The 72,089-nt window shown below is 41.8% G+C and overlaps 2 protein-coding genes across 3 annotated transcripts in view; one reads left to right on the top strand and one right to left on the bottom strand.

Annotated features, from left to right (window-relative positions):
• Positions 1-11,581: 11,581 nt before the first annotated feature.
• On the bottom strand, positions 11,582-44,774 carry SERINC2 (serine incorporator 2). 2 transcript variants are annotated; one of them, XM_015822181.1, is made up of 10 exons: positions 44,609-44,774; positions 33,883-34,044; positions 31,060-31,241; positions 28,251-28,330; positions 27,215-27,352; positions 25,475-25,644; positions 23,861-23,951; positions 22,342-22,486; positions 19,319-19,531; positions 11,582-13,021 (listed from the first exon to the last, which is right to left on the bottom strand). In XM_015822181.1, exons 1-10 carry the CDS (start codon positions 44,645-44,647, stop codon positions 12,883-12,885), a joined length of 1,359 nt encoding a protein of 452 aa, XP_015677667.1. In that variant the 5' UTR covers positions 44,648-44,774; the 3' UTR covers positions 11,582-12,882. The 2 variants fall into 2 exon arrangements, with proteins under 2 accessions (XP_015677667.1, XP_015677668.1); XM_015822182.1 differs by lacking the exon at positions 44,609-44,774 and adding an exon at positions 44,226-44,241.
• Positions 44,775-65,134: 20,360 nt separating this feature from the next.
• The window catches only part of FABP3 (fatty acid binding protein 3), a 15,513-nt gene continuing 8,558 nt past the window's right edge, over positions 65,135-72,089 (top strand). Inside the window, exons 1-2 of the mRNA XM_015822183.1 lie at positions 65,135-65,357; positions 71,036-71,208. Coding sequence (XP_015677669.1) covers positions 65,285-65,357; positions 71,036-71,208 — 246 coding nt within the window. The 5' untranslated portion in view covers positions 65,135-65,284. The remainder of the gene's footprint in view (positions 65,358-71,035; positions 71,209-72,089) is intronic.

The following is a 72,089-nucleotide window of genomic DNA, read 5'->3' on the forward strand; positions in this document are numbered from 1 at the left end:
CAAAGTTCTCCTGTAGATCAATTGATTTTTATATATCATCAAAGGTTGTAGGACAGGACAGAAGGATTAAAATGACCACAGAAAGGCTATGCCAAGAGTGATCTTGTTTTTGTGAAGCCTTTTCAGGTCTTCTTCTTGATCAGTGATGTGGAGTTTGCAGAGTTTGTTTAGTTTCAAGAAGAGCCAGGTCTATTTGAGGTAACATCTATGTCTATCTCTTTGAGGTTAACCAGCTTGCTCAATTAGTTCAGTTGGGAGTTAGAATGATATGCTAAACCCTTGGAATTGGCTTAAGCAGGTCATAGAAACAGCACCCAGACAGAAATCAGAAAAGACAGGGATTTGGGGCCCTGAAGAGAAAAAAGGTGTTAGCCAGTGAGAAATGATATTGTAATTGGTTGATGATAACTACCAACTTGGAGTGTTTTATAAGCTGATTTGACAAGTTCATGAAGGAGAAGATTATATATGGCTACTCACTCAGTTTAGCAGCAGAGACCTGATTTCTACAAGATGCATGACTGAGTCAAGGATAATCTTAGTACATCCTGCAGACCCAGACATTCAGGCATTACGTCTCCAAATCCCCTGAGTACCAAGATTAATTATGGGACAATTCACCCTACCTAGGCTTCCTGGCTGCAGATTATCTGCAGCCAGAAAAAAAAGAAAGTTAATTGAGGTTAATTCTCCCAGCCTCCAAATATAAGCAGCCTTAAAACAAAATCTGTTATATAAGAAGACAAAGAAATCTAACTCCAAACTTAGCTTCCAAATTTGATGCTGCTGGGCTGGAAGACCCAATGGATCTTGAAGGATGCTGGTGGAGAGCTCAAAGAGGCAAAGACAAGTCAACAGCCCTACAGGTTCTCATAAATACAACAGCCTTAACAATCTGTCAAACAACAAATATAAATGACACAAATCAACTGAAAAATGGTAAGAACTGATAACTCTTAATGGATCTTTGCTGATTAAGATGGAGCGATGAAGCCTTAAAGATTTGGTTATAAAGAATGAAGTGAAATATGGGATGAAAAGTGATGGATTTTTTTTTAAGAGATCTGTTAATTAAACGGTTAATATTGATTATATTTGCTGGAGAGGAAGGGATAGGTTTTTTTTTTACACTTGTGTATGTATGTGTATATACGTTTTATACCCATACACACACACACACACACACACACACACACTATGTAGAGTGTATTACTTTGATTTGTGTAACAATCTTTAACAAAATAATCATAAAATTGATAAGAACAAAATCCATTCATGCATGGCTGAGTGATATTTTGAGGGTTAAGGATTGTGCAATATGTTCCAGTAGTTTCTCTATAGGAGACCAAACCTCTGCCTATTACACTGTCTAAAGACAGAGATATATTACATTAATGTTTCTTCAGCTCAAAACAGAAGAAAATCATGCTTTCAGTTTTCAGCAATTATTCCTAAAGAGTGTTTTCCAGGGCACAAAAAATGGGTTAGGATAATCCACGGCCCTTTAGCCTCAGCTTCTCCTTCTCTCCTTCATTCAGTCACATAAAATTACATAGAATTACAGTTTTTTTGCACACATTCAACTGAGCAAATAAAGGGAAAGAAGCACAGAGAAAATAGTTTCCTCACAGCTGCTTTCCACCACCAAATCATCATTTAAAAATACACTAAGCCACAATCACCTTTAGCACACCAAGGTCCATCTGCATTCTGGTCATATACTCTTCCATTTCATTACCACTCCATAATTCAAAACACTTTGTGGCAGAGAAACTTTTCAGTTCTAAAGGCAGAACCATTTTTAGAGACAGAGAATGACATAAATCAATGAATTCAAACTGATTTGAATTCCCCAACCCCGAATCCTGAAACTAAACTAACTAAACTGTCACCAATAGTTTAGCACTAATCATTATTGGCATTTCATCCAAAGGGGATGGGTCCTGGATGGGATTCCCAAGTGTGGAAGTGAGTTCCAAGTACTATTCTCGCTGTCTTATGTTGCTTCTTTAGACAAAGCAAAATTAAGAGATAAAATTATGCTGCAAACAAAGAAACACCAAGTTCACTTTCTAATATTGCCTAGCTACTCTGAATTAGTAATCTTATCAACAGCCCAGCTATGAAATAGTATAGAATGACAATTTTAAGCAGAGAAAAAAACACCTCCAGAAAAATATGTTCAAATATTCATTTTGGCTAAACAACTGATAGACCCAAGAGTCAATTTGACCTTGGGGATAAAACGAACTAACATCCACCTCCTTCACTTATGACCATATTAACATTAGTCTCCCATAAGTCAATTATAGTATGATCTGATTAGTTTCCAGCTTAATCTGATTGAAGTCTAGTCTATACCATAGGTGAAACTAAAAACAAAAATCAGGAGAGCAAGAATATTACCAGCAAGGCTAGATTTTCAGGCCAAATGTTGTGTGGATTCATGCAACGCACTAACTAAGCCATTCTTTGCTAACCTTTGAAGGACCTACAAATGGTTAGCTTCATACACAGTAGATATTAAGTTATGATCTGAGTAAGAACAAAAAAAATGTCTCTCCCACTCTAGAGCCAACTCATCTACTTGACCAATATATGGAACTGCCATCCACCAAATATTTCTGTCTCCAGTGAAGAATAATTCAACTACAGGATTATGCCTATAGGGTAAATGGTGTGGTATAAGCCTGCCTGCCACCTAGTATTGTCACTCAGTTAACTCAGGCTGTGTGTAAATGTTGTAATTCCTTCAGAGTCACTGGAATGAATTCTTGTAAGGCAGAGTTTCTCAATCTTAGCAACTTTAATATGTGTGGACTTCAAGCCTTCTGGGACTTCAAGTCCTAGAAAAACATACTGATTAAGCTGTAGTGTCTTTTTGGTTTAATCAATAAAAAGTGTATATTATCCAAACTGCCCTTCAGGATCTATAATAAAATTTACTGCAGGATTGGAAAAAATGATAATCATTTTTGTGGGCTTTTTCTTCTTTTTCTTATACACAATGCTGTTTTCTTCCCTTGTAAGTCAATAGATATTGATGTATCTTTGGTGCTACAAATTAGTACCTTGTTGAAAATCTCTCCAGCATTTTTTTCTAACAATGCTTAACTCAATTTGACCAAAAAAAAAAAAAAAAGTCCTTTTGAAATTTCTTTCAGTGAATAAGACAATTTCAGTGTCATTTTTACAGATGCATTATGTGATTTAATTACAATTGTGCACTTACTTCCTGCTTTACATTGCAGTTTCTTTTTTTCTTTTTTGTAAAAGTTTTTATTGGCTTCCCCCCCCCCATACATTCAGTAATATTTTTTCAACAAACGTGCTGAGTTTACATTCGCTAATACATATTTAATTCCTAATCCTTTATTCTTTCCTCTAGCCATCAATAAAATATGTCCCAAGTTTTGATAATATTCCGTTACATTGTAGTTTCTGTCTCCCTTCAATTTCAGCAGACCTTGCACCTGTGGAAAAACACTAGGAAGAAAATTCTAGCAGCTGCAAAAAGGGAAAACAACAGACAACACTGTCTTCTTTTTTGGCCAGTTTGACTTTGAAACCTATTTATTGAGGAGTTAGAGTTTCGTGGCAGAAAAGGAACATTCTAACTTGGGTAACATTTCGAAGTATTTTATTTTAATGGCAGTTGTGGGCTGGGTGACAGCCAAGACTTGGCAAGTAAACTTAAAATAACAAAAATTACAGATCAGGTGAAACACCTAGCTAGCCAATGGTCCCAACAGTGGCATCACGTTTTGCAGACAAATGCCAAGGGGAAAAAGTTATACTGCACTGATACTTAATATTGATTGGCTGTCAGAAGACAAACTGATAACGCACGGATCTCCTGCTTGTAACATTTAAATGCTCAATGCAGCCCTCATTGCTATGGAAGAGACAGGCAGGAGATGGTATAGTCCTCCTTTGGGCTCTACCAACCAGGATAACTACTTTGAATGCTTCTCCAATTATCAAAACAAGTGAACAAGAAATCCACAATACAAAAAAACATCAGGGAGACAACTCGGACAAACGTTAGGTGCTCCCATTCTTTCTGATGTATTATGTATCCTTGGGCAAGCAATATTTTGCTTATCGAATATGAAAATAGATTGCAACGATAGAGAACTTAGTTATATCACAACTTCCCCACCAGATTAGTTACATATCTATGTATCTAATCTTATACATACCTACCCAGACATCTCCCCCTTACTTTAATGGGATTTTCCCCAAACAAACTCCTTCCACCTGGCCTTTCACTCAGGTGGAGACAGGTGTGAGGACCAGCTCTTTGCACAAGACATTTTAAAATAGTCCTAGAGCAGGGGTCTTCAAACTTGGCCCTTTTATGACTTGTGGACTCCAATTCCCAGAATTCCTCAGCCAGCATCCCTGGCTGAGGAATTCTGGGAGTTGAAGTCCACAAGTCATAAAAGGGCCAAGTTTCAAGACTCCTGGCCTAGAGCATAAAATCCAAGCACTCAGTTTGTTTACCGAAATTGGCAAACAAATCATTTTCAGGAAACATCTTTCCTGCAAATAATGTTGGGTGATTTATAACTGCTTTATAGAATAGTTCGTGTAGTTTCAACTTCATTCCTTATTGAAATAAGATTCACAAGGACAACTGATCAGCGTATAAAAATGCAACATAAAGATTAGTTCAGGAAATTGGAATTTAAAATTAATATTAAATATTAAAAACTACAGTACAAGCCGTCCTTGACTTATGAATGCAACTGAGCCCAAAATTTATGTTGCTAAGGGAGATAGTTGTTAAGTGAGTTTTCCCCCATTTTATGACCTCTCTTGCCACAGCTGTTAAGTGAATCACTGTTGAATTAGTAACATCGTTGTTAAATTAATCTGGTTTCCCCATTAACTTTGCTTGTCAGAAGGTCGCAAAGGGTGATCACATGACCCTGGGACGCTGCAACCATTATGAGTCTGAATTTTGGTCACATGACCATGGGGATGCCACAATGGTTATAAGTGTGAAAAATGGTCATAAGCAGGACTCTTTTTGTCATAGAACGCCCAGAACGGAGTTCTGGCACCTTTTTTGGATGGAACCTTGTAGGATAGGCAAGGCGGGTTGTATGATGTGTGTGAGTTTTGGCACCTTTTTTTTTTAGAAAAAAAGCACTGGTCATAAGTCACTTTTTTCAGTGTTGTAGTAACTTTGAACAGTCACTAAACGAACGGTTTAGAAGTCAAGGACTAACTGTAGCTGGAAAAACATATTCTGCTACATCAGGCATTATAGCTTAAAATAAAACCAGCCAACTGTGGGCCAAATAGTCAGGTCTCCTTCCTTTTCCTATCATTTATAATAATAGTAAAGTTGGAAGGGACCTTGGAGGTCATCTAGTCCAACCCCCTGCTCAGGCAGGAAACCCTACACCATTTCAGGCAAATGGCTGTCCAGTCTTTTCTTAAAAACTTCCAGTGTTGGAGCATTCACAGCTTCTGGAGGCAGGTTATTCCACTGGTTAATTGTTAGGAAATTTCTCTTTGGTTCTAGGTTGCTTCTCTCCTTGGTTAGTTTCCATCCGTTGCTTCTTGTGCTGCCTTCAGGCGCTTTGGATAATAGCTTGATTCCCTCTTCTTTGTGGCAGCCCCTTAGGTATTGGAAAACTGCTATCATGTCACCCCTCGTCCTTCTCTTCATTAGACTAGACATATCCAATTCCAGCAACCGTTCCTTATATGTTCCTGAATCTATAAAGACTGTGACCCCCAATCTATGTTTGTCCTCTCTAAGCCCAATTCCAGGGGCCAAGCTCCAACTTTTCTCCTTGAAAACAATCTTCTGAGTGGTCTTTCTCCTGCACCTCACCGAGATGGTCGTAGCAGTAAGCACCCAGCCTCACACAGGGATGGAACAGATCTGAGAATGGTCGAAATGCACAAGTGAGAATATGATGGCCAGAGGAATCAGTAATCAGCTTTGGGGATAAGAAAATAGTAAGATTGATCTTGCCTGCACAAGAAAGTCAGTTAGAGAATGGAGAGAGAGAGAAGTTTTTGAAATCCAAAGTTACTGTGGCTGTCTGCATTTTGGACCTATGCCCATGCAAGCAATGGGATTTGTCCAAAGCTCCAAAAACAGAAGGAAAAAAAATTGGCAGCAGTTTGTTTCTTTTCTTTCAACCAAGAGTTTGCACTGGGGAAAAAATGGGAAGACATTCTATTTCAGTCTATTGTAAAGTATCCATTGTCAAGAGTACTTTTAAATCCCTTTTTAAAAATCCTGGTGCTTGTTACTAAATGTAATGTAACCTTATTTTCATGCATTTCGCAAAGCATTTACATGTTTTGTAAAAAAAAAAAAAAATCAGCCCTGGGAATACACAAACGCATACTTTTTCACTTGCCAAGAGACCACAAGAATAGACATGACTTCAATTCGCAAAGAGACACATTTTGATTTTTCCAACTTTCTTGATGCCAGAGTTTCCGTGATGCTCATCCTGCCTTCAAAGAAAGGAACTCTGATTACTTCTCTGCATCCTTGCTTTCTGATTTGATAATGGCTGTGGGGCCTCTTTAAAAACATTTTCTCCTTTAAGCAGCAGAACAGTGATTTTGCTCCCATTTAAGGAACAGAGTGGTGACTTTTCCAGACAATTGGAGAGTGGGAGGAACCAGAGAGAATTCAGAGTAAGAAAGTAGTAATATGTGGGAAAGACCTTGGTAGACCAAGAGATGCTGCCAAGGGAATGGTCAGATAAGAGACAGCTTAGCCCACAGATGGATAATGTGTGGGCCAAGAAGGTCAAAAGAAACCCTCTCTAGTTTCTCAGGCTGTAAAGGAAATGGGAGGGGGGATTTGTATTTTCAAACTTGCAGAATTCTGTCAATGTAGCTTTACAATAAAATTGTTTTGGAATTAGTTCGTCTGTTTGTCTTATCTGTCTGGTTTGCCCTGAGAGGCCAAGAAAGGATCTCCAATAAAATCCATATCTCTGATGAGTGATTCACTGGATTGGCTTCTCTGTGCTATGGCAGCTCATAATATGGCAGCTCATAATAATAGAGCAGGGGGCTTCAAACTTGGCCCTTTTATGACTTGTGGACTTCAACTCCCAGAATTCCTCAGCCAGGCACGCTGGCTGAGGAATTCTGGAAGTTGAAGTCCACAAGTCTAAAAGGACCAAGTTTGAAGACCCCTGATGTAGGCAGTCTGGGTTTTCTTTTGTGTTTTGGTTCCTTTATTCATTCTCTCAATACACGGCTTTAGCTTCAACGTACCACAGAGTCTCCTAGGGATATTTATTTATTGGGCTTTGTGGCCACTCTGAACAGCAGACCTAGCCAACAACCCTAAGTTAGGTTTTAAAAAAATACAAAATGAAAATCAAAGTACTTTGACAGATAAAAAATATCAGGAACTTGCTCCCCACAAAAAGATTACATGCATGCATCAGAACGTGTTTTTGTCTATCAAGGGCTGTGCAGCTCCAGGTAAATTGGGAGTGCCATCTAACAAGAGCTTTGGATGGATGCTACCAACTTCCTGTTTGACTGTCTTGCTTGCAGCCCCAACAACATGCAACATATTCATAGCTGTTTCCAAGAACAAAGACACTAGAGACAAACCATTAGATGCAGCAGTTGCATTTGAGGTTTGAAGAAGGGTGCACACAAGGATAGCAGCCAGCTCCACCTTTCTTCTGGGCCATTGTCCACTTAGCGTCTCTCTGCATTTGTCAAAGGAGCAGGCTTGTTATTACTAAATCATTCCAAAACCAATTTTTGTTCATTTTAGTAAGCTAATAAAGGATGTTCTTGATTGAGCAGAAAAAGGGAAAAAGGGAGGGAGAAAGAAAGAAAGCATAATAGATTGGACCATACTTACACCACTAATTGAATTAGGGATATAATCTAGGTGTAATTAATTAACAAATGTGATGCTTCCAGCCAAAAGAAACTTAAAAAAAAAACCTGGCTTAGTATGAAGTATAGTACTGATGTTCTAACTACGAGTCATGTCTCCAACCTTTAAAGGCAAATTCTATTTTTCCTATGCCTGATCATAAGGATGTCTGAAGAACCTGCATTTCAAAAATGATATACCAACATTTATAAAAAGAATTTTAAAAATTGACAAAAGTCCACCTATGAAAACCTTTATAGCCAGAAAGGAGTTATTTGAAAGAAAAGCAGATTTTTTCTTTCACAGAAATTCAGTTTCTGATTTAAAAAAAAAAAAAAAGTTCCCAGGCAAGTGTGCTTGGGAACTTATCATCACTTCAGGATTTGCATGGATCCTTTCACTCAAAGTGCACTATTATTTATTCATGGTATTTCTATTTCAACTCAGAGTTGAGGGCAGCTTGCATGAAGGTCTTCCCTAATTTTAGCTCAACGACTTCCCAGTAAGATAAGCTGGCCCAAAGTCACACAGTAATGACTCCTCCTCCTCCTCCTCCTCCTCCTCCTCCTTTTTGTTGTTGTCATCTCCGAAAGAGGAGGAGGAAGACAGGAAATCTAGTTAGCAGCTAATGCCCATGAAGTCATCCAGGCTGCCTCCTTGAAAGTGCAGTAGAAGCAATAATCCACTTAGTACCTTTGACACAGCTTCCAAATCAGGAAAAACACCTCACAGAAGTCATCAACCTGGGAGCACTTTAATTCTTCTGAGCAGCTTTTTCACATGGAAGAGGCAAGAAGAATAAAAGGCATCACTCAGATCTCATTTCCTGAGGAGACATTTCCTTTGAGGAGCACCCGGAGGCTTCAACTGGTCCAGAATGCGGCCGCGCGGGCGGTGTTGGGAGGGACTCGTCGCTCCCATGTAACACCGCTGCTGCGCGAGCTGCACTGGNCGGGCCTGGCCTAGGGAGGATTTTAAATCGGGTTTATCTTAAGAGTAATTTTAAACAGCACAGCTTTAAATATTCGGTTTTAATTGGTTTTACTTGGGTGGGGTTGTAAATGTGTTTATGTTTTTTAATATGTTGTGAGCCGCCCTGAGTCCCGTTGGGAGAAGGGCGGGATATAAATCAAATAAAATAAATAAATAAAATAAATAAATAAATAAAAAGGTTGTGTCTCAAGGAAGACCAGAGCAAACATAGGATCTGCTTCCGAGTCCAAAGGGTAGCAAGTGACTACAGTACCCAACAACTGGCCTCTTTAAAGCCACCCCTTCCCCTGACTCTAGGATGTCTTTCCCAGGGTGTCTTCTTCACTATCTTTTCACAGCTAGACAATGACACTGCTTTCCTCCTAAGCATTTTAATCCATCAGTGAGTTAATGTTAGTTTGGTTTTAATTATCTGAGCTGCCATATTTGTTCCTTGACTGGAAATGTGCTTTTTATTATTGGGTGCTTTTTTTAAAATAAGTAGTTTAATTGAGCAGGATCATACTGATGGCCTGAGTCTGCAGAACAGCTACACATTTTTAAAAGCTAAACACAAAGACAAAACAATGAACAAGAAGAAAATAAGACACCCTATAAGGTGTGAGCTGTTAAAACTGCAATCACACATCACACTAAGGCCTGATGTGCCATGGTTTGTTCAATAAACCATTCTTAGCTATTTCAGCGTGCTAAGCCATAAACTACCATTTATAATAGTATAATAATAGATGGGTTCGCAGTCTGGTTACAAGAACTGGTTTTCTGCAGCTCTTAAATTGCCCTCTAGTGGGCATCTGGGATTCTTGCAGCCCAGATCAATAGCCCTAATTCACACATAGTTCTCTGTCTGACTCTAAGCCATTGCCAAACACATTGTGGCTTAGATTGATAGGTGAACACGGCAATTGCAGCAAAGTCAATATGAATGCAATTAAACCTGACAGTCTTGTTTCAAATAGCTGTGAAGGAGTCAAACAGCCTTAACTCAGCAAAGGGTAGAGAAGCAGAGGTCAACTTTGCCTTCTATATATCATTTTGAACAGTACCATGCATTTGTTTTATTTCCCAAATTTTCCCATGTTTTCTTCTTTTTTTAAAAAAAAAAGGCACTTATTTATCTCCTTATTCTTAAACTGTTTATTCTCAAAGGGGCAATGTAAAGGTAGATCTCAGGTTGTAATTCTGAAATAAGTTCAAAATAATAATCAAAGTACTAGATGTTAGCAGATGGTGCTTCTAGTAACTTCTTCCTTTTCAGAGATGGAGAACTGTGCTCTGTTCCAGATAAAAGGAGATTTATAGTAAGACCCTCTGCCCCAATTACAGATAGTCCTCAAATTATAACCACAACTGACCCCACAATTTCTGTTGCCAACCCAGACAGTTGTTAAGTGAGCTTTGAACCATTTTACAAACTTTATTGCCACAGTTGTTAAGTGAATCACTGCAGTTGTTAAGTTAGCAGCATGGTTGTTAAAGTGAACCTGGCTTTCCCATTGACTTGGCTGGTCAGAAGGTCACAAAAGGTTATCACATGACCCTGGGACACTGCAACTGTCATAAATACATGCCAGCAGTGCTTTTTTTCTAAAAAAAAAAAAAAAAAAGGTGCCAGAACTCACACACGTCATACAACCCGCCTTGTCTACCCTACAAGGTTCCATTCAAAAAAAGGTGCCGGAACTCCGTTCTGAGCGTTCTATGAGAAAAAAAGCCCTGCATGCCAGTTACCGAGCCTCTGAATTTTGATCATGTGACCACAGGAATGCTGCAATGGTCATGTGAAAAATGGCTGTAAATCATTTTTTACAGTGCTGTTGTAATTTCAAATGGTCACTAAACTAATGGTTGTAAATTGAGGACTACCTGTAATCTACAGCAGGGGTCCCCAATCCCCGGTTTGTGGACCAGTACCGGGCCACGGCATGCCAGCAACAGGTCCACACAAACAAGCAAAGCCCCATCCGCGGGATGCAGGCAGCACACAAAACCATGCCCCCTCCAGTCCATGGAAAAACCTCTCTCCGTGTAACCGGTCCCTGGTGCCCAAAAGGTTCGGGACCTCTGATCTACAGAATTTGAAGTCCTCAAAGAAACCAACTGGTAGTAGATTCAGGACAAGCACGCTAACAAAGGGATCTACTGAAACACTGCTTACTTATGGAATTCATGCTCTATGTATGCCAAGTTTGGTTATCCAACAGCGTACATCACTTTAAGCAGCATTAAAGGGGGGGGCATCTGCAAGGGAGGTCAAACTTTCAAAATAGTGGTCATCCATTCTATCAAAGCCCTCTTTTACACAAAAAAGAAACGGGGCCTTTGAACTCATGGTTGATAGCTATCACTTTAATTTTTATGACCCAGACATGATGCTGCAGGGATGAGAGATCTTTCATTGGCTGACTCAAGACAATGCCCTGTCCAATTGTGGCTTGTTTTGTCTTTAGCACAATCTATGAATCCAGCCATGGTGGGATTAAGCTCAACTGAATTATCATGATTCTTATTAGAAGGCTGCAAATGCTCTCATTGTCTATTTCCATTTTGCTACTTCTGTATCACTCCTCAGTTTCCTTGAGAAGGAAAAGATGGGGTTTTGTTTTTCCTTTGAAGCTTAACTCCATGTACCATCCAGAGTAGCTTACCAAAATGTCCTTCTTCCTAGGAAGAGGAGAAAGAGGAAGAGGAGACCCAATGCTTGTCCGCAAAATAAGAAAAGGGAACAAAAATGCAGGACAAATTTCAGAACAGCAACAATCTTAGCAAAAAGGATAAATACAACATGCTGTTTCTTCTACTGTATTGTTAAACAAGCTACAAAAAAAAAGAGAAAGCTTTTGTTACGCATGTGTCGGCAGAGCTTCACACTACTTCTTAATCACAACTGCAAACTTTGTAGAAGAACAGTGTTAAATCTATGATAGCAAAATTCAGAAGGAACCGGTAGCATCTTTTCCAATGTACACATTTTATTCAAAGGTAACAAGCTGCAGTTCACAAAAGCTTATGCCTCTGATAAAATTTGTTAGTTGGAAAACCGTGAATAAAATTTGTTGGTCAGAAAATTTTGAATAAAATTTGTTAGCTGGAAAATGACAACATTTTTTTGTCATTCTGATCAATCACAGCTGGGGTCTGGCAAAGAGAGACATAACCTAAACTATTCTAGATTTTGATGTGATTTTTTTAGGTTATTGATGTGACTTTTCTAGTGCATTCAATCAATCCTATAATTTATGGAATGCCTTCCCATTAGCCACAAACATTTCTTTCGCGTCTCTAAATGCCAGAATGAGGCACTTTTCCTAGAATGTGCTACACCATGATCTAATCATGGTTTACTAAGTAAACCATAATTGACTGGGTTGGTACAGAATGCTATATTAAAATCAAGGCTTTCAGAAGGCTTCCCTAAACCAAGCTAACCCAGGCACTGTTATGATTGTTTCTATGCTCAACATTCATCTACTTAATACAAGGATTTTTATTTGATTACCATCAAGTTCCATATCAAAAAGAACCGAGAGTCTATTTAAAAGGCTCCATGTAACAAGGCAAAGTGGTGAAAAATTCCTTTAAACCACAAATTAAAAAAAACCACATAGTTATTCCTATGCCAAATATCTTTTTTTAAAAAGATGAGCAGCACCATGTAAATTACTCAGATATTTTACAACATACTTGGAAGGCCGTTAGCATAAGGGGGGGAAGTTGTGCACACATCCTTCACACAAATGTGTGTCAAGATTTGCACACATAAGTGGATTAAACCAGCATAACCGGGTTTTTAAAGAAATTTTTAAGAAATAAAGGCACAAAAAAGTGGTAGATTTGTCTGAATGTAAGACAGAGGAAAGACGAGGGTTGATCATTTCTGCCTTCATAGGCAGGAGGGCTCACAGCTAACATTCAGACCAGAAGTAATGATTTTGCTTGCTTATTTTCATGGCACTGTGTAACTCTTTCCCTTGGGCAGTTGGCACTCTTGAAAGGTTTCAGCTGAAGTCACGGTCTGGAAGTGCAAGTGGGGCAATCAAAGTCCAAAGATACAGGAGAAGCCCAACCCAGCTGGATGAAATCTTCACCCAGACAGCAGTCCATGGGCTGATCAGTTCTTGGCGGCTTTGATCAGGCCTGGAGAAAAGATAGATGAACATCAAACATTCAGTTTAAGAGATTCAGAAATATTCCTGTCCACCATATCCAACCTTCTCTCAATTGTAGATGTTCCTCATGGTTCTTCCAGTGTTTAATCACAGCCATCCTATGAGGTTGGAGAAAGTCTGACTCTAGGACAGCTGATGGATTTAAATCCATGCCGCTCCCATCTCCTAGAAATTACACATCTACCCATTCTAAGAAACCATCATTTCCAAATGTTCAAACTCACACTGAAGCTGAACAGCCACACACTGGCACACCAACCAAAGAATTTCCTTAGTTTCTAAGGAAAGGAACTCTATGCACAGAACAAAACATTTTAAAAGGAGTTGTTTCATGCAGCAAGCATGAATGAAGCTATCTTCAGTGGGCTGCAAACAAGTCTGCTACAGAAAACTACACTGTTCACATCAGATTATTTGTTGTGTTCTTCTAGGGTATAGCTAAAACAGAAACTTATTTGTTTCAGCATCTGTACACAGCTGAATAGCAATTGCTAATCAGATTTTCAGGCCAACCAAATGCAATGGAAACTTGTAATGGAGACAACACACGCATCAGCTGTAACCTTCATGTTCAGCTCAGACCTTCTTCTTCTACGTCATTCTCTAATGCCTTCACTAACACAAATTAAACGGAATACCATTTAGAATAGCGTTTCTCATTTGGTAACTTGGAGACATGTGTACTTCAACTTCCAGAATTCCCCTGCCAACATCAAGTTGCCAAGTTTGAGAAACACCAGTTTAGAAACTTTTGAAATTTCACCATTCCAAATACAGTTCAAGAAATCAATCCATTGAAATTCTATTTTTCAGTCACACTAGAACAGGGGTAAGCAACCTTGGCTCTTTTATGACTCATGGACTTCAACTCCCAGAATTCCTGAGCCAGCCATGCTGAGGGGAAAGGAGAGGGTTCCAAGCTGAGCCAGGCTGGCTCAGGAATTCTGGGAGTTGAAGTCCATGAGTCATAAAAGAGCCAAGGTTGCCTACCCCTGCACTAGACCAGTGTTTCTCAACCTTAGCAACTTTAGTTGTTTGGAAGTCCACATATCTTAAAGCTTGAAAAACACTAATACCATACCAGTTTTAATCGCATTTCATTAGTCAAAAGCTATATACTACCAAGTATATTCAGCAGAATGCTCTTTTCGGTTTGCTGATTTATTAACCTGGGCCTTCACAGTAGCAACTGCATAACTGCCATTGAAAACAGGCTTGAGATAATCGGGTGGTGCTACATCTCAAACCCAACTAGGGCAAACTCTAATTCCTTTTTGGGTTGGGTTGTGGGTTTTTTGTTTTTTGGAGGTCATCTTAAGGCAGCTAGAGAAACTTACCAAAAAAGCCTAGTCAAATCCAGCAGATATTTTACAATCCCCTCCCACCCACTGCTTGCCCACACACACACCCCTGCTTTAATACAGGCACTCCCAAGGTTAAAAACAAATTCTACTCCTAGCTGTTTTTACCTTGAATGTATATGAAGTTGGAACTCATGCTTATGAACGGGTTAACTATTACTAAAACGGGTGAGCGGTGATTCCTTCCTCAAGCCAATGAATTGCAGAAGCCGCATAATGTTTTTATGGACCGCTGAAGCCACATGTTTTTAATATACAGTCTCTTTTTGACAATTCATGAAAACATTGTGAGGCTTTGGGGTCCCTAAGTGTGGGTTGCCTGTAAGTCGGACCTTCTTTCCAGGATTACCTGTACATCCCATTTCACTCCATTAGGATAGATCCATATAAGCTTGACACATTCAGCATTTATTAATTCTAAAAATAATTTCAAAATCCCTCAGCATGTCCCTCCAAATGAGTCTGGCTTCTAGCTCTGTTAGAAGAGAAAGAAAAGACCATTCAAGGGAAACTGTGAGGCATGGAATTGTTACACGCCTCCAAACTCACGGTTCCAAATCAAACATCCAGGCAACTCCAACTAATGGAACACAGCCTGTGTCCTCAAAGGCCTTGTGAAAGTCCAACAAAGGGGAAACGAGTGCAAGGGAAGAACCGATGCTCGGAGTTAGAACACCAACTTGTATGGACAAGATCTTTTGGTCACCATATCACAAAAAAGATGTTGAGAGTTTGGGAAAAAAAATCAGACAAGAACAACTAAGATGATCAAAGGCCTGGAGACTAAAACATACAAAGAACGGCTGCGGGACTTGGGTTTGGCTAGTCTAAAGAAAAGAAGAAATGGCGCAGACATGATAGCAGTGTTCCATATCTGAGGGGCTGCCACAAGACAGAGGGGGTCCAATTGTTCACCAAAGCACCAGAGGGAAGGACAAGAAACAATGGTTGTAAACTGATCAAAGAGAGAAGCAACCTGGAATTAAGAAGAAACTTCCTGACAGTGAGGACAATTAACCAATGGAATAGCTTGCCCCCAGAAATTGTGGGGGTTCCATCACTGGAGGTTTTTAAGAAGAGACTACACATTCACCTGTCTGAGAAGGTATAGGTTCTCCTGCTTGAGCAGGGGGCTGGGCTAGAACAGGGCTTTTCAACCTTTTCACCCTTGTACCACTTTTAGGATATGGCAATATGCGAGTACCACCAGTCGCCCAGCAAGGTGTCAAAAACTTGATTATACCCAAAAAAAAAAGGAAAAAAGTGATAAAGTACAAGTAGTCCTTGACTTACAACAATTTGCTTAGTGACTGTTCGAAGTTACAATGGCACTGAAAAAAGTGCCCCCCAAGCCACAGCCGAGCAAGACACCTGCCTGCCCACCCAGTGGCGCTCTTCCTCCTGTCCGAGGTTTTCATTGTTGTGAGCATTTCTGTTGAGGATTGGCAGCAGGGGTGGGGTGGGAGGTGTTTGGTTTTTATTCCCCCCGTCTGCTGGGTGGTTGCAGCAGGTTTTGGTCACTTCACATGACCCTGGGACACTGTGACCGTCATAAATATGAATCAGTTGCCAAGCATCTGAATGTAAATCACAAGACCCTGGAGATGCTGCAACATTCCAGCTGATCGGCGTTTCTTCTGGGCTCAGAAGTGCCAGGATCAATGCTGAGCTCCAGGTGGAGCCTGGTGCTGATCTTGGCACTTCCACTGAGCCCTGACAGCCCCGAAGAAGTGCTGATCCTGGCGCTTCCGCTGAGCCCTGACAGCCCTGCAGCTCCAGTCATCTCTTGCTCAGGCTTGTGCGGTGCTGCCACCAGTTCAGCTCATTCCCCTCCCCCGCTACCACTTTTCTAGGATGGTCGTGTACCACTTGCCAGGTGCCAATGTACCATAGGTGGTACCCGTACCACTGGTTGAAAAGCCCTGGGCTAGAAGACCTCCAAGGTCCCTTCCAGCTCTATTCTATTCTATTCTATTCTATTCTATTCTACTCTACTCTACTCTACTCTACTCTACTCTACTCTACTCCATTCCATTCCATTCCCTTGGATAGTTTTTGCAAAGCTCTAGTAAAGCTCTAGTAAGACTAGTCTACAGTAGATGGAGCACACCATGCTAAATCTAGAGGCTAAAACATATGAAGAATGGTTGCAGGAACTGGGCATGGCTAGTCTAATGAAGAGAAGGGCCAGGGAAGACATGATAGCAGTGTTTCAATATTTGAGGGGCTATCACAGAGAGGAGGGGATCAACTTATTTTCCAAAACAACCGAAGGCCAGACAAGAAACAATGGATGGAAACAGTTCAAGGAGAGATTCAACCTAGAAATAAGGAGAAATTTTCTGACAGTGAGAACAATCAACCATTGGAATATCTTGCCTTCAGAAGTTGTGGCACTTCATCATTGGAGGTTTTCAAGAAGAAACTGCACAGCCACTTGTCATAAATGGTATAGGGTCTCCTGCTTGAGCAGAGGGTTGGACTAGATGACCTATAATGTCCCTTCCAACTCTGTTATTCTATTATTATTATTGTTGTTGTTGTTGTTGTTGTTAAACTAGTGTTTCCCAAACTTTTTCCTCCCTTACCCAAAACCATGTATCAGAAAGTTTTATTAAATCTCAAGAACTTATTATAAGTCCCTTCCTTTAGCATTGAACAAGTTACCATTGATAATTGATGAAATTATTCAAATTTTTGCCTTGGGAACTTTTCAAGTATATTTTAGTAAAATTTAAACATCCTTGTTCTGATGGATAATGGGTTCATGTGTCTTTTATACAGGTTGGGTAATGTACTTAGGCTTGGGAAGCACTGGGCTAAACCATACTACAATTTGTTTGCTTCTGATTGAGCTTCTGCTGCAAACCCAGCCACTGTGGGGCTTGTAAACTAGAGTCTGGCATGTACACCCAGCCGACTGTAACTGATTCAGTAAGCCTTAGTTAAGCATGCCGCAGTTTAGGGCAAGGTGGGAAACCAGCCAGAGCCTTTGTAAATGAGTAACCACCTCCTAGAAAACTTTTTCCCTGCTTTCTTTCCAAAAAAACTTCAACCCAGTGAAGGAAAAAGAAGGGCATCCAAAAAACCTGTAGGGCAGTGTTCATCAAACTTGGCAGCTTTAAGTTGTGTGGATTTCAAATTCATTCTGGCTGGGAAATTCTGGCATTGACGTCCACACATCCTAAAGCTGCCAAGATTCAGCTGTACTATGGTAGGGCCTTGTTGACACATCACCCCAGTTATGTGGCAGGACTGGACTCTCCCAGTCCCATCTGTGTGGCAGCAAAGCCAGCCAGCCTATCTGCCTGGAGGAGAATAATAATGGGGATTATTTGCTGCCTTAGGTCTTTTCCTGACCCTTTCCTTGTTTTTCAGCCTGGTTCTTGTAGTTACGCACTCAGCCTGACCTCGCATCCTCTCCAAGGGAAAGCAAGATCAAGAACCCAACCCCAATTTAGCATGCAAGCCCTTCTCTACTTTGTTTTCATTTGGAAAGGGCAGTGGCAGCCAAGAATTTGGCAGGGAAGCCTGGATTTTTGGTCAGAGCAGTGTCACGGACTAGACCATCTTCCATCCCTCCCCCACATGCACACACCGCGTCAATCCTGCTGAGGCATATATGGCCAGCGCCAGCCGACTGCAGCGCGACTTGGCACAGCTGCAGGTTTGGGGACGTGACAGAAAGTCATGCACTAAAAATAACCAAAGGACTCGGAGATAAAAGTTCTGTACAAATGAATATAGTGGTCTTCAGGATGAGGCAATGCTGTTTGCAACCATTGTCTCACCTCCCCTGCAATCTCCCCTCCACCCCACTCCCCCGGGTCCCTCATCCAAAATGCTCCATTCTAGGCACGGCTTGCCAGCTTGTGAGCAGCACCTGCTTCTGCTCACCCAGCCAACATTGAGTTCATCTGAGGAGAAGGATTTTTTTTTTCTCTTTCCAAAGCTTGACTTGCGCCAAGCTGACAAATCATGCTGGTTTCCTAGGCAACGGGAAGAGGGTAAAGCAGGAACACTAGAAACCTGAAGAAGTATAGAGCATCCTGAGAAGCTGGGAATTTTTTTAAAAATTGTGATTGAGTAAGCCATAGCAGGTACATTTCACCCAGAATGCTAATTGATGCTGTGAGGGTTTGCACCTCACATGATGCCCAATTCAACCAGATTATGGTTTAATATCTTCTTGATACCATTCTTCTCTATACACCCTTTGCCTAAGCTTAAGAAACCCCATTCAGTTTGGGTTCTAAAGATTCTGTTTAATGGGAACAATTTCCGTCAGGGCCAACTCTATAAATGATTGCCTCTAGAAGGTTCTAGAGGCAAGAAGGCAAGGAGCTGGAAGAGGGAAGATATACCATGCCATCTGCTCTGCATCCCCTATGGCAGGGGTCCTCAAACTTGGCCACTTTAAGACTTGTGGACTTCAACTCCCAGAATTCCCCAGCCAGCATGTTTGAGGACCCCTGTCCTATGGTAATGGCAAACAGATGTTGCCTCCTTATTCTGCTGTTTATACGAAATGTCCAAATATCAGTCTTGAAGGAAGATTCCACCTTAGTTTGCACTTGAAAAAGGAAGAAGCACCATCTCAAGGAGGCAACATCTGTTCGTCTTTACCTTAAAAACAGACAAGTTCATACAGGAAAGTAGCATGGATACCCACCATTGGGGCCTCATCCAAAACCATATTAGAAGTCCACAAAGAGAGCACTAGCTAATAAATGCTCAAAAGGCTAAAGGCAGTGCATAAAGTTCTGGATCAGATGATGTTTTCAAACAGCCTTCAGATAGCCACCCCGCTCCTTAAATGCAACTCAAGTAAATTAAACTTGAAAATTACTTGAAACAGATGGAACTGGAGCAGGGGGAGAATAGGTAGGGTCAGTTGTACACACCTATACCAGTTGGTAAGTGTCATCATGATGTAGAGGGAGGCCAGGAAGAGGCAGATATGGAAAAAGGTGTAGTTGTAAGACACTCCATCCTCTTCGTTGTCATAGGCCCGATGCACTCCATCTTCAGGGTTAGTGTTTCCACCCCCTAGCATAGCTGGACTTTCTTCTGTGAGCATCATCTTGTTCACTTGTGTATGGTCTGAGGAGCGGATGCTAGAATCAAAACAAATGAGACTTAGTAGGTTTATCTGCAATTGGTATCACCACCCCTCTTGCTTACCTCCATACTCACAAACCATTATTCACTTATCAATGGAGAAACTCTTTGGATCCATTGTTTTAAAGTTTATGGATTCTTTTAAATCCAGCTTTATCAAGAGAGTATTATAGGGTAAATAAAGAATTGAAGAAATCACTTCCAATTTCTATGGCCTGTTTTAGAAGCAAGTCTTTTGGGGCTGGTAGAGATATTTGGTAATTTGACAATAGATCATGGCAATTCTTTTAAAATTGTTGCCAAGGTCAACCAAACCTCCATTTACCAGAAAGCAAACACACATGAATAAGGATGTTGAATATTCTGAAGATTCTAGGGCAGGGGTCTTCAAACTTGGCCCTTTTATGACTTGTGGACTTCAACTCCCAGAATTCCTCAGCCAGGCACGCTGGTTGAGAAATTCTGGGATTTGAAGTCCACAAGTCATAAAAGTGCCAAGTTTGAAGACCCCTGTTCTAGGGGATGTTCCATTTTCTTTCCAGACCACGCCCATCCAAGAGTGATTGGGTAGTTTCTGGAAGTTAATCCTCCAAATTAGAAACTATGTGTTGTATGCAAGGGATAATCAACTCCAAAACAGGACTGTAGATCATCTCAAACAGTTTGGAAGATTTACTTAGAAAACCATTCCTGGAATGGCTATGTCTGGAGGAGATTCAATGTAGTAAGAAGGAGAATCAGAACACTCCAAGCTTTTGTAGAATGTTCTATTTCAGGATCTGTAAATACTGTATATCCCCACAAAATAAGACCGATCATCACTACAATCCTCAATTCCTACTCCTGGTAATTCCATATCATTTATAGCCCACCATTGCTATTTCCAAAGAATGCCCTATAGCAGTGATGGCGAACCTTTTAGAGACTGAGTGCCCAAACTGCAACCCAAAACCACTTATGTATCACCGGGTGCCGGGTGGGTGTGGCCCGCTGGGTGGGCGTGGCTACAGTGGTCATGGCAGATGGGTGGGCGTGGCCAGCTTGATGTTGCTCCTGGGGAGGGATGCCTGTGGGGGCCGGGCAAGGTTGGGGAGATCCAGGGGGTCTTTGGTGGGTGGGGCGGTGGGCAGGAGGCTCGTCCTGCGGGGTGAGGTGAGGCAAGGCGAGGCGAGGCAGGGCGGGGGTGCCATTGTCACAGGGCAAGGCAAGGCAGGGGCCAGGGCGGCTGCTGCCTGACACCATTGGCCCCTGCATACAGAGACCAGTGAGCGCATGGGTGCTGGGATGCATCTGGCTATATGGGAGCTCGGCAAGTTAGCGGGCGGCTGGTTGAAGGACAGTTGCCATCTCCGGGGCATGGCGCGCGTGCCCACAGAGAGGGCTCTGAGTGCCACCTCTGGCACGCGTGGGCTATATGGGAGCTCAGCGAGTTAGCGGGCGGCTAGTTGAAGAGGACAGTTGCCATCTCTGGGGCATGGCGCGCGTGCCCACAGAGAGGGCTCTGAGTGCCACCTCTGGCACGCGTGCCATAGGTTCGCCACCACTGCCCTATAGGGACCATGCAACATACACAGGCATTCTTGTCAGCAAAGACAATGGAAAGGGTTGACCTATTCTGTAAAGCATCTGAGGGCAAGACAAGAAGTAACAGATGGAAACCTATCAAGGGGAGATTCAGTCTAGAACTAAGGGGAAATTTCCTGGCAGTGAGAACAATTAATCAGTTGAATGGCTTACCTCCAGAAGTTAGGGGTGCTCCATCACTGGAGGTTTCCAAGAAGAGATTGGACACCTACTTGTCCAGAATGGTATAGGGTCTCCTGCCTGAGCAGGGGGTTGGGTTAGAAGACTTCCAAGGTCCCTTCCGACTCTGTTATTCTGTATTCTGAATGTGCAGCAGGCCAACTTCCCATTTCATTATCTCTTATTAAGTGTTTCTAATAATACTTGGCAATCAGGTGGGCCATGGAATCTGGCAAACCCTTGAATATAACAATGTGACTGCCAGTGTAGTATCTGCACTTCTGTCCCACCACAAAGAGAGGAGGATGAACATCTAGCCAGGGTAGAGGAACCACATGGGGGAAAGAACATAAATCCTACACAATCTGGTTTTGCTCCCATACCAATAAACACTTTGGTGTGATACAGTTTTGTTCTTGGCTTTCATTGAAATGTCATTAGATGCATGAGGAGAATGGTCTTTACGGGCCATCATGTAAAGAAATCCAGAATTTTAACTCAAGGCACAAATAGCCAGGGTCAAATTTTGGACACATATTGCAAAGACTCAACTCCCTTGAGAAATCCATAATTCTGGAAAAAGAGGAAGGAAAGAGAAGAGGAGCAGCAAGTGGATGGACTGGATTTCAGTAGTGATGGGTGCAACACTGGAAAACCAGAAGGGGCAGGACTTGGGGCCAGATCGTCCTGGAGAAGGTCAACATCTCCCTGGTGGATCAGAATCAACACCAGGTTAATGGCAACTATTCAATCAATCAAGAGCATTTTATTTATAAATAAAGAGCAATTTGAATCTCGCAACCAGCAGAGGGAGTCCTGCAGCTGAAACGGAGAAACTCAGCATACAGAAAACAGCTCTGCAAAGCATTGTTGAGCCTCCCAACAGTATCACACTGAGCCACAATGCGATTTGTTTGGTTTTAGGATGCAGACATGCTGATCTGCAAACCAGTTGATGGAGCAGCGTGTTCTGTAAACCTAATCAATTTTGTCGTATTATTAAACGAATGCTTGAGCAAACCAAGGCTTAAATTCATGCAGGTCATTGGATCAGGAATCTCACCTTATGAAGAAAGTGCAGAAGACAAATATGATTAAGCCCACAATGCTTGGGGCATCCCACCATTGAGTTGGTTGGCCATTCTCAGGCTGAGCTGTTGTGCTGTTCCCTGCTGTTCTTATCAAGAGAGTTGGATTGCAGTGTTTGACTACGAAAAGAAGAGAGAAAATCTATGCACACTTCATTTCAAGCATGACAATTGCCTGCTCCTCAAACATTCCTGGGCTTGCTGATTGGTCAGGTCCTCCTAGAGAGCAAGGTAGAAATGTTTACCTACTTACAGAACCAGGAAGAGGCTTAGCCCTTTTTTCTCCCTCCAGCATGAATCATGACCCTTTGTGAGAAAGCTTGTTTTTTCCCAGAAGAGGGCACTATGCCTGAATTTGTAAAGAAAACTGGCAAAAAGCAATGAAAGCTATTTAAAAGTCCAAGAATCCTGGAGTGTTTTTTAGAGGAATTAATTGAATTAAAACAGGTTCTCCCAAGAGTCAATGCCGTAAAAATTGTAAAAAGACAGAAAGTTGGTCAACAGAGTCTTCACTGTCCTTTCCAGCTCTTACATTCTAGAGTCCTAATTTGATGAACAGGATAACACATTGCATTGAGCAAATTGAGGAGTTTGGGCTTAAGGGTATACTAGTAAACCCACTCATTGTGCTTGTAAAAAAAAAGCTTAGCAGAGGATGAAACCAAACAATTATGGTAGACTCTGCAACAGGCTTGTCAAACTTGTGACGTCACGTGACATCGCGCAACGTATCGCAACTTTTTCCCCATTGCTGGCAATGGGGTGGGCGCGGTTTTGACGTGATGCATCCGGCCCGTGGGCTGGCAGTTTGACATGCCTGCTCTACAGTTTGCAACCCATTGGCTTGACATAGTGGTACATGAATGAGGCCAAAACTAAATAGGTTGATGGACCAGATAAATCTCTCCTCTGCTCCAGGAAGGATCCCCTTAGATTCTTCAATTTATGAAATAGAGAGGCAAATGGAGAGATGAATGGCAAATGGAAGAGAAAATAAATTCAGATCCTGGCGTCCCTTGTAGTCTTTAGCCTTGGTTTATGAACAAACCACAACATATTAAACCCAAACAGAATTATGTGCATTATAGCTGGGCTCAAAGCATTGATCTAACTCAGGGATCTTCAAACTTGGCCCTTTTATGACTTGTGGACTTCAACTCCCAGAATTCCTCAGCCAGCACGCCTGGCTGAGGAATTCTGGGAGTTGAAGTCCACAAGTCATAAAAGGGCCAGGTTTGAAGACCCCTGATCTAACTAGAGACATCAAAGCAGGGATCAAGCACTAGTTTCGTTGTGGCTCTGCAACTACAGAAGGCTCTCTGCAGTTCAAGCATTCCACTGGCACAAAAGCTAACGTTTTGTGGGACTGAATAATTTTTCTTGGCTTGATTGTGTACCATGGTGGATATTTTTATTTCAGAAGCAGGTTCCATCTTCAAAAAAAACCCCAAAACACACAAAGCCCTCAAAAAAGAACATAGCAACACTGTTTACCTGGTACGTTGGCCAAAGCTGACCAGGTGACATACATGGTGTAGAGGGTAATGATGGAGGCTTGGAGAAGGCCAGAGTGAGGCTGAGCATCCTGTAGAGAAGCAAAAACTCTTGTTATAAGTAGTGAAAAACAGATTCAGGGCAAACCAGACCCAAACTAGACACAATAACGGAGCTTCCTTTTGCACTATGATGTCATGATCATATTCATTGATTACTCTAGATCAGGGGTCTTCTTCAAACTTGGTCCTTTTATGACTTGTGGACTTCAACTCCCAGAGTTCCTCAGCCAGCATGCCTGGCTGAGGAACTCTGGGAGTTGAAGTCCACAAATCATAAAAGGCCCAAGTTTGAAGACCCCTGCTCTAGATACTATTGCTCTAGTCCAGGAGTGTCAAACTGCCAGCCCACGGGCCAGACGCATCACGCAGAAGCCGCGCCCACCCCATTGCCGGCAATGGCAAAACTGTCCTGATACGTTGCGCGGCGTCACATGACGTCGCGAGTTTGACATGTCTGCTCTAGTCACTGTCAACTAGCAATCCTAACCCTAACCCTACTTACAAGGAAAGAACCTCATGATAGGCACTCTTAGTGATGCCTTTTGCTATGGAACATCCCTGTTGCAAGGATGGGTTTCCACTCTCAGGCTTTTCCATAGGCTGGCAAAACTGTTTTTTTAGAAGGCCCTTGGTGACTATGATAGAGTTTCCAGTGCCTAAATCTCCTGTACAAGTAGTCCTCAACTTACGACCAAAGTTTATGTTGCTACCACGAGAAATTTGTTAAGTGAGTTTTGCCCCATTTTACAACTTTTCTTGCCACATTGTCCCTTACTATTTTTCCCCTATGGCCACGTAAAGGGATTCCATGATAATTCACAAATATTGGGGATTCAGGAACATGACGTTCCTTATCATTGGTATAGAAATAGCAGGCTTAATACGCCATATTTTAATCTGTATTGTTGTTCATTCACAGTACCTGGCCCATCATTTTACGATCACAATAGAGCTCAACATTTCCGTTGCTAATTGAAACATTTGTTAAGTGAGTTTTGCTCCACTTCACAACCTTGCTTGCCACAATCGTTAATCACAAATCACTGCAGTGGTTAAATTATTAACACCATTGTTGTTTGAATCTGGCTTCTCCATTCACTTTGCTTGCCTGAAGGTGACAAAAGATAATCACATGAACCCGGGACACTGCAACCGTCATAAACATGAGCCAATTGCCAAGCATCTGAATTTTGATCATGTGATCAGGAGAATGTTGCAATGATGGTGTGAAAAATGGCTATTTTTTTCAGTGCCGCTTAATGGTCACAACAAACTGTTGTAAATCGAGGGCTACCTGTATTACTTATAATGATTAAAATAATAACAATAAATAATACACATTACATTTTAAATGCCTACCCTCAATCTACCTAAGATTAAGTTGATGGGAAAAGATATAAATAAATACAATAGTTCAGAGGTCCCCAACCTTGGCAACGTTAAGACTTGTGGACTTCAACTCCCACAATTCCTCAGCCAGCCAAGTCTTAAAGTTGCCAAGGTTGGAGACCCCTGCAGTAGTTCACAATACATTTTGAGCACAAGAACTTACCTGGACCTTGGGCAGTACAGAGACCACAGACACCACAATGCAGAAGATGAGATTGAGGCTGATAAAGATCTTGCTTTCAGTACAGCCATCTGGTTTGGTGTAATATATGTAGAGTAGCACAATGGCAGCAATGGAGACAGCGTAGAACAGAAAGGTGAAGAAAAACAGAGCTACGGAAGAAGAGGAAGGAAAGGACCGTCAGATTTGACAACGTAGAACGTCACGAGGTATTTATTCAACATGCTGAAGATTTGCTTGGTTTACCCTTAGCTCAACATTGCTGGATGACGCCATCATATTAGTTGTTTATTTGCTTTTAGCTTCATGGGTTGTGTGAATGCCACCATCGTGGTTCATGTATCTGAATTCAGGCTTAGCAAAGGGTTTACAACCAAAGCCTCAGCTCCATGCAGCCCACTAAAACCTTGGATGCAGGAGCCCTACAAAGATTGCCTTTGAACTGTGATATTTAATGAGGTAGAAGGGATAAGATGACTGAATACAAGGAAAGTAGCCAAATTAATAGCATTAGATTAAATCAGTGCTTTTACACAACATTGTTTAGTAATATGGAAAAGATGTAGAATTTCTTCTAGTCTTAGATGCATCTGGTTCATATGCAGCATTCCCTGCTAACAGTAATGATAGTATCTTTCAGTTTCAGGGTACCCTAAGAGCAAAATGACACCAGTGCAACAATATCCTATGAACTTAGTTTTACCCAAAGCATGACCCTGCTATTCTATGCAAGCTAGGTTCTCTAGTCTCCAGATTATAGTGCTAGCCAGCATTCTGTTGCCTTCACCCCAACAATTTAGAGATGTATGCAATGTTAGATACAAATTTAAAAGTTCAGTTCAAGCTATGTCCCACCCCTTATTTCATGCCTTTAATTTCTTTGGCTTACTATTTCTTATTCTTTCTCCATGCTCTGCATAGAATTAGTTACGGAAAAGGGAATAACGTGAAGGGCATGTATTAAGGATGCAGCAAAATCCAACTGAGTTCAGTTTTTCTCCTAACCTCATCCACTCTGTTCTGTTCTTGTACCTCTTTCCACTCAAATGTAGCCCCCAACGATGCATTCAAATAGTACCTGTAATCCTTTGCTTGAAAATCAGTTTTCCAGCCCACTTTTGTTCCCCTCCCCCCATCTTAGCCATCCACATGTGCTGAACCAGAGTTCCCCCTCTTCTCCAAGCACATCTGGCTTTTGTATACACAGGTAGTCCTCGACTTCTAACAGTTTGTTTAGTGACCGTTACAACGGCACTAAAAAAAAGTGACTTATGATCATTTTTCACACTGCTGGTACAACATCCCCATGGTCACGTGATCAAAATTCAGACACCTGGCAACTGACTCATATTTATGATAGTCGCAGTGTCCCGGAATCATGTGATCACCTTTTGTAATCTTCTGACAAGCAAAGTCAATGGGGAAGCCAGATTCACTTCAGTTAGATTTATTAACTGCAGTGATTTACTTAATAATTGTGGCAAGAAAGGTCGTAAAATGGGGCAAAACTCACTTAACAAATGTTTCAGCAACAGAAATTTTGGGCTCAATTGTGGTCGTAAGTTGAGGACTACCTGTATTGGCTGAGTATTTGAGGAACACCAGTCCCATCATAACTGAAGCATCATGATGGGGAAAGCGATTCCTTTTTTCATCCATCCATCCATCCATCCATCCATCCATCCGCACTTGGAGCATCTAATTTCAAACCCATGTACAGACCTGCATACCAGGATTTGCTGTTGCCTTCATCCGCATTGCGTAGCCATATTTGACTCCAGGAGTGAGCAAAATCAATCAAGAGGATGAGCTGGATGAGGACAAAGAGGAAGGAACCAACCACGCCAAAGTAGAACCAGACTTCATTGGGAAGAAAGCACACATGAGACATTAAATAGTCACTCCTCAACTTTCTCTCAAGCTACCATCCATTAATGCAGGGGTCCTCAAACATGGCCACTTTAAGACTTGTGGATTTCAACTCCCAGAATTCTGGGAGTTGAAGTCCACAAGTCTTAAAGTGGTCACATTTGAAGACCCCTGCATTAATGAGACAACAAAGCCCATGAGGTAATTTAAATATATCACAGAGGCCTGGAGGATGAGTAAGCTTTAAAAACAGTTTGGAAGCAATGTTTCAGCCTTAAATGGATTATAATTTCTCTCAGCCTTAATTTCTCCTGCTCGCAAATTTGACATCCAGTAGGCCTGCACAACACATGGGCCATTACGTAGCCTTATCTTAATATCTTTCTCAAAGATTTTATTTTTTTGTAGGCAGACTATCCAACAATTAGCCCCAAAATTAGCCCATCTCATTGGAGGTGGCTGCTAGATTGATGGTAAACTCCACCTCTCCCCACCTTGCTCCCTGCTCTCCACCCATCCATCCTTTTGGTTGTTAAATTGATGTATTATTCTCACTGTGTTCCTTTGCCGGTGTTATTTTATTGTTCTATTATTTTCCTTCTGTTCTGTTTGCACTCCTTTCCTTTTTTATTATTATTAAACTGCCTAGAGCAGCCCCCTGGTGAGGGGCATTAAATACATTGAACAAATTAAATAAAAATACTGATAATAATGATACAAGCAAGTAAAGGCACTTAGTCCCCTCTCATAAAATCCAAAGCTAATCTTAAGCACCATCATTCAGCCCTGAGACATTCCCTTTAATTAAGACAATGCCTGCATACATAATGAACAGAATTTTGCATCACAGATTCATTTTAATACATGAAAATTCTTTTTTTTTTTTTACCAGATGTGAATGTTCCATCAGGAATATAGAAGGCACCCACGGTTATTCCAATCAGGATCAGGAGCTTGAAGAACCAAAACCTGAAGTTGGCAGCAAGAAAATTTCTCCTCAGAATTATAGAAAAGGTAACTCAACTACAGTTAAGGTATCATCAGCAATCATGTCCTATACGACACAAAACTATTGCTGGCTTTGTGATTTGATCTGTATCTCAGCATCCTTTGCTCTCACTAATGCTTCCGGATTTATTTTTCATTTTCCAGTAATGAACAACATCCACGTCCCAAACCAAATAGTTCTTATTAGATTTGGAGCAATTGCATGTTAGGTGGACAACAACTAATCTTTTCTTCAGCAATTTTATAGCTGCCCTTTCATTCCGCCAGGTGTGAAAAATAAATCAGGAAGAGCCATAAATGGCTGCAAAAGCAATTCTCATTTTGCAGACATTCTAACAGTATCATTTTTCTGGAGGACTAATTATGATTTTGTGATAAATTAGTCATTATGGGGTAGTCCTTGACTTACGGCCACAATTGAGCCCAAAATTTCTGTTGCTAAGTGAGACATTGTTAAGACATGGTTATTCCAGCTTGCGGGACTGGCCTAGGGGAAACTTTTAGAGGGGGTTTTAATTATATTTTAATTAGACCAAATTCAAATATTTCCCTTTTAACTAATTTTTAAACTTGTAGTGTTATTTTTGTATTTTTACCCGATTGTTAGCTGCCCTGAGTCCGCAAGGAGAAGGGCGGGATATAAATTTAAATAAATAAATAAATAAATAAATAAATAAATAAATAAAGTGAGTTTTGCCCCATTTTATGACTTTTTTTGCCCCAGATGTTAAGTGAATCACTGCAGGTGTTAAATTAGTAGCATGGTTGTTAAGTGAATCCAGCTTCCCCATTGACTTTGCTTGTCAGAAAGTCGCAAAAGGGGATTGCATGATCCAGGGACGCTGCAACCGTCATAAATGTGAGTCATTTCCCAAGCGGCTGAATTTTGATCACGTGACCCTGGAGAATGCTGCAATGATAGTGTGAAAAATGGTTATAAGTCACTTTTTTCAGTGCTGTTGTAACTTCAAATGGTCACTAAATGAATGTAAGTCGAGGATTACCTGTACTCTAGGCCAGGGATAGGCAACCTTGGCTCTTTTATGACTCGTGGACTTCAACTTCCAGAATTCCTGAGCCAGCATGACTTGGGCTTGGAAACCTCTCCCTTTCCCCTCAGCACGGCTGGCTCAGGAATTCTGGGAGTTGAAGTCCACAAGTCATAAAAGAGCCAAGGTTGCCTACCTCTGCTCTAGGTTCAGACCATATGCCTGAATTGAGTTAAGTTAAGTAAAGCTAACCTTACAACAATCCATTACAGATAGTCCTTGACCTAGGACCACAATTGAGCCCAAAATTTCTGACGCTAAAGCAGCACCAGAAAGGAGTTAAGGAAGTTTTGCCCCATTTTACAGCCTTTCTTGCCACAGTTGTTAAGTGAATGGTTGCAGTTGTTGTTAGTAACAGTTGTTAAGTGAATCTGGCTTCTCCATTGACTTTGCTTCTCAGAAGGTCACAAAAAGTGGTCGCATGATCCCGGGACGCTGCACCTGTCATAAATATGAACCAGTTGGCAAGGATCAAATATTATGTGATCATGGGGATGCTGCAACTGTTGTTAAGTGAGAAAAGCAGTCATAAGTCACTTTTTTCAGTGCCATTGTAACTTCAAACGGTCACTAAACGGATGGTTATAAATCAAGGACTACCTGTACTTCAGATTTGAATAACATACCTGGCTATATTTAAGATGAGCTGTAAGTAAACATGACTAAAGACCTTGCTAGGAAACAATCTAGGTTCAGAGACTAAGCTGATTTATAGTATGGGTTAGCATACCACTAAACCAGGTCACTGATGAAGCAAGGTTACTTTATTTTTAAGAGAGGATTTATTTATAAAGCTTGCATGGTCCTGTTTCAGGGAAGGCATGAAGACATTTAATATCACCTTCCTGCAAGCCTTGGATTCTAGTTTCACCTCTGAAGCTTTATATCAACCAGCAGTGCTATAAAATATAGCAACTAATGGGGAGAAACTGGATTTCAACAAGTCATTGGAACACATACAAATACACAGAGAAATAAGCTATTTAATCAGCCTTTCAATCCTGAGTTCCAATGGGGGGGGGGAAGTCTTAAAAATAAATATTAGTCCATTGATCCTGCTGTAATTTTTCATGGGCAGTTTATTTTACCCTGCTTAGAATTTTTAATTAAATCTGACCATACCCAATAAACATTGACCCAACTGACTGCACAGGCAAGGTCAGTTTCAACATTTTTATCCATTTCTTAGATCTCTGCTCTTTTTTTTTTTACTGGAATTCTGCCAAGGATGATCTTAGAAATCTCTAGAAGCTTGGAAAGTACAGATCAGTGGAGAAAGTTATGGAAGAGAGGATGCAAGAAAGAAGCCGGAAATTGAAAACAATGTTGTAGATCCTGAGGTTAAACATATCTGTGTTTACACACATGATGATCCTATCAAGTTCAGCTTAATGTCTTGAGATGACAGCTATATGAAAAGAGAAGCTTTAAAATAATACTGGAGCACAGTCAAAATCAATATTGGTTCTGTGGCTTTGTCTGCCTTTAGTCACAGACACACAAACAACACAAAATGAGTCTGCAAGTTGAATCAAAGGAAGGTTCCCAGAATTAACTCCCAGATTCCCTGATCTGGTTTCTGCTGTTTGGGATAGGATAAAATGTGAGTATGAATAGCATCACGTGGACTCATGGCCTCACCCGTTCTGTATTGAAGCTCGGGGATCCTTGCTGCTCCTGACACAGAGCATTAGCAGGGCGAAGAGGAAGAAGAACGAAGCTGTGGCAAAACACATGCGGTACACCGATTTGAGACCCAGGAAGGCCTTGCAGTCAACCTTGAGGCCCACAGACATACTGCTTTCTTCGCAGAAACCAGGAAGCTGGTCCAAGGACAAAGACAACTTTAGAAAAGCCCTAATCTTTAATGCAACAACTACTGATTATTTCCCTGCCTGTTTCTCAGCATTATTTTTCAATTTAACAAGAAGAAGCTATTGATACAATAATTTTCAAAGGATAATATTATAATGTTGGTAAAATTCCCCATGTTGTATAAGGACAATATAATGGCATATTTGGAAAGAGATTCACATTCTAACCACCCGCACGTTCCTCGATTGAAAATTAAAATTGATCAAATTAAGAGAAGAACCTCTTTACCCATTCATACAAGTCAGAGATTGAGAAAGTCTCCATCTTATGAATCCATGAGCTAAACTGAATCTTAAAGAGGGGGAACAATCCAGTTACTGAGATTTCTGTAACCTCATCCTCTCCCCTTTCATTTTTTTTCTTTTTATGACCCTGTAATCCCTTTTATCAGGATGGAGTCAGGGCAACTTAATGGAGCTGAGAATTTACTGGCCAGATGCCCTTCTGATGTCTACCTGGAGTTAGCAGCGGATATTTTACCTTTCCGCCCTGATAAACATGTCGCTGCCTAGGATTGAACTCTCAACCTCCTGAATGTGAGGTGTGTGTCTTCACCTCTAGGCCACCACGCCGCTCATCCTTTCTCTTTTCAAGTTTCTTTGTTAAAGAAACTTGAGGAAATTGTTGCTTTTGGTGGAGGTGAGGAGGCCAAATTACACCATAATCTTTCCATCTTCCGCTGGCATCTTACACTTCCGTTCAATTCCAAACAACAAATTCAGGACTACATGCTTCCCCTGGGGTTTTTTTTCCCCAATCTGGAAATCTGAGCAGCCAGGAAAGCTGTGGGGTGATGGAGAAATATACAACCCCAACCAATCATGAGTAGCACTCTCCACCCACTGATTTGGCAAAAGAACATCAGATAAAGCTCTTTAAAAACACAGCACATGTGAGATGTGGAAGGATGACATTACAGAAACCACTTAAAGAGCAAACAGACAGATCACAAATTGGCTTCTTTGCCAATTTCCACTCTTGCCTATTATAAAACTAAGACTAGAGCTCAGCACATTACAGCAGATAGCAATAGCACTTAGCAATAGCACTAAGACTTCTATACTGCTTCACAGTGCTTTACAGCCCTCTCTAAGTGGTTTACAGAGTCAGCCTATTGCCCCAACAATCTGGGTCCTCACTTTACCGACCTCAGAAGGATGGAAGGCTGAGTCAACTTTGAGCCAGTGAGACTCGAACTGCCAAACTGCTGGCAGCTGGCAGTTAGCAGAAGTAGCCTGCAGTACTGCATTCTAACCACTGCGCCACCAGGCCTCTGAAATGGAAGGTAAATGGAAGGGTAAAGGACCAAGAGGCAGTTTGGGTATTTCCTGGAGCTTTCTAAAGCCCCCAAATACTTATTAATGGCGTAAGGGGAAAGCTTTATGAATTAGTTTAATAAATAATGTGTGTACATGCATGAGGGTGGGGAGAGAAATCATTACGATCAATTCTTAATGCTCCATCCTTGAATTGTTTTGGTCAGAGCAGGTCAAGGAGAGAGGACATCTTAAGAATAGACCAGCTTTGGACAGCCTTGGTCCACTCTGTTCCCGCCCAGGTGTTTAGAATTTCCCATAGTTCCTAATTAGACCATACCTACCATACCTATCCTATGTTCAAGGTCATCACCAGTTCTTTGAAGAATAGACAGAATAAATAGGAAGATAGGGCAGCTATCTCAGTAAGGGAACTGTGTGCTCTATATTCAGCTTCTATTATCTTATAGCAGGGATCTTCAAACTTGGCAACTTTAAGTCTTGTGGACTTCAACTCCCAGAATTCCTCAGCTAGCCCTTAAAGTTGCCAAGTTTGAAGACCTCTGTCTTATAGGGTTTAGCATTCTCGTCTAAAGCTGTAGTTTCCAAACACTTTTCGAAGAAATTCCTATGCGGTGGGAAGTACAATATCCCAATTTGAAGTAACTAAGGTTGTCTTCAGTGATGTTCAGTGTAATGCAGAAGCTATGGTGCCACCCTCGGATTGGGAAGATCTAGAGCTAGGTTTCCATTCAACCATGTCGCTAACTAGGTAATTTTGGCAATTCACTTTCAATCCGACCAACCAATCAACCAACCAACTGGCTGCTGTGGAAATAAAACATCCTGAGTTCTCAGAATAAAATACAGGATACGACCAGTGAACATCGTACAAAGATATTACAATCTGTGATTTGCAAGTTCTTTCAAATCCATAATGCTCCATTTTAAACCCTGGAAGTATCCCAATACAGCCACCATTCCTGAAGAGTTCTGGAAATATTTTGGAGTTGTCTGGAGTTCAAAATGTTTCCAGAATATCAAAAGAGTGTTGGAGCCTTCCAATAACATTAGACCAGGGGTAGGCAACCTTGGCTCTTTTATGACTCGTGGACTTCAACTCCACGAGTCATAAAAGAGCCAAGGTTGCCTACCCTGCATTAGACCAATCCATCTCAAACTTGTAACAGCTGCTACAAAGTCAAAATATCTCACACCCCTAACAATTACAATAATTGCTAAAATTACTTACAGTAGTATCAGTTCACTTGAAATTCTGAAGCACTTTTGGCCTCAGAGAGAAGGGAGAAGCACTGCACTGTGTGTCACTCACCTTGTGCAGCTTTTCTTCCACTCCTGGAATTATCATTATGATGGACACCAATGTCCCCAGGAAGAGGAACAAGGTGAAGCTGAGGCGTGTTACAGTTGAATTCTTGGTTGAGGGACAACAGCCACACAACAGACAAGAAGCTGAACCACAGAGACATGATACCTGTCAAGAGGGAGAAGCAGCAGCCATGTGAGAAGGCAAAGAATATATATATATGTATACACACACACAGTGCTTTTTTTCTAAAAAAAAAAAAAAAAAAAAAGGTGCCGGACCTCACACACGTCATACAACCCGCCTTGCCTACCCTACAAGGTTCCATCCAAAAAAGCACTGTATACATATGTATAAGATTGCATGCATTTATTTTAGGAATCACGATGAACAGTGGTGATATCAATATTCCTATTCCTATTTAGAGCTGTGTTGTGGTTTTCAATTATTTCTTATAATACAATGAATAGCTGCATATATTCAATTCATTGTTCAATCAATGAAAATGAATTTTAAACTTTGACAACTGTACATTTTCTTTACCAGATGTTTGCATTTTCACTATGTACATTTTATTTTATTTTATTTTACATGGTCATTTTTTTGTTCCTTAAATGTTTTAAAATAAACTTTAAAATGTTCCATATTTTAAAAAATAGATATGGGGTCATGAAAAATAATTTTGAAAAGGGACTCCACATGGAATTATTGTTACAGTTACTTAGTTTTTGCTTCTAGGATAACAAACCACCCAAAACTACTGGTAAGGAATAAACATTATTGTAAATAAAAATGTCTGTAATTTAGAAACAAAAATCTATTCTTTCCCAGTTGGTGATAATGTCCCCGTGGAGATAAGGGGAAAATCAAAGGAAAAGTCCAGCTAAGCAAGCTTCTAGAATAGTCTTGATGAATGACTCATCTTTCATCTTGATGCATCTTGATCTTACCTGCTCTTTGTGAGATTATGAGCGTGTAGACTTGTTTCACAAAGTACTTTAAGCCACACAAGTAACCCTTGGCTTATGACAACAGCTAGGACCAGAACTTCTGTTGCTAAGCAATGTGATTATTTATCCAATGTCCAATTTTACAATCTTTTTCTCTTTGGTCATTAAGCAAATCCAGCTTTGCCCATCGATTTTGCTTGTTGGAAGCCCCCTGGGAAGTTCACAAATGATTATCACATGAACCCAGGATTCTGCAATAGTCACAAATACACACCATTTGTTAAGTGCCCAAATTAGGATCTTGTGACCATGGGGATGCTGTGATGATAGTAAGTGCAAAGATTGACCGTAAGCCTTTTTTCCCCCAATACCATCGTAATTTTAGTCATTAAACAAATTGTCAGGCACAAGTAACTCAAACCACCAAAATTACTCTGTGAATAGACCCAAGTATTTATTGCTGATCATCTATATTACAAGAATCTCACCAGACTGCCTATCTTCCCTTGGGAAACAGCAGATATAGACCTAAGGGTTTGACCTCAGACATTTTCCCTCCCAAGCCAGCTCCAAGCTAGAATGTCTTTTTATTCACCTTAGAAGAGCCCCCTCTCCTTCAGCCAGTTATTCTGCCACACAAATGGTCATTAAATCGATGACTACCTGTACTTTAACTTATGTTGGAGAGAGACTGGCCGAGTCAAGGTGAGACATCAAGTGGGGGATTAGTCTAGAATCTTTAAATAAGCATAAAAAGGCAAAATCCAACTCCCCTTGAATGCAGTTAAACCTTATCTAGTCTGGCCCAGGTGCAAACCATCTGTCTATGAACCATCCTGTGAAATAGGCATGAGCAATAAAGTAGCTAATTAAACTTTTCATGTGTGTAACTGGTTATTCATGCCTGACAACTATGACTTACTGAATAAACCACTGAATGGGTTCACAGTAATGCTAAGCACAGCCTACGGTTCATACCCACAATGGTTGGCCTGACTTGATGTATTATGCTAAAACCAAAGCAACCTATATTGCTTTGCACAGCTTGCTTTGCAAAGCAAGAGTCTGCAACTATCATTTTCTTTCTACATCAGACATGTCAAACACAAGGCCCGGGGGCCAGATGCGGCCCGCGAAGTGGTTTCATGTGGCCCGCGAAGCCATCCTGGAAACAGTGAGGGAATGGCCCCCGCTGCCATGGCCCTGGCTGCATTTCTTGCCTGTTTTTCTCCCTCCCTCATCTCAAATATTTTCCCACCATTCTGTACTTAGGAAGGAAGAAAAGAAAGAAGGAAAGAAGGAAAGAAGGAGAGGGAGGGTCTGAGGGAAGTCCTGCCTTAGTCCGGTCCTGCTGCCCTTTTACCATCCCCTTGCCCCCTCCTCCTGGCCTATCCTGGGGTCTCCCATCCTATTGCTAAGGAAGCTTTGGATACAAAGCCAGGTCTCCTCCCATGGAGAGGGAATGGGCCTCCCTCTGACTTTGCCTTCATACCCATCATGAGCAACCTGGCTAAGGAGAGCAAGCACAGCAGCAGCAGCCTTGAGGAGGAGGTAAGTGCAGCTGGGCGCCCCCTTGGGGAAGTGGGGCTGGGCTTGGTGCCGCAGGTGCTCAAGGGCCAGGCTGGGCATTTGACCTCTGCTGCCCAGGGCTCCGGGCAGCCCACACTACCGTCCAGCCCCACACATGGTTTGAGAGGAACGGTGAGGCTCCTCCAGTGGACCATGCCTTGGCACTTGCCCTGGTCCCACCCCCTTCTGCCAGAGACCCTCAGATTTGTCCCACTCCTGCCCAGGCCCACACAGGCCCTCTTGACACAAACGATATAGAGCTGGCCATGCCCACCCAATAGGCCACACCCACCCTGGCCACACCACACGGCCCCCCCGAGGGCAACCACAATACTGATGCGGCCCTCAATGAAACTGAGTTTGGCACCCCTGTTCTACATACTTCCAGATGTATTTCCTGAGAACTCACTTCCCATCTTCCCCATCTGCATGCTCATCAGTTGGGCTAAACTACAATTTATATCACAGCACTCTAGAACAGAAGTCTTCAAACTTGGCCCTTTTATGACTTGTGGACTGGCATGCCTGGCTGAGGAATTCTGGGAGTTGAAGTCCACAAGTCATAAAATCCCACAGCTGAATCACACAGAGTAACTAAAGCACAGTGAAAAAAAATGTATTCTTTTATCTAGATTTGCTCTCTGTTATGTTCCTAGATGAGATGCAGATAACAGTATAGACCAGGGGTCTTCAAACCTGGCCCTTTTATGACTTGTGGACTTCAACTCCCAGAATTCCTCAGCCAGCATGCTTGGCTAAGGAATTCTGGGAGTTGAAGTCCACAAGTCATAAAAGGCCAAGTTTGAAGACCCCTGGTGTAGGCATACAAATTTTCCCCAAATCCAGATAGGGGCAAATCTTTAGTAACAGTCAAAGGCAAACTTTTTGCTTTACTCTGGAATGGTAAAGCAAACACCTGAAAGGTAAGTGGCAAACACCTGAAAAACAAGATACAAACATTTTGTTAATGTCTCTAAATGCAAACGTTTCCTCACCTTACTCATTCTGCCTTGCATATTTCTAAGGGAAAATACTCTACCACCAATCCAACATTTGTACAAATGTTTTTAAGTGATACTTTGTCAGATATGACCGATCAAGTTTGTGTCTTATACGTACGACTTCTTTCTTATGAAAAGGACTCAAAATCATGACTTTCTATATCCGATCGTTATAACATGGAATGACTGAAATTTTTCTTGTTTTCAAACGTACGTTTTCACTCTTATTAAGTTGTATCGTAAGGGTAGTACCGCACACAAAAGTTTTTTTTAAATAAAGCTGCAAATTGATGAAATAGCATCTATTGTGAATGAGCTTCATGTGTCATCCAAACTAGGACTGTGGTCACAAAACTGTAGTTAGAATAAATAGCAAATAACACAGATAAAGCCAGGAAACCATTCATGCAAAAAAATGGCAAGCCACAGACTTTTTAAGCTATTCTTACATATCTTCATACCGGCCATCCAGATTTCACTCTAGTACAGTGATGGCGAACCTTTTAGAGACCGAGTGCCCAAACTGCAACCCCAAACCCACGCATTCATCATTTGGTGCCGGGTGGGTGTGGCCCATTGGCTGGGTGTGGCTGCGGTGGTAACGGCAGACTTGGTGGGACTAAAAAGTTCAATCAATCAATTCCAACTTTGCAAGATTTTTTTTCCTGTGAGAAGTTGAAATTGACTGATTGATTGAAACTTTTTTTTTTGCACACGGCGGTGGAGGCCTAAAGCGAAAAGGTTTTATAAAACCCAGCTGAAGGCCTAGGACTGGGGCGATGGCGCGCGTGCCCACAGAGAGGGCTCTGAGTGCCGCCTCTGGCAACCGTGCCATAGGTTCACCACCACTGCTCTAGTATGTTATATCATCCCATCCTGTATGATTTAGTGGCCCATGTAACCTTGGAAAAACTATGGATCAGTTATCCCAGATAAACCTGTCATATGAACATGGCCATGGTATGTGAAGATATTGAGCGTTAAGAAAAATTTAATAGTTGAATTTAAAATGGTTGAATTTAAACATTTATATATTTCACCCCTTTTAGGAGTTTTATTTGTCTCACTCTCCATTGAATGTACTTTTTAAAACTGCTCTGCTCTTTTACCGTGTTTTACACTTGTCATTACTACTTCCATTCTGATCCAAATGGTTCATTTGCCTTGCAGAGAAAAAGCATGAAACCCACACAACCAAGCCTTTTGTACAATGTTGTATTCCTAAACAGCCAGAATTCAGGTGCTCTTAATTTGCTTTTTCCCCAATTTTTTCCTACTTCCATTTAAACAATCTAAATATTTTGTTTTGTATTTTTGGATATCAATTTTGTTTTTCCAAATTGTAAAGTTTGGGGGGGGTTGGCTAGAGTTGGTTATAGTATGGATAAAAATACTTTAATTAGTTGACTCTCAAAAGTTCTCCAAGTTGTGGCATTCCACTTCATTGCTACTTAACAGCAAATTATTTTTGTCTCGGTGTTCCAAGAGTTAGGAACAATGTGTTTCCTTTTCTGAAGTTTCCATACAGTAGGTCCACAAAATAATAATAATCATGCAACAATATCCTTATCTTGCCTTTCCTTTTACAAACTCTTTCAATGCAAATGTCTTACTCATAATTTAGTGTATTTCTTAATCCAGGAAAACATACAACATCCTGATTGGTTCAATCAGTAACCCCTCCACAGTTACCATTTATAGAAACTTTACAGTTTCCTACATTTCCTAACTGCTGCTACATTACACATCACAACTTTTATGCAATGCACCAGACTTTCAAATCACCTGGTACATTTGTCTCTGAATTGTCCAATGCTAACACATATTCTGAGCAGGTTTGGTGTAGTGGTTAAGGCATCAGGCTAGAAACCAGGAGACCATGAATTATAGTCCTGCTTTAGGCACAATGTCCATCTTGATCTAGCTAGCCTTTCTCTCAGCCTTAGGAAGGAGACAATAGCAAACTACTGTTGAAAACTTGCCAAGAAAACTGGAGGGTTTTTGCCCAGGCAGTTGCCAGGAGTCAACATTGTCTCAAAGGCACAAAAAAAAAATCCTAAGAACTTTTCACAAAGCCTTTACCCTTCATTGATTTTAATATGAGGACATAAAATAGTTCCCTCCCACTTCATTGAGACTTACTGCTTCGTTCTGGATCGAAAAAATGAAAGGTTTGAATTTCTTTGCTTCCAACAGGATTCAAGAAAAGATTCCACTCTCAACTACTGAAGCTTTCTAAATGACTCTATCTTGTTTAGAAAAGATTTTGAAGAGTAAGTATGATATAAACTATCTGCTCTTATTTTTAAAAAAGTGCAGTATATTACCGGTAATCTAAAAACTAGACAAACATCAGATCAATGTGTTTTAACCAGTTAAGGTCTGAATCTACAAATATGAATGTTGTTAATAAGCAATTTAAACTACCACTGTAATAATAGCCAATCACCAATATCTATCACCAATCACCTCACACACCTATAAAAACATCATGCCACTCAGAGATTCTATCTCATTAAGTTTTAATAGTCAGATTCTTGGCAACAGCTATGTTTTCTTTAAAAGGGCTTCTGCTGAAAGCTGTGGAACATCCACCCAGTTAAATCTTTTTACAGTTTAATGCCAACAGCACATTTATTCAGAAGTCCACCCCACTGACTTCAGTTTGGTTCACTCCCAGATGACTTTCAATGAAGTCATACCCTATGTGTGACCAGCCATTTCCTTATAACATGGTGTTTGCCTCACACCCATTTTCCTAATTCCACTCTCAGTTATTCATTTTATTTCATTTTTCATTTCATTTTATTAAATTTATACCCCGCCCTTCTCCCGGAGGACTCAGGGCGGCTTACAGCCAGTTTAAAAACAATAATACAATACCATACAAAATTTAAAAATGATTAAAAATAAATATTTGGATAGGCCGCTTCTACTAAAATTTTGTTAAAACCAATTAAAACCAATTAAAATACCCCTAGGCCAGTCCTGCCCGCTGAAATAACCAAGTCTTGAGGGCGCGGCGGAAGGAGGGGAGATCCGGAATCACCCGGATCTCTGGGGGCAGCTCGTTCCAGAGGGTGGGTGCTCCGACAGAGAAGGCTCTCCCCCTGGGGGTCGCCAGCCGACACTGTCTGGTTGACGGCACCCTGAGGNTATGAAACAGTCTATACTGGCTAGTTCAAACACAGAATATGCATGCTGAAGAAAGAATACTTTTCCTGAGTTTTAGTACTGAAAGATATAGGCTAGCAATATTGTACCTTACTGACTTTAAAAAGAACAAAAGTTTGCATGCAAAAGTGAGAATAATTCAACATAGCATTCCCATCATGGCGTGTGTTTTCAAAAAAAATAATAAAGCTGCAAATTGATGAAATAGCATCTATTGTGAATGAGCTTCATGTGTCATCCAAACTAGGACTGTGGTCACAAAACTGTAGTTAGAATAAATAGCAAATAACACAGATAAAGCCAGGAAACCATTCATGCAAAAAAATGGCAAGTCACAGACTTTTTAAGCTATTCTTACATATCTTCATACCGGCCATCCAGATTTCACTCTAGTACAGTGATGGCGAACCTTTTAGAGACCGAGTGCCCAAACTGCAACCCCAAACCCACGCATTCATCATTTGGTGCCGGGTGGGTGTGGCCCATTGGCTGGGTGTGGCTGCGGTGGTAACGGCAGACTGGGTGGGACTAAAAAGTTCAATCAATCAATTCCAACTTTGCAAGATTTTTTTTCCTGTGAGAAGTTGAAATTGACTGATTGATTGAACCTTTTTTTTTGCACACGGCGGCAGAGGCCTAAAGCGAAAAGGTTTTATAAAACCCAGCTGAAGGCCTAGGACTGGGGCGATGGCGCGCGTGCCCACAGAGAGGGCTCTGAATGCCGCCTCTGGCAACCGTGCCATAGGTTCGCCACCACTGCTCTAGTATGTTATATCATCCCATCCTGTATGATTTAGTGGCCCATGTAACCTTGGAAAAACTATGGATCAGTTATCCCAGATAAACCTGTCATATGAACATGGCCATGGTATGTGAAGATATTGAGCGTTAAGAAAAATTTAATAGTTGAATTTAAAATGGTTGGATTTGAACATTTATATATTTCACCCCTTTTAGGAGTTTTAGTCTCACTCTCCATTGAATGTACTTTTTAAAACTGCTCTGCTCTTTTACCGTGTTTTACACTTGTCATTACTACTTCCATTCTGATCCAAATGGTTCATTTGCCTTGCAGAGAAAAAGCATGAAACCCACACAACCAAGTCTTTTGTACAATGTTGTATTCCTAAACAGCCAGAATTCAGGTGCTCTTAATTTGCTTTTTCCCCAATTTTTTCCTACTTCCATTTAAACAATCTAAATATTTTGTTTTGTATTTTTGGATATCAATTTTGTTTTTCCAAATTGTAAAGTTTGGGGGGGGGGGTTGGCTAGAGTTGGTTATAGTATGGATAAAAATACTTTAATTAGTTGACTCTCAAAAGTTCTCCAAGTTGTGGCATTCCACTTCATTGCTACTTAACAGCAAATTATTTTTGTCTCGGTGTTCCAAGAGTTAGGAACAATGTGTTTCCTTTCCTGAAGTTTCCATACAGTAGGTCCACAAAATAATAATAATCATGCAACAATATCCTTATCTTGCCTTTCCTTTTACAAACTCTTTCAATACAAATGTCTTACTCATAATTTAGTGTATTTCTTAATCCAGGAAAACATACAACATCCTGATTGGTTCAATCAGTAACCCCGTCCACAGTTACCATTTATAGAAACTTTACAGTTTCCTACATTTCCTAACTGCTGCTGCATTACACATCACAACTTTTATGCAATGCACCAGACTTTCAAATCACCTGGTACATTTGTCTCTGAATTGTCCAATGCTAACACATATTCTGAGCAGGTTTGGTGTAGTGGTTAAGGCATCAGGCTAGAAACCAGGAGACCATGAATTATAGTCCTGCTTTAGGCACAATGTCCATCTTGGTCTAGCTAGCCTTTCTCTCAGCCTTAGGAAGGAGACAATAGCAAACTACTGTTGAAAACTTGCCAAGAAAACTGGAGGGTTTTTGCCCAGGCAGTTGCCAGGAGTCAACATTGTCTCAAAGGCACAAAAAAAAAAAATTCCTAAGAACTTTTCACAAAGCCTTTACCCTTCATTGATTTTAATATGAGGACATAAAATAGTTCCCTCCCACTTCATTGAGACTTACTGCTTCGTTCTGGATCGACAAAATGAAAGGTTTGAATTTCTTTGCTTCCAACAGGATTCAAGAAAAGATTCCACTTTCAACTACTGAAGCTTTCTAAATGACTCTATCTTGTTTAGAAAAGATTTTGAAGAGTAAGTATGATATAAACTATCTGCTCTTATTTTTAAAAAAGTGCAGTATATTACCGGTAATCTAAAAACTAGACAAACATCAGATCAACGTGTTTTAACCAGTTAAGGTCTGAATCTACAAATATGAATGTTGTTAATAAGCAATTTAAACTACCACTGTAATAATAACCAATCACCAATATCTATCACCAATCACCTCACACACCTATAAAAACATCATGCCACTCAAAGATTCTATCTCATTAAGTTTTAATAGTCAGATTCTTGGCAACAGCTATGTTTTCTTTAAAAGGGCTTCTGCTGAAAGCTGTGGAACATCCACCCAGTTAAATCTTTTTACAGTTTAATGCCAACAGCACATTTATTCAGAAGTCCACCCCACTGACTTCAGTTTGGTTCACTCCCAGAGGACTTTCAATGAAGTCATACCCTATGTGTGACCAGCCACTTCCTTATAACATGGTGTTTGCCTCACACCCATTTTCCTAATTCCACTCTCAGTTATGGCTTCCAGGGCACAGACAACATCCTGAAATAAATCTCCCAGCAATGCTGTTGACATAAACTTCATTTCCCAGGCATCAATTATCAGGGCTTTAAAAAGAAAAAAAAACATTACAAGAAAAAAAACAAACATTATTGTACCATACATGGCGGGAGGGATCAGAAGGATGAGAAAAGTGGAGCTTTCTTGTGTCTGTTGGTCCCAATTTTAGAGAAGTAAAATACACAAAAGATCTGTGACTCATCTCATTGCATAAAAAAAAAAATACTCATAGGCATCTCTTATTGACCCAAAGGAACAAGTTTACTATATAACTTTCTCTAAGATTTGCTGAATATCTTCAGCCTGCTTGGAATTTATAATATAGAAGTGGCAAATAGCCCATCTTAACTTCTACCTGAAACTCATTAAACTTTACACTCAACCATTGCAAGATGAATGAGAAAATGGACATCCAAGGCATCTTTGGGTTCAAAAGAGACCGTTTGAAAAAGTGAAATATTAATCTTAAACGTTTCTTACACCAAAGCCAAAGGAAATGATTTCCTTCCTCTCTGACCACCTTCAGAACCCACCAAGTTCTAAAATGTTTGGTGGGAGTTGAGCACAGGATGTATAAACCTACAACTGTGCTTCGTTCAATCAACTACAATTAAGCAAACCCTGGTTGAAACCAATCTGAGAACCTAGCCTCTCATCCATTCATTTTCCCATAATAAAAAGAAGGAAAAGAAGAAACTAAGGAGCCATCCACAAGCCTCCGGGAAGGAGGCTGGGAACTCCCGGTTGAACAGCGAGGGAACAACCTGCGAGTTTCCCTACCCGACACTCAAGAAAGTAACCAGGAAGTATCGCTCGGATCCCAAGACTTCTTTTTACCGCCCACTGAATAGCTGGGGAAGGCTCTGTATAACAGCCACACCTGTTGAATTTCTTCCTTTGGGTTATTGAACAGTTAAAAGTACCTTTCTCAGTAGAGCGTGGTCGGGAGGGGGGGTGGGTTTAGTAGGAAATATTGGGTCCAAAGAACGATTTCCGACGGGGGAAACCAAACAAGAGAGTCAACTTTTCGCCTGCTCCCGAGTAAACCCGGGCAGGATCAGAGCGGGACCCAAAGAAGCGGGTTCCTCAGTAACGTGGGGAAAGGAAGGGGGCGAGAATGGCGTCGGTCTCAGGTCCGGGACTCCTCCTTCCCTTTCTCCCCCGGGCCAGTCCCCCACGACGTCCGCAAGCAAAAAGAACCGACAAGTCGGAGAAACAACGCGCCGCCGTTTGACCCGAGAAAAGCCTCGGGAAAGTCAGGCTCTCCCCCCCCCCCACCACCCCGGGCGGGAAATGAGACACTCACGCAGCTCAGCAAAGAGCAGACCCCCAGGCAGGCTCCCATGTCGCCGGCCACGCCTCCGGAGCCCCCCGCCTTGCAAAGTCTCTGCTCGGTCCGGCGCAGTTCCCGAAAGCAATCCACTCCGCGGCCAGGCGGCGCTCCAACGGAGACCTCCCGAAACCACTCGGCACTTTTCGGCTGCCTTCGCCTCCCTCTCTCGCTTTTCCAGGCAGCTTGCCAGACTCTCTGGCCACGCCCCCCTCGCTCAGCTGGCGGGGTGGGGCGACTGGGCGGGAGCCGGGCACACCTGGCTTCCAGAGGCGGGGCGCCTAATTAAGGCAGTGGGGTCACGTGACGAGCTTAAGCGGTTGCAAGGAAGGCGGGGCGCGGTCTAAGGATTCGGCTGCTTGGGATGTTTTTAATGAGTAGCCCAGGGGTCTTCAAACTTGGCCTTTTTATGATTTATGGACTTCAACTCCCAGAATTCTTCAGCCAGCGTGCCTGACTGAGGAATTCTGGGAGTTGAAGTCCACAAGTCATAAAAGGGCCAAGTTTGAAGACCCCTGGTGTAGCCTGTCAGTCGGAGAGACGTGGGGGGCGTGACGTTACTTGACTCGACTTCCTTGTATGTTTTGACCCCACTTTCTAAATTTACATCTTGACTCTCTTCTTTCTATAATCTATCCTGTCTAATCATTAGAACCATAAATCAAAAGTTCATTTTTTTTTATTTTTACACAAAACATTCATAAAAGGCTTCCAGTCACCAATAAATTATCTTATCAAAGAAGTCAATTTATTCATTTCAGTAAAATTTGTCAACTTCACCAACCATCCCTCCAGAGTGGATAGTCTCAAATCTTTTCATCTCTGTACATACAGTAATCTCACTGCTGTGATCATATATTGAATTAATCTCCTGTTGCTTTTTTTTCTAACTGTTTATCCATTAATCCTAAAAGGAAAAGTTCTATATATAATTTGTTGGGCAAGTCCTGATGCACACAGATTGCTCAACCCAGTTGGCAAAACAAAGGGGCTCAGTTTACATACTGCACAGAGCCAAAACCAAACAAACCCCATAATAATGTAGCATAACAGCTACATCATTTATGGTTCAAAGACATAATGTAGGTGGGTTTTGTACAGTTCACAAACCAAGCCATTGTCTGGATTTGCAGAGCAAGGATTATTCTTAGCATATTGTGTGAATTTAATTGCAAGCTGTTTGCTATTAAACCCAACAAAGAAGTATGCAAAATCAGTTGCAGTCAGAATGAGCAACTGAAGACTCAATCAGAAATAGCAAAATTGATATAACAAGAAGAAATGCCAGGCTGGAGGGGGGGAAGGGGGGGGGAGGGAGCAAGCAAAGATTTCATGAGCAATGTGAGTTGCTGAAACTGAAATCAGACTACAATAGAAATAAGACTATAATAGAACTGGTGAGGGGGGGGGAACTGATCAACCTCAAATGCAAGTTATTTTCTCTCTCTCTTGCCAACTGCCCTCAAGATCTGTTCCACAACCACCCAACTAAGTGAATTCTGCTTAGCTGCTGGGACTATATTTAGAGTCCTATGAAAGGAGTTAGTGAGTTGCCTGGAGCCAGCACAGTATCTAAAGAGGATGTCAATATAACAGCAGTCAGGGATGAAAAATAACCAAGAGCTTTAAGTAAATCCTTTGGAATGAACTGGGTTTTACCCTGAAAAATTGCCACCAAGACTAGAAGAGTGGGCAGTGGGCTGACTTCTCTGAAATGAGGGTGAAAAGACATATGTGGATGAGTCAGGGAGAAAGAGAAGTAGTCCTCATCTTAGGATCGTTCATTTAACAACCATTCAAAGTTGTAACAGTGCTGAAAAAATGACTTGCGGCTGGCCTCAGGCTTATAACCATCACAGTGTCCCTGAGATCACATGATTGTGACTTGGATGCTTGGCAACTAGTATGTATTTATAATGGTTGCAGTGTCCCAGGGTCCTGTGATCACCATTTGTGATATTCCCAGGGGTTTTCCAACAAGCAAACTCAAAGGGAGAAACCAAATTTGCTTCATTACTATGTGATTTGCCTACCAACTGTGATAAAAAGTCATAAAACTGGTCGTGATTCACTTAACAACTGCATTGCTTAGTGACAGAAGATCCAGTCCCATCTGTGGTGATAAGCTGAGGACTTCCCTGTATCTTGCAGAATGCACAGCTAATGGAAAAAAACAGATTTGGACCAATCTAGATTTAGTAAGGGAAAGAACTGCTGACTTTAAGAAAATCACTTTTTAATCTGTCAATATTTAATCTGTCAATATTTTAAAATATTGCTGGAGGAGAGTCATGTAAGACTGTAGTAGCCAAAAATCATGAGTCTGGTAGCTCCTTTTCAGATTAACAAATTCCTTAAAAGTTATTCTCCCGAAAGCTTATGCCTCTTAATAAAATTTATTAGTCTGAAAAGGTGCTATCAGGCTCCTTTTAATTTTAGGATTTTAAAAAAGATTTTAAAACAGATTTAATATTTAATGCTCGCATTTTGGAAATAATAACAGACACAGGATAGTCTTTCTCACTGACAACACTATCTATAGCCAGTGTGAATTCATGCATAAAAATACCCAGAAAGGCCAAGAAGAAAAAAGTAGCATCAACATTTTACCAAACACTACCAGGATATTAAGAAGCCAATAGCTGAAAAGTGAGATAATCTTCAATATTGCTCAATTCTTGTGCATTGATTCTTTTGTGTCTTGAATATGGTATACCTAAGACTCCTTCAGAGGTATCTGGGTCATTGATCCTTAAACTTTCATCCAGATGTTTCTGCTGGCTGCAAATTTTGCATATTACAGTTTCTCCCCCTCCCCGCCCAAATCTGGAAAGGACCACACCTGGGAAACTTTGTTAGATTTGCACATATAGCTTGGCTATAGTTGAGTTTAACCTTCTTTTGTTGAATAAACTATTGCAATATCGATAAATCACACTTTACAAATCACAAGGGTGGGTTCACACAGGGTGCTAAGCCAAAACCAACAAACCATGTGGCAATATAGCATCATGTGTGAACTGAGAAATGCAGATATGTTTGGGATTTCAGTTGCCATCAACCACAGCTAAAAGGGGCAAAGGCAAAGAATTGTGGGAAGCGGTGGGCCAGAAAATCTTGAGACAGCCTGCTCTTCTTCTAAAGATAAAGTTTTCCTTCAGGACCTTGGACAGTCCCATCAAACCAGTAACTAGCTTCACCAAGTGGCCAATTTAATTATATCTTCAGGGTCTGTTCCTTTCATGCAATGTACATACTTTAAAGGTAACTCTCTTTAAGAAGGTAGGAAATGCTACTTGGTTGAATGCTACGTGACTGACTGATTACATTGCCTGGTTTCATTTAGGCCCAGGAAGTCATGGTGAGTGTGTCATAGACAAGGAGCCCTTTGATTGCAGGGACTTCCTGCTGGCTCTAGCCCAGAGCCTTGGATGTGGAGATCTCTGGTCTGAGGGCCCATGTCTAGTGCAACTAAAATTTCTTGTTGGTATCTATGATGCCTCTGTCCTTCTAAATCAGGATTTTTTCCCCCTGGAAGCCTAAGTCATGGCAAGTCCCATTTTATTTGTTTGATATTCAACCAAGGGTGCACAGTGCGCAGTGGCACACATTATGCTTTTTTCTCCTATTTTTCCTTATGGCAGCCCATAAGAGAGAGCATCTGGCCTAGAATCGCTCTTGAGTTTCTATGATTCAGGATGGACTTGACCCTGGGCCTCCTTTGCTCCAGTTCACTATACCTCACTGTCTCTCAAAGGTGATGCATCCTTTGAAAAGTCTGAGGAAGACTATCTTGTCTGTCAAAGGCCATGCACACTCTGCAGAACAATCCTCTGGGCAAGCTATAAGAGCTAGAAACAAATATTACAACTGTGAGTTCCAACTGAAGTCAAGGTTTCCTGGGTCCAAGTCTGATGAAGACAATCCATTTTTTCAGTTAGTGAGTGTGGTTGATAATGTCTACTAATTCTTGGCACTTGTTTGGCTTGAAGACTTTTGATGCAAGATTTTGATATATGTGATTAAACACAATCAATTGACTGTGTGGTGGCTTAGTTGGAACATATCTGGAAAGCCATATTGTGGCTCTTTAGGCTTGACTAAGCATGTTCTGTAAATCCATCTGCTGTGGATTAGATAAGAAACCAGCATTTTTTTAAAAATTACATCTTAATGCAATAAACAACCCAGTTTTAACATATTGTGCAAACCCAGGCTTTCCATACAGTGTCAAGAACAGCTTTCCATTTCCTGTCTCTTTAAATGTACTTTTGCTTCACTCCTGAAGACCAGATTACCTAGAAGGTGTAAGAATCAAACCCTTCCCTTAAACAGAACTATCAGGAATGCCATTTTATTGAATATGCTGTTTGGGATTCCTTCACTTTACAATCAAAACCGCTTTGTTAAAAAAAAGGTGGCTTTTTTCTTCGATTGGGTTGTCACCCATTCCTTTATTCTGAAGAATGAAGTTAGGTTAGCAGCCACCCTATCTGTCATTTTGATTCAGCATCCATTTCTCTAATTTAAGAGCCCAGTCCTACTGCCTCTCTTGGAATCCATTAACTTCAACGCCAATCCATGTTCTTCTCATTATGTGTTTTCCTTTGTTTAAAGCTTAGCAGCCCCAAGGACAGTTCTCAAAACCTTGAATGCAAAGATTCAACCTTGGAACCTGGAAAGCTCACTGGTATCCTTCCAGGAAATTGCCCTTCTCCCTTAAGAAATATTTGTTTCTGCTCCACCCTAGAGCAATTTTGGAGTAGCCATGGAGCCATCCCATAGCTACTGTGGGGTGCCTATGTGAAAAGAACTGGGATGTGCAAAAATAAATAATCGATAACCTGTTGCTCAGAAATGACAGTGGGGGAAAAGCAGGGTGTGGGAATGCTGAGGAGAGAAGAGAACTAAACACAGCCTTGCTCGGCAGGGAGGCGAATCTAACAACGCTCCCCCCCCAGCAGCTGAAAACAACCATGTGTAGCAGAGGCAGGCTCCCAGAGTTGTGCCAACTGAGAGGCAGGGCAAGAGGAAGACAAGACAGGAGAAAAGGGGGAGATTTATGCAAGGCTGATGGGAAACAAGGAATTCAGCTTTCTTCCTTTGAATTAGGAGAGATGGAAAAGGCAGAGGGGGCTATGCCAGCTTACCTGGCCAAGGAGAGCCACAAAATGTATGCAAGTCTCCCTCCTGCACCCCCTTCGAAGCAATTGGTAGATCCGGCAGGCGTTCCAGGCAAGCAACTCACAGTCTGCTGATACCCAAAGCATCTTGCAAATTGAGGAAGAGCGATGCTCCAGGAGACCATGGAGACTGATTAGAGATAGTGGATGCACAGGCTTCGAGGCAGATTCCATGACTGATTGTTCTTCTCTTGCTCCCCGACCTTGCCTGAGAGCCCTCCTTGGAGATCAGCCCTTCCATTTTTCCACAACTCCCTTGGTAAGTATGTCAGCTTGCTGCTTCTCTCATTGGAGTAGAAGGAGGAGGGGTTGCACTTTCTATATAGGAAGGAAGGAAGGAAGGAAGGAAGGAAGGAAGGAAGGAAGGAAGGAAGGAAGGAAGGAAGGAAGGAAGGAAGGAAGGAAGGAAGGAAGGAAGGAAGGGTGGACCATGGTAGGGTAGGGCACAGGTAACTGTCAACATTATTCAGCTGGTTGGCTGGATGCAGGGAGAAAGCAATCTGTTAATGAGCCAGTTAGTTAGGATACTAGCCTCCTTAAGGATAGAAGAACAAAAGAAGATGAGGAGGCAAGGTGGGAAAGAATAGGAAGGGCTCCCCTGGAAGAGCATGGGTGTGTAACACAAAGTGAGGAAACTTTCCACAACGCAGCATTTCACTGCCCAGCTGCTTCCATCTCTCTGGGTGCATTAGGAGTTTTAATGAGATTCTCTGCAAAGAGAATAATGAAGAAGAAGAGATTCTCTGCAAAGATTCCAAGGAAGCATGTTGCAATTCCCAAAGGGAAGCAGGGAAGGGGCTGCAAAGCTCTTCATGGATGAGAGGGAGAGGTTGGAAGGTTTGAGTGTGGTGTGGAGGTTGGATTAGCAATGCTCATCTGTTGCTGCTACAGAAGGGTTCTTGTGACCCCTTAAAGGCTAACCATTTCCAGTGCCACGAGGATGGTTTAAGAGCATCAGATGGGCAAGGCTGGGGCTTGCTTGGCAGACAATTGCAGATATCCTGGATGGGTTGATGTGGAAAATGTGTCCCTGGATGCTTTGGTTTCACTTCAATGGGCTTTTATGAAATTGAGTGTCTGATATTAACCAAGGGTTGGAAAGTCAGAGCATATTGAGAAAGAGAGACCATTGTGCAAGTCCCCCAAATTAGGCAGAATTCCATTTACCAAGCCCATGATGTTTTGTAACGATATGTAAAAAGATAATGCAGCCAACCAACAAAAACTTCTCATTTAAATCCCATTTATTTCACATCATACAGTATGCAGGGTGGGTTTACAAATTGGAGTAAGCCCATTCATTCTTGGCTTGGTGTGTTGTGTGATCTCAACCACAGTCTCTTGTTCTTTTACTAACAGCCAGTCTTTTAGAGGCTCAAATGAATCCAACAGCCAGCTCCTTTCATACTATAAATGTGCATGTCAGAAATCCACCTTCCACCCACTCTTGCCCTATTTAAGCATTTCCAATTTCTTCCTCTCACTTTTCTGCTCTGGATCTGGAGGAAGCTTAGAACAGTGCTGGCATATCTTAGTCTCACCTTCTGCAAAGGAATTTGCTCATTCCCCTGCTCCTAAGCTTTCTGAAATTGAAGCCCACCAATTGAATTGCATAATCCAAATATGTGACCGTGCCGCCTGGGTCATAGGTAATAGGTTTCATCTCTGGCAGATTAGTTTTTTAATATGCAGGCAGGCTATAGTTTTTTTCTTTTCTTTTTTTATGTCTGTTTGCATGAACTGTAAGCATTTTGCTGCCCCCAAGGACCTTATGTCAATATACAACTTTAAAACCAATCAGTTGCAGGCTGTTCAGACAGCAGAATCAAACAATGGCTAATAAAAATGAAATATCCTGCTTTGTTCACAGAAATTTGACAAGCATGCCAGATGATGTCGCCTTTCATTTGTGCCCTGTTGTATTTCCCATAACTTCTCTCTTTTTTTATTTTTGTTGTCCTTATCAGAAATTAAAAAAAGAAAGATGGATCAGTAGCCCAACCATTTTGATTGCTGGCACTAAGGGCTACCAGTAGGAAAATGCCAGCAATTTTTGCGCCCCTCCTAAACCTAGACCAAAATGAGCTAAAATTACCTCTCCAAATTAATTTTCCTTCAAGGTTGACGTCCACAACCAGGTTGCTGACATAGAAAAGGGTGTGATCTACCAGCTTTGGCTGCAAGGGCCTATGTAGCATAAGAAGGTAGCGGTATCTAATTGTCTTTGGCTTTTCTAAAATATTAAATGGATTGAACCTGGTTAATATTTGAAGGAGAGACCACTAGAAATCCCTCAAATTGTAGATTAGATTGGAAAGTTGGGGGAAAATATCCTGGAAGAAGAGAGGGACAAACCACTTCCATAACGTTGCTAGGAATACTGCACGATGTGCCCAGTAAATCACCAATTGAGTCAAGCTCAATTTGAAGACATTTTTTCCCTATATGGAAAGAAGTGACTTTTCACTCATCTTACAAAGGATGTGCAGTTTTATAAAGAATGTTGAATGGGGCTCTGAAAGAACTTGTAAATGCAAAAGCTACTTGGCTCAACTGCCTGCTGATGTAGGAAATCAGGTGGATACACCATCTGAGATAACGAGGGATCACCTGGCCCCTAAGCTTTAAAGAATGAAAACCCACAAAACAGTGACTGAATTAACAGGTTGCCTGAAGGCTTATGTGACTCTAAGGTGTTTTTTTAATCTTTGGCTTAGCTTGGGTTAAGCCAGTTATAGTGGCTGGGGACCATAGATTATACTTTAATGGGGGTTCTTTTTGGGGGGGAGGTTGTGACTTCAAGTCAGTTTTTAACTCCTGGTGATTGCCTGGACTATTCCTCTGTTAATGCAGCCCAGCACTGTGTTGGCTTTTTTTGGCAGCTGCAGCACACTGCTGGCTCATATTTAGGTGATTGTCCACTAGGACTCCGAGGTCCCTCTCACAGTTACTACTATTGAGCAAGGTGCCACCTATGCTGTACTTGTGCAATTGGTTTTTCTTGCCTAAATGTAGAACCTTGCTTTTTTCACCATTGAATTTCATTTTGTTAGATAATGCCCAGTGTTCAAGTCTGTCCAGATCCTTCTATATCTTAAGCCTGTCTTCTGGAGTGTTGGCTATTCCTGCCAGCTTGGTGTCGTCTGCAAATTTGATGAGTTCCCCACCTATCCCCTCGTCCAAATCGTTGATGAAGATGTTGAAGAGCACTGGGCCCAGAACAGAGCCCTGGGACACCCCACTACACACTTCCCTCCATGTAGATGCGGTTCCATTGAGGACCACTCGCTGAGTACGGCCGGTCAGCCAGCTATGGATCCATCTGGTGGTGATGCTGTCTACCCCACATTTTTCTATGTGTAAACCCGGCCAATTTGCAACGTAAGTTTGAATAGAGTCAAACCTGCGTTTCTCTTTCCAAAAATGTTATTGACTGTCTGGACTAGTCCCTGCGGTGTTCTTGGCAAGATTTTTCAGAAATTAGTTGCCACTGCCTCCTTCCTTCTTCTTAGGGCTGAGAGAAAGTGACTGACTCAAGGTCATCCATCTGGCTTCTTATCTAAGGTAGAATTAGAACTCATGGTCTCCTAGTTTGGTGTCTTAACCATTCCAAACTGGCTTTCATATTTTAGTATTACATGCAAATCACATCCCTATGGCTTTCTCAGCAAAACAAGGTTAAAAACAAATATTATTGCTTAGTATAAAATGTAATGCCAGCCATTTATTCTCCTACTTATATCCTGGAAATCTCTTCCTTTATTTGGTCTATATATCCTGTTTCTTGCTATTTTACTCTTGAAGACATACAGTGTAGGGCTTGTGATTAATCAACATTTCACCAAATGTGTGAGTTCTTTCCATTGACACCATGTCATGTAAAAGATCTATCAATACATATTCATCTCAGCTGACTTGTTCGCTCACTGTAAAGGATGTAGAGAAAGAATCAGTTCAGAAAAAGCCAATAAGGATGATCTGAAGTATGAGGAGGAAACCCTATGGCCTGGAAGAGACGGAAAAACCTGACCATATTCTTCTTCTTCTGACATCTACCAGCTGTCACCTAGAAGTAGGTAGTGATTGTCATTTATTCTTTTCACTTTCCCCAGTAACTGGCAATCAAACGGGTGGTGGAATAACAATAATGAAGAAGAAGAAGAAGAAGAAGAAGAAGAAGAAGAAGAAGAAGAAGAAGAAGAAGAAGAAGAAGAAGAAGAAGAAGAAGAAGAAGAAGAAGAAGAAGAAGAAGAAGAAGAAGAAGAAGAAGAAGAAGAAGAAGAAGGGGACCTTGGAGGTCATCTAGTCCAGAGGTCCCCAACCCCTGGGCCGTGGACCAGTACTGGGCCATGGCATGCCAGAAACCAGGCCGCACAAATAAGTGAAGCCCCATCCATGGGATGCAGGCAGCACATGAAACCACACCCCCTCCCCTTCATGAAAAAAACCTCTCCCCACGGAACTGGTTCCTGGTGTCTAAAAGGTTGGGGGCCTCTGATCTAGTCCAACCCCCTGCTCAGGCAGGAAACCCTATACCATTTCAGACAAATGGCTGTACAGGCTCTTCTTAAAAACTTCCAGTGTTGGAGCTTTCACCACTTTTGGAGGCAGGTTATTCCACTGGTTAATTGTTCTAACTGTCAGGAAGTTTCTCCTTAGTTCTAGGTTGCTTCTCTCCTTGGTTAGTTTCCATCTGTTGCTTCTTGTCCTGCTTTTAGGCGCTTTGGAAAATAGCTTGACTCCCTCTTCTTTGTGGCAACCTCTGAGATATTGGAACACTGCTATCATGTCCCCCCTCGTCCTTCTCTTCATTAAACTAGACATACCCAATTCCAGCAACAGTTCCTTATATGTTTTAGCCTCCAGGGCCGCAATTAAGGAAAGAGGAACAGGTAGACTTCATTCATGAAGAGAATAAACAAGTCCATCTTATATTTCCTATGGTGAATTCTTGATGCCCACTGAGCTTGATTCTATTTTTGCAGACATTTTATTACCCAACTAGGTAACATCATCACCTTGCATCTTTACCTAGTTGGTTAAAGAAACATTGAAAGCAAACAATTCAAGCTCAGAGACCACCCAAAACTTCATAATTCACTCCTGAGCTACAAATATTCACTTTGATTTCCCAGAGTGCTCAGGTTGTCCAATGAAGCATCACTCATGGAGCACTTTCTGAACTGGTAACTTCTATAGGTGCAAGGATCTGAAAGAAACTCCAGCAGAAGCATGCCCTGTTCAAACATGAGGACTTAAAGAGCTACTTGGGTAAACCAAAATGCTGGTGTAGACTTTGGCTGGGATCTCAAATAGTTTTTAAAAGATTTAAAAAGATTTCTTAAAAAATAACTATACACTGGGAAAGTGGGTATTAATTTTTTTAACTGGACACTGGGGTGGAAAATCTCAGAAAAGGCACCAGTGATCTATGGACTTTGCCCTCCTGTGGCACAGTCACTTTTCATGCAGATGTTAACAGGTGCACTTCCTTCCTCAAGAGAAAAGGGGAAACCTTCCTTAGAACATGTTTGCAGACTACAGTTACTAGGAGGGCTTCAACAGCATGTCAAAAGCAGATGGTGAAGTGCCTAGAAAAGGGGGGTGAGCATCTGGGGAAAGAACAGCTGAGCAGGATCTTCTTTGAATTGGTGGGTGGCAGCAGCTGGCAGAGTGATTCTTCAAGGTTTTCCCTTCAGCTGACTACCCCAATTATCTCGTCTGGGAATAGCAATAAAGATGCCAGCATGCATCCACGCAGATGTGCACACATACCAAGAGACACACTTAATAGGATTGTATCACAGAAAGCTCCCATTTTCTGGGTCTATTTATGCCCTCATCATCTAGATCAGGAGTAGGCAACCTTGGCTCTTTTATGACCCATGGACTTCAATTCCCAGAATTGAAGTTGAAGTCCACGAGTCATAAAAGAGCCAAGGTTGCCTACCCCGATCTAGATCAATGTTCCCCAACCTGGCCCTCTCTGTGATGTGTGGATTTCAACTCCCAGAATCCCCCAACCAGCATGGCCATTATTAAGAATTTTAGGAATTGAAGCCACACCTCAAAGTTCTCTAGGTTGGATAACCTGATCTACATAAAGGTTGAGAAACTCTTGGGTCTCCCAATATTATTGATTCCTAGTTCCACCACAACAGGTGGGTTCAAAGACAGGGTGTTTTCCACTTCCATTTGGGGATGTTGCTGCCATTAGAAGAAAAGAATTAGGTTTGATCATAGATGAATAGGTTCCAGAAGAAAGATCTTTTTTATTTTCATTAAGATCCAGAATTAGCCAGAACTAAGAGCAAGAAAAAACACGGGAAGGCAAGCATACATTATAGGAAGCCATAGTTTGCTTATGACGTTTTACTACAGTGATGCAGAAGTCAGGTCCAATCCAAATAAAATAGCCAGCCTCGTTCATAAAATTTATTCAGTTCCTATCAACCCACTTCACAAGTCATTTGTTTTGATTAAATAAAACAAATCATCAATCCATATCAGAATGTTGATTCAATCTGATCAAATTGCTTTTCCAATAAATGTCCCTGAAGAAAGGCTTTCCACTGTCTTGGCTTTTGAAATAAATTAACATTGGCTATCATTTCAGGGGAAGAATGACTGAAGTGGAGCCTGTGCTGGATTTTGCATCATCAGGGCGCACTGGCCGAAGAAACGCCTTGCCGGATATCCTGGGTTCACCGGCTGGCGTCAGCCCCACCGATTTGCCCCTGAAACTGGCAGAAATGTCTATTAACTCAGGTAGACACCCTCCTTATTTGCTTCATTTGCTGCATTGCTGGAGCTCTTTGCCAATGGAGTAGTTCCTTGTTTCTTCATGTCCTCTGTCCTGGACTGGGAGGCCTTGCTCATTGCTCCTTCACACTTTGGTCACTTCCTGTTTGGATAACTGCAATGCACTCTACACGGGGCTGCCCCCTTGTAACCCGGAAGTTCCAACTGGTGCAGAATGCAATGACACGCACAGTGTTGGCTTCTGTAGTTTGTGCGCAGTGCTCCCCAGTTCCAAAAGCGGCATTGAATTCCAGTTGCTATTGGTGCAGAGGAGCATCCTCATAAAAGAGTCTTCATCTCATTAACAGCATGTTGCCGAGGCAGTGGAGCAGGCCAAAGTGTTCTGGCTTGAAAGTAATTATTTATCTGAGAGAAGAATACCTCCCAAACAGAGTTGTAGATCACATGGAAGAGTCAATTCTGGATATCAGTGGCTTGCTGGGCTCTAGCTGGCCTGCTGCAAGACCACTCTCTCCCTTCTGTGGCTGGCAATGGGCCTTTGTGGCTGTTTGTGCTTTGGCTGCTGGACATTTACCCAGCTGTAACTTATTTGTGGCTGTGAGATTTTGCAAAAAGATGATTAACTTTATGAAAGACTGAATATGGTCTTCTGTTGGTATGGCTTCCCTTTCGTAAGGAGAAAGCAATGGCTGATTTGCTCTATCCCATCCATGCTTAGCACTAACAAGCTGAGATCTATGGTCAAGGGCTCGGTGGCAGAGTGCTTTTGGGAGAACTTCAGCAATTTGTCAATAAATCACAAGGCATGGCTTAGCTTAGCACAATGTGTGGATCTCATCCATTGTGTCATTTTCTAGTCACCTATTGACAAATGCTTTCTTTATATTTCTCTGCCTTTCTTTCCCCAGACAGATCACAAGAAATACAGTCACCAGCCACAGAGGTGCCTCCACCAGCACCCCAAAGTCCAGAGTTGAAAGATACCTCTTAACCCATCCTCTTGGAAGTCAACTGAAGAAGGAGAAACTTCCTAACATCCAAAGAAGTTTGCCTGGAGTTTGCTGGGGTTACCTGGCGAAACTTGTCTTAACATCCCGTGGCATGAAGGAGAAACACAGGAGGATGGAAAAAATAAGCAACCACACATTTTATAAAGACCTGGGTGGGACTTTAGGGACTTCTTCTTCAGAGGGCACTTGAAGAACTGCAAGACAGAATGGAAGGGGTTGTTAGAGATTTAAGTTTGTTTCCACAGCTCTGATGCAGAGAGCAACCATGAAGTCTCATCAAATTGTTTTGGGGTCATCTAGTTCAGGATTGTCTTGGTTGAAAGCTGAAGGATCCCAGAGTTTCAGCCAGGGGCCTTGTTGAAGCTCATCTGGAGATGCCCAGAACGTGACATGGGACCAGCTATGTGCAAAACAAAGGCTGCTCCACTGAACTTCATCCTTAACTGTGCATCTGCCATAGATTTGTGGGTCCAAAATGTTATTCAAAGATCCATGAGCTGTTATTTTTTAACAATGTGTATTTTTCACAGTATGCATCTGTCACTGTGATGTTTGGGAGCAAAGCCTTCCTTTTTTGGAGATTATGTGTTGGTTTCACCACCAGGTCTATGGTCCTTTCTACAAAACATTTTAGGTGAGAAGTCAGTGTCCCAGCTCCTTCTACCCTCATTGAATTCCTCTCAAGGAGGAAGTTCTTTCCAAAGTAATCTGCCTGTTTTGGAAATTGCTCTGGCTTGTGGAATAAAACAAAGAACATCTCACATAAAGGAAATCAATATGGCTGTTATTACCAAAGGTGGCTGGTCATACCTTTACCTATGAGATTTTCAGGTCATTAAAAATTGGACAGTTTATAGTCGTTTTGGAGATCCTTTAATTCTCACCAGAAGTAGAATATTGGCTTTCATACTTTGGATAAAGTGCCATTGAAATGGAATTCCAATTGGTACTTCTTGATGAATGAAGTTTTCGGTTAACAGATGGAGAAGAACGATTTTCCATCTAGCTTTTTGTGGCCTTGTTCTAGGTTTCTATTTTTAGAAATCAGTAGGGAAGGACACATGTGGATAAAATAGCTTTTGCTAAAATCCAAGCAGCATTGGAAGACCTGAAAGGCCAGGTTAGGGACAGACCAACATGGAAGAAATCTATTTCATGTGGTCGCTAGAAATCAAAAATCACTTGAAGGCACCTAATGAAACCCAAATCCCTGCTATTTATGTTTATATTTATTTATTGAGGCTTCTAGTCCCAAGTTACTGATTGGCTTTGTCTCCAATATGCAGAAACAGGATTAAAAGTGTTCTGTAATATCCAGTAATCTCCCAAACAAATTAATAACAGATATCCCTTCTCCAAAAAACTTGCACTATTGAAAGATCTGAAGAAGCCAGTTGGGGACAGATCATAAAGGAGAAAATCTGTCTAAAGTTACCAGTCCTTGCACTTACAACTGTCACTGCATTCACACGGTCATATGATCAAAATTTGGGTGCTTTGGCAACCAGAAATTCTGGTCTGAATTGTGATTATAAATTGAGGACTACCTGTATGTGGTTACTAAGAGTTGACGCCAACTTGATGGCACATAAGCAAGCAAGCAATCATCCCAGAAGGATCCGAAATATAAGGGAAAAAGTATCATTAGTAAACAATTGAATTGATAAGAGAGAGGGTGCAAAACCTTTTCAGCTGTTGAAGCTAAATGAAGCACAGAGATTGTATAGTCCCAAGGATTTTTTTTTATAGCTGCTGTCTTTAAAGATGGGATTTATAATAATCACATTAAGACAGGATATATTTAATATATTCCATTCATAATAGAAAATAAAATCAGGAGAAAACAATCCTGAAAAGTCAACTGTGTTCAAAAATACAACTTAACTTTTGGGGGAGGAGGGGAAATGCATATTTGCCCTTTTGGGGATTGTGAAAAACCATGTCTGGTGAGATCTGTTTGTGCAAAACTCATTAAATTTCCACTGTTCAGACAACCATCTGCTTTTCCTGTCTCAGTTCCGGTATGAGTCTTTCTTTTCATTGTTGGAAGCACCTTTATTGCGAAGTCAGGGTGAAGGGATGCTTGGCTCAATCTAAGGGATTTTCTTCAGCAACTGTTCCTTAACCTGGCACTGTTCAGATTACATTGGATTTTTTTTTAAAAAAACTCCAAGAATCCCCAGCTGGGAATGTCAGGTTGGAAAAGCAGAACAGTAATGACCAACTCTTCAGCCTGAGCATGTCCAAAATTTAAAAAATGCTTTAGTTGAATCTGCTGATGTGTCATCGATCCAATTTGATCCAGTGGTGAAGGCACCAAATAGAAAGAGAGGGGCCATGAGTTCAAGTCCTGCCTTTGCCACAAAAGCCAGATGGGTGACTTTGAGCCACTCTCTTTCAGATCAATTCACCTCACAGGGTTGTTGTAGTGAAAATAGGAGGAGGAAGGTGTGCTGGAAAGAATAGAATAGAATAGAATAGAATAGAATAGAATAGAATAGAATAGAATAGAATAGAATAGAATAGAATAGCAGAGTTGGAAGGGATCTTGGAGGTCTTCTAGTCCAATCCCCTGCTCAGGCAGGAAACCCTATACCATTTCAGACAAATGGTTGTCCAATCTCTTCTTAAAAGCTTTCAGTGTTTTTGTTTGCCGCCTTGAGTTATTAGTAAAAATAATAACAGCTGGATACAAATAAATATAATAAAATTAATATTGCCCCTGAAAAAAAAGAAAAAAATCTCTATCTTCCTCCTTGACAAACAAATAGGCCACCTTGAACAGTGGCACTTAGTGGCAGTGCCAAGCCTGCACCTGAGGTAAAGGCTAGGCCTCAACTTCAGACCTAATGCACATCTGCCATTCAAAGAGGCCACCTCATGCCATTCCCCAAGTGTGTGAGCTTTGGGAAATGGGTGATTGACCCCATGGCCCAGCGGTCCCTAGGATCTGCCATATGCTGCTTACCTTCAAGCAGTTTCTCTTTCTGTTGATAGGCCTCAGCGGCCTACCTGAGGCGGCTTTGGGTCCCACAAGACCTTCATTCTTGAAGTGGCTTCCGAGAATGCTCTTCCAGCCTCAGAAAACCGCCCCAAAGCACATCTCCATTTCCTCATGATTTTCAGAGGCTCTGGAGACTGCACAATTTCCGGAGGCCACAGGAAAGCACACCCCATTTTTGTGCAGCCTCTGAAAATGAGTCATTGACTGAGATGGGCGGTCATGGAACATGAATGAATGAATGAATACACACCAGGACAGGGTGTGCTTTCAAGATGTTGCTGTAAGTTGTTGGTGAATGCTGCCATGTCACTCAAAATGTTGTGGCATGTCACCTTTGACACACATTATAGATTCTCCATCACTGATCTAAAGGTTTATTTTTTCCAAACAGCTGAGTACAGAAATATGATGACACAGCCTAACCAATAGGTGGTGCTGCTCCTCAAATACTTCCCAATGACTTTGACAGGCTGATAACCTTGGTTTGCTTTTCCTGACCAAGAAAGAAAGAAAACGTTTTTACTAGATTTACTTAGATTTTCACTATTTGGGATGCTGTGTTTAATATTGACTTTACTCTGCCCTCACTTAAGACTGTTAATCTTCAGATATGGGTGGATTGCCATTCCCATAATTTCGGGTTAACCTATGCTTGTATCCTGTTTTATAACATTTCATTCCATTAGATAATAGTGGCTGAGTTCAGGCTCCACACCAGGGGTCTTCAAACTTGGCCCTTTTATAACTTGTGGACTTCAACTCCCAGAATTCCTCAGCCAGGCATGCTGGTTGAGGAATTCTGGGAGTTGAAGTCCACAAGTCATAAAAGGGCCAAGTTTGAAGACCCCTGCCCCACACTATACCATATTCTATGTTTTGCACACTGCATAATCTAGGTTCACCTGACATACTAAGCCAAGACTGCATTAATAGTGAAGGATATTGTGTAAATCAGGTTGATAAGGGCTAGTGCAAAGTGTGACTGTAATTGCACAACAAATTAAGCCCAAATGTCTAGCACACCTTTTCCTCCCCCTCCAATCTCTTTAACCAAGGCTCTTAGAGTCTTTGCCCACCACTGACCTTCAATGCTCTATTTATCCTTGAACCAGCAGAGAATTACACCAGCATAACATTTCTTGTAGCTCAGAGTGTGTCTATGGCTACTGTTTCGAGTCAACACAAGCACCTGAGTTCCCTTTCAGGTGAAAGGTAACCAGGCCTAATTGATTTGACCCACATTTATGGCTGCCCTTGGAATTAGGGTAGTTAAAATGAGGAAGGAGCTACTGCGACACCGATATAGTTAAGGGTGACTTATTTATTTATATCCTGCCTGTATTATTTTTTAAGAATAGCACGAGGCAGCATATATACCTAATACTCCTTCCTCTTCCTAATTTCCCCCACTATAACCACCCTGTGAGGAACAGTGACTGGCCCAAAGTCACCCATTTGACTTTCACGCCCAAGGCGGGACTAGAACTCACCATTTCCTGGTTTCTAGACTGATACCTTGAGCAACTTATCAAACTCCTGGGCTGGGGATAAGGTGAAGGCTCCAACACAGGGACGCAGCAGGAAAAAGTTGTTACTCTAGTTCAGTGCAAATGGCAATGTGGCCTTAAGATTCCTGGGCCGTTCTTATTGAATGGCAAGTTGATGACAATTGTAACCAAAGCTTCTATAATTTGGGGGGGGGGGATTTGAGTGACACTGCATGCCCAGCTTTGGTTGCTTTTGAGTTGCAGCATTGCTGGGGGTTGCTTGCACCCAAAAATTAGGGGAATTTTGTTTTTGCTTGACCTTAAGTCTAGAAACCTGGTATATGAATCTGCAGAGATACAGCTGCAATCTATTTGCTAGTAAATGTGCCTGCTTGGGAAACAACATACAGTAGTTAAAGAGCAACTGGTGAGGTGGAATGTAAGATATCACCCCAGTCGTGCTCATTAACCCATTACAGGGGTTTAACATTTAAACAGACATCAAGGAATATTAAACCACAAACCAGCTTTTCCAATGAGGTGTTATGACCCAAGGCCCTTTCGAATCTTTCCCCCTTTCCAATTACCATGTTAGCTGCTGCTCAAATTAATGTTCGGGCAGCAACATTGTGTAATCAGCTTGTTCAGTAGAGGTGTGTTAAAAAGTAATTATGCTGGAAGCAGCAGAGGGAGTAGTTAAGAAGCCAATGGGGAGGGAATGAAAATAGCTGGGCTTGTGAACTCACTCTGGCCATTACAGAAACCTTTCTCAAGGTGGTGTCCTCCAGATATATTTTTCTCAACATTTCCTACAACATCACTGGGCTATTTGTGAAGGCAGACAACCTAGGGCACATGTCTTTCCCAACAAGGTCACTTTATACCAGTGACCTCTCCATGGGCTTCTTTCCCAGGATGGGCTCCAGGCCAGTGACAGCACAAGAAGTCAGAGGGCCTCTTCTAATTCCTTCCCCAGCAATGGCCTTTAGCTGTTCCACACCAACCAGCTGCAGATTTTTTTTTTCTGTTCAGGCCCATATTTATATGACTCACCAAGCTGATTTGCATTTAAAACTACATTTCTGCTTTTATCATTTAAGTCCTAGCTGTGCAGGAGCAAGGTTTTATGGAGTCTCTTTTACGCAGTGAGGGTGCCTGAATTTTCAGGAAGCTGGAATAGCTCCAACTAATAGGGTCCCCCCCCTGCATTGTAGAAGCAAGAAAGCAAGAGTTTTTGAACCAGTGTCCTTAGTAGCTGAGCCCAGTAAGTGTTTCAGTCCAAAAGCTAGCTCTAGTTCAGGGGTCTTCAAACTTGGCCCTTTTATGACTTGTGGACTTCAGTTCCCAGAATTTCTCAGCCAGCATGCTTGGCTGAGGAATTCTGGGAGTTGTCCACAAGTCATAAAAGGGCCAAGTTTGAAGACCCCTGCTCTAGTCTCTCAGGATAGAGAGCTAAATTAAACCAGATGGCCCCACCTGGTGATGAGACAATATTCCATAGCAGGCAAAATAAGAATTCCTTATAAAGAAAACATCTAGAATTTAGTTGGAGTGTAAGCTGGCCTTATCTGAATGCCCAGGGGAAAAAAAGGTAGAATTTTGAATGCACTATGGGGACCACCATCTTGACTTTTCTGACCACACTCTGGTCAACTTGCCTAAATTTTTAGGATAAGCCTCATAGTCTAAGCATTAAGCCATCTGAATTGCATCTAAATTGCAGCAGGTGTTTTGTGAAGAGTATATATATTTTTATTGAAACAAAATAAAAACCTAATATATAAAGGGGAAAAAAGGTAAAAAAAAAAAACTTGCCAGAAAAGTTGAAGAAAAATAGAAAAAAATATATGTATATATGGCTCCCAATAGCCTTCACAGCAGGCTGAAGTACAACTATATACCTTAACCAAATGTATTTCTAAATCTCTAAAGTTACAGCCTATTACACTTCTTTCGGTAATCTCTCCCATTTTAAACATCCAAACCATAAATCCCAAATTCTTTTTTTTTTTTATGCAAAACCTCTTAAAGAGGCTTCCAGTCACTAATAAATGTAAAACTGCAGCGGATGACTTTGGAGGTTACCAGGAGTCATAGGGCATACTGCCAGCAGATCCCACCTCCGTTGCTGTTAAAAGTAAAACTGGATAAAGATCAAAGCCATTATACCTGTTAAGCTTAAGGTTACCCTCCGCAGAGCGGCATGGCTATTTCAACTAGCAGGACTGGCCTAAGGGGAAATTTTTAGCGGGGTTTTTAAAAAACAATTTTAAATTAATCAAAGGCCAAATCTAATATTTCATTTTAATTATGTCTTTTAACGATAGTATTGGGGTATCTTTTGTATTTGTTTTTTTTATCAGGCTGTCAGCCGCCCTGAGTCCGTAAGGAGAAGGGCGGGGTAAAAATTCAATTAAATAAATAAATAAATAAATAAATAAATAAATAAATAAATAAATAAATAAATAAATAAATAAATAATTAATAATGCAATACAGTGCAATTTATTCAGCAGAAGCAATAATAGCGCGCCCTGGGAAGCCCGGGGCCCCACCAGATTTCACCGCACAATTCCCAGCAGCCCAAACCAGCATAGCCATACCTGGGATGTTTCCCCGCTTGCCCTCTCCCCTCCGCCTCCCCCCCCCCCCCCCAAAAAAAATCCTCTTGCTGCGCCGTCCCGGCCTCCATAACTCCCCCCCCCTCCCCCGTCCTCCCCCATTGAATCCTAGCCTGCCTTGCAGCTGTGATACAGGGCAGGGTTGCGCTGGCGAGTTTCTGCACCAAAAGCCCATAAGCGGCTGCCCACGATTAGAGAGGCGCGGCCGCGGCTTTGGCAAGGCTGCAGGGGCAACGGATCCTGCAAAGGCGTCGAAGGCTTGGCGAGACAGCGCTCGCATCCCGGAACCGGGCGAAGCAATGCTGCAGAATTCCCACAGCCTTCTATTTAAAGAGACCGGAGAAGAGGAGGAGGAGGAGGAGTGAGGAGGAGGAGGAGGAGGCCGGCCGGTGGGAGGGAGGGGAGGAGGAGGAGGAGGAGGGAAGAAGAAGAAATAAAAGACGAGCCCCGTCGGAAAGCACGCCTGAGCGAGAGACGAGAGGTGGAGAGTGAGAGCGCGTGCTTGCTTGCTTGCCTGCCCCGGCTGCGGTTGTATTTCGGAGGGGAGAGAGAGAGAGAGAGAGAAAAGACCATTTTCAGAATCGCCATGGCGGAGGCGTTTGCCGGTGTGTGGAAGCTGGTCGAGAGCGTCAGTTTCGACGACTACATGAAAGCGCTCGGTACTGTAAGGGCAGAGATTTGGGGAAGGGTTGGGGGAGAGGGAAACGGACTCGGCGCTCGCTTTGGGAGAATAAAGGTTGACTTCGTGGACGGCCGGGGCGACGCCTCGTCCACGGCGGTGCTAGAGTTTTACTAATATGGTGCTTGTGGTTAGGTTTCCCCCCCGGGAAGCAGTCTCCGTCCATCGTGGCCTTTCGACTTTAAAAATAATAAAAAAAATGGGTGTGGTTTGGAAACGGGGGTCTGGGTCTCCCACTTCAGGTCCCCCGTCTGCCCCCCCCTCCACGGTCCAGCTTATAAGGTTCGTAATTATTATTTATGGGAATGGTCTCGATCCACAGTCTCCCAGGGAACGTGCAGGTTCCAACGATAGAAGAAATTCCGGATGGCCCAATGGATGGGGATGACTGCAAGTCCTGCAAATGATACACAATGTGTATCTTGGTGGGGCTGGCAAAAGACAGAGTCAAAGGGCTTCTGCAAAAGGCGGGCCCTGACAAGCCATGAGAATGGGAGCCACCTGGTAGGGGCAGCAGAGTGTCCCAGAGAAGGAGGGCCCCCACCAACGAGTCCCTTCCCTATCCCCTTTCAAAATGGGAAGGAGACTTATCAGTAGGTGCTCTGGAAAGCTGGGCTTGTAGGTGATAATTATCCAGCACCTTGAGTTGCACTTAGACAATGCAATGGCTGTGGTGTAACATGGTAGTAATGAGCCTGAGCAGTCAGCCCAGGGGCAGCTGTGTGTCCCCCCTAATTGTTCCCAGGTGGTCTTCAAGGCAGTCCCAGTAACGAGAATAAACTATGTCATATGACAAAGGCATGAGTGACTGTCCTTGGTGTCATTTGAGGCATGTGGATACAATGCAATGACACCTTGAGATTTTCCATTGCTCAGAGATAAAGCAGCAAAGAGATGGGCTTTGCAGGGCTAGGCTTTCAACACTTTAGTACTTAGCATTACCTGAGCTACTCCTTGTGTAAACTCATGTCAGTGTGGTAAATTTAATTGGAACCCTCTTTTGGCCAGCCATGTGCCTGGGGTTCTCTGGCTTCTCCTCCCCACCAGCTCAGCATCTGGTAGTGATTTCTGCAAGAGGAACTATGGTACATGAAGGCAAAGCGTGTATTTCACTGAATGAGAGGGTATGTAGAGGTGGGGTGATTGATCACGTGATGGTGTCCTTTTCTGCCAGAAGCTGCTCTGATAGGGTAAGACTCTGCTGCTGCTTCTCATGAGTAAGCCTGGAACCCTGGAGGGCTTTCTTGCAACTTAAGATCTTTAGGGAACGGATGCACTCAGTGTGTAGTGAGGAAAGAGGGTGTGGGAGCCATGGGGGTATTTGCTCATTCAGCTGGCGTTGAGCCTGGTACAAATTCTCCCTCCCCCCCCCATTCTGGGCCTGATCCTGCCAGAAGTAAGACTTCTCTGACCTCTTAACTCCTGTGTAGCCTTGGCCTTAGGCCAATTTTGCACAGCTCTTGCCTGCCTTCATTGGGTGCGGTTTTTAATTACTTTTGCAGATAGAAGGGATTAAAATTCTGACATCCCCCCCAATTCTTGTGTGCTGAGTAAGGATCCTTAACCAGGTGATCCCACTACAGTTAGCAGACTTTATTTCTACCTAAAACAAACATAGGATGATTGCGGAACAATGAGGTATTCATCTATATTACATATGTAGCCTGCCTTTTGTTCGGCAGCCCCAGAGAGGAAGCTGAAGAGTTTCTTAATTTTAATTTTTCCTGATGACACTCTTGTGGAAGTGGGTGGGATTGAGAGAGAGTGATTGGTCAAAATGCCCTCAGGGAACTTCTATGGCTGAAGGTGGAGTAGAAACTGAGTCATCTTGACCACTCTCAATTTTTTTATCCAGGTAATTCTTGACTTAATGCTTAGTGACTGTTTGGGGTTACAACAGACTTCCCCAGGACTGTCTATGAAGTTCTGGTAGCTAGACCCCTCGCCCGGGTTATGAGATTGCATTTTAGGTGCTCTACAATTGACTGGATTTATGGCCAATTGCACTATCTTGTGGTAGTAACCTATTGTCCTAAGTTGAGGACTACCTGTAATTGAAACATATATCTTACCACTCTGCTCCGGGTAGCTCCATTAGCCCCCACTGGTACAGCTAGCTCACTTACGATTCTGCATTTACACAGGAAAGGGAGAAGCTTTTAGCTGATTGTATGTATTTTTTTATTTAAAAAAAAATAGGAAAGCAAACATACTGCCATAATATAACAGGGTTTTTCCATTAAATTCTGCTGAGTGGATCCCAGAGGTTTGCCAGAAGCTACCAGAGTTAGAGTTCATGAATACAGCAATGAGAATGATTTATGAGGTATTTGTAACCTATCTGTATCTGCAAGGAAAATGCTGGCAATTCATCCGGATCTGTATGGCAGTTTTCATTCCTTTGACTCTTTTCAGATCCCTGTGAAGCAGTGGAGGCTACAGCTTTAAAGGGAAGTTTACTTAACAGTTATGCTATTATATAGGTAGCACAATAAAAAAAATCTCAGATGGAATGAGGAGGAATATATTCTCTCACTTTTTATGAACTATCATAACCATGACAAACTCTAGTTTAAACTGGAGGAAAGGTAGAAAGTTTGCTTGAATCTGGGACGTTCTAGTGCAGAGGTCTTCAAACTTGGCCCTTTTATGACTTGTGGACTTCAACTCCCAGAATTCTTCAGCCAGGCATGCTGGCTGAAGAATTCTGGGAGTTGAAGTCCACAAGTCATAAAAGGGCCAAGTTTGAAGATCCTTGTTCTAGTGCTTGATTTCCGAGCAGTTCCAGTACCAAAGTATGTGTCAAGCCCAAAGATGACACAACAAAATCCAATGGAGTCCAATGCTTTATTTGCTTACACTTAATGAATCTTGCCAGACTAAAACTGTAACCCTCTCCTCTGATAGATATATCCTGAGAGATGCTAGTGCATGGCAATTTTGAACCTCTTTCCCACATCCAGCTTGGGCCTGCTCAATCTGGCCATTCTCTGGGAAAACTCTGGGAACTATCTCCATTGCTTCTCCAGGGGTAGACTCCCATCACAGGATGCACCCAAATGTTGAGAAATGCACTCATGCCACCTCATAAATGATCTCACTGCTGATGGCCAGCAAACTTCTTGAGTGAGTCTATTACTACTTTCTCCAGCTGTCTGATGCAGAATTGGCATTTCGGTCAGCATGCCTTCTCCCTACAATTGCAACCATAGAGATGGGAGACTGTGCTGATAGTGCTTCAAAAGAAATGCCACAGTATTGTCTTTATAGTGTTTTCTTGCTATCAGCAACTAAGCCAGAAGTCCATATTTACATAGGCTTATTTTTAACTCTCTTGAATGTGAATCCCCTTAAATAGGGCTACATGGTCAAAGAAGCAAGACTGTTTAATATTTGGAGGCCAGATATGTATTAGCCAGAACCTGAAAGAGGAGATAAGTCATTCTCCTTGGTGAATAATTTGTGTAGACTCTATGTGCATATTTCCTTATCTCCAACAATAAGAGGTAGGCTGGGTTTTCCTATCTGGTGCCTTCTCCAGATTGTTGGACCTCATTGCTCAAGAGCAGCTTTGGGAAGGGATATTGCTCAATGGCAGAGCATCTGTTCGCATGCCAAAGATTCCAGGTTCAGTCCTCAGGATCACAGGTACAGCTGTGAAAATCCTGCCCAAACCCTGGAAAGCTAGCATTAAGTCAGTGGTGCCAAAATCAGACTGCAAGGAGCAGCAGTGTGAGATGACTTATGATCCTTGGCTAAGCGGGGTACAATTTGAGAACTGAAGTCTAAGAGCCCCTGTTGGAGAAAGCTGGATTAAGCTTAAACTTTTTCTCATGGGGACTTGGAAAGTCAGGGGAAAGGCAAGCTGCTACAAGCTGGGCTACTTCTGTTCCCCTCAATCAAAAGCATTTGTGTGTTCTTTTAGGCTTGAAGGGCAAAAAAGGACATCAAGAAAAAAATGTTGGGACCTCCAGTGGGGTCACTTAGCCATTTCCCCCCATTTCATTGTTGTTGATTAGCCTCTATCAAAGGACCCCTTCCCTTCCACATTATGCAATGTTTGAACAGACCCCTTCCCTTCCCAAATTATTTTAAGCAGATATGCAAGGGAATGACTCCTGGGCTTTGGGCCTGCAAAGCAAGTGTCCTTCTCCTTAACTTCCTTCCTTCCACAGTGATGTTTAGTTCTCCAATTCTGTTGCCCAAGGAAACTCCAATTTTAATATGGAGAAAAACCAAGCAAAGATTCTTTGTTCCTCTGGTGAATGGAGAGGTCAGTATTCCTCATGCTCATGGCTAGTTTATTTCCCTAGTTTATTTGTTCCCTTACTTTTCCTTTGAAGGGGTATTGAGCGGTCTTTCTGTGCTCACAACAAGTGCAGGTCAAAGTAGCCTTTTGGGGGGATGGTGAGAAATTTGAATTTGGATCTCCCCAATCTAGTCAGGCTCTTGAACGGCTACTGCCCCTTACTACTTAATGTCCTAGAGAGGTTGTGGTATAAATGCAACTCTTATGGCAGCTGGAATACTGAGCATTTATGTCTGACTGGGTATGGTCACATACGTGAGATGGGCTGCTTTAAAAATTGGATGGGAGCATGAAAGGACAGCTGCTTTTATTTAATAAATAAATAAAAGAGCATGAAAGAACAGCTGCTGCCTGCTGAATAAATCCATTAGATCAGGCAGCAAAATGCAAAAAGGCAACTCCACACCAAAGGAATGCTAAGTACTATAAAAGAGCCTTTACATTCATGTAAGAGGCTCTTCTCTAGATCACACATCTTATTCAAAGAGCATATATCAAGCAATTCTATGCAGATACCAACGGCTCTTTGAAGTCCGCTCCATTAAATGGTTCTGCTCCAGGAGGGGGGAAAAATGGCTTGGCAGCTAAAAGGCAATTCACATTCTTTGGGTGAAACCCTTTTTGCTGCCTGACAAAACTTCCATCTTCCGTTCAGTTCTGCTTGGATTCTGATAAACAAAGACTTTTCTTTGGAGAGAGGGAAACTTTTTTCAGCTTTTCAGGATCTTTCAACTTTGCTTCAAGAAGCTGCACTTGACATTACTGACATTACCCTTACTGAAAAGTTATGATTGGTATTGGATATTCTACACATGCTAAGAGATGGGTTTCTTTTAACTATTGTTGGATAATCTAACATGGCAGATTTACCAGTCAAACCCAAACAAACCATACTAGAGTTTAACACATAAGTCAAATAATTAGTGCAATATGAGTCCAACTCCTACATTCTACAATTATTATTTATAATTTAGTCAAATTATAGTTAACAAAATCATGGCTGAGTTTGATATATGAAGCCAACCAGTTACAGAAAGATCATCTAAGCCAGGGGTGTCAAACTGTCGGCCCGTGGGCCGGATGCGTCATCCGGAAGCTGTGCCCACCCTATTGCTGGCAATGGCAAAACTGTCCCGATATGAGTTTGACATGTCTCATCTAAGCAGACTAGTTTGATTCCTTTTTTTAAAAAAAAACAACAGAATTATAGAATAGTAAGGAAGGGACACTTTAATCTAAAGTAGAATTGGACAATCTCTGATTAATTTGCAGTAGCTAACAATGTTTCCATGTTTTTAGGCTGCTAAATATTTGGTTTTTATTTTTGGCCTCTTTTTCCTTTGTTATAGGTGTGAACTTTGCCACAAGACAAATTGCCAATCTGACCAAACCCACCACCATTATTGAGGTGGATGGTGTGAAAATTACCATCAAAACTCATAGCACTTTCAAGAATACAGAGATCAATTGCAAAGTGGGAGAAGAATTTGATGAGACTACAGCAGATGGCAGGGATGTCAAGGTAAAGATCTGATCACAGTTGGAGCAATGATGTTTGCCATTCCCTTTAGGACCTACTGACAGTCTAGACAAGAACTTCAGCATCAGTTTTTCACCAGTACAGGTTTTTTTTTTTGTCCATCTAAATTAACAGTGACTGCTCCAATTAGTGGATGTTCAGGTCCTATTTTGCCTTGTTTGGCTCTTCCAAAAAACAAACAAACACCAGCCAAAACCAGTGGTAATTGCAAAACAGGTAACAGATTAATTGCTTAATTTCTGATATGGAATATCACCACACCTACATGAGAAGTGTAGATCTATATACCGAATTCATTCCCTGTCCCTCAGCACCTCAAGACAGCTCACAAATAAATTAGAATACTATGCAGTATATGGTATATATTATGTTTATCATATTACTATTATGTGCCTAAAATGCATAATACAATTTTGGGGCAAAATAAGATCCTTGCTGATAGATGAAAATTATCACTGGGTAAATCTCCCTGGGTATGAGCTTTTCTTAGTTGTCCTTTGTCCATTTGTCATCAACATCATTTTGGATACTATATTTCAGGTGTCCTGTCTCCTACAATAAGACAGGACACCTGGAATATAGTATCCAAAATGACTTTGATAATAGTTGGAAGATTGAGTTGGGGCAATTTGTCCTTCTCTCTTTTAAAACTAGGAGTTAAGCTAAATTCATGGACGACATAGCTGGAAACAATTCTCCATGGTAGTCTCTCTTTTTTTAATAGAACTAACATATGGTAAGATCTCATGCTTCATGATTTTCTTATGGCCCTCAGATTGGCTGGTGCTGGTTTAGATAAACCTTTAGCCTGTTCTATTCAGCCTTTTTGAAATCTTACATGGATAGTTGGGAAAGTTTGTATT

The sequence above is a fragment of the Protobothrops mucrosquamatus genome, unplaced genomic scaffold (genome assembly GCF_001527695.2).
Source record: "Protobothrops mucrosquamatus isolate PMUCROS unplaced genomic scaffold, P.Mucros_1.0 scaffold1486, whole genome shotgun sequence".
In the NCBI taxonomy this organism is placed as follows: domain Eukaryota; kingdom Metazoa; phylum Chordata; class Lepidosauria; order Squamata; family Viperidae; genus Protobothrops; species Protobothrops mucrosquamatus.

Coding starts and splice junctions, on each gene's coding strand:
- SERINC2 (XM_015822181.1), bottom strand. CDS start 44,647: ATGGGAGCCTGCCTGGGGGTCTGCTCTTTGCTGAGCTGC. Junction 22,487..23,860: donor AGCTTTGGCCAACGTACCAG/GTAAACAGTGTT, acceptor TTCTTTTCGTAG/TCAAACACTGCAATCCAACT. Junction 19,532..22,341: donor TTCTGCACTTTCTTCATAAG/GTGAGATTCCTG, acceptor TTTTGATTCTAG/CATCCGCTCCTCAGACCATA.